This window comes from Zea mays, chromosome 1 (assembly GCF_902167145.1).
Source record: "Zea mays cultivar B73 chromosome 1, Zm-B73-REFERENCE-NAM-5.0, whole genome shotgun sequence".
NCBI classification, from domain to species: Eukaryota; Viridiplantae; Streptophyta; class Magnoliopsida; order Poales; family Poaceae; genus Zea; species Zea mays.
The window spans coordinates 41,024,867-41,096,955 of record NC_050096.1 but is presented as its reverse complement, the minus strand read 5'-3'; the positions used below and the strand labels follow the sequence as shown (position 1 = coordinate 41,096,955).

The window sequence follows — 72,089 nt, the reverse complement described above, 5'->3', positions numbered from 1 at the left end:
GAGCTCCGAGGCGCCGCGGCTCCAGAACCGGAACGGCTGCCCGCGCCACTCATTGGGGTTGTGCCGCGCGGGGATAAGGCCGCTGCTCCCCAAGATGGGCCGCGGTTCTACGTGCCCCTCCACTAAGGCGTCGGGTCCCCCTGCAGTCGACGCGTCGAACACCATCGCCGTCGACGTACTGGGCCTCCCCTCGGCTAAGGTTGTGGGCCTCCGATCACCAACCCCGGCGACGGTGGTCGCCCTCTCCTCATGGCCGAGAACGGGGAGGTCGGGGACGACCACGAGCGGTGGCACCTCAACCATCCCGATGTCAGAAGCGACGGGCGGCTCCACGGGTGAATCAGCGACGGCCCCGGCAGGAGTCGATGTTGGCGCCGGCAACGGGTCAGGCGGGCTTGGGGCCACGGCCGCGTCAGCGTTCTCCCCTGGCACGATGGCCGCCCCGACAGAGGGGTCAGCTTGGGAAGCTTGCCCCATGGCAAGACGCGCCGCCCAGGCCCCCCGCTCAAGGGCGCCTTGCGCGGAGGCCAGCCAACCGGCCTTGCGCGCCGCGGCACCAGCTGTAGAAGCCGCTTCCGTCTTGAGGGCCTTCCTGGGGGCCAGACCGGCCAAGCCCTGCCTCCGCTTGCTGAAAGAAAGAGCAAAATCAAGACACAGAGAGAAAAAACCAAAACAGAGGTATCCTCAGATACTTACCCGCTCCGGACCAGGGCCAATCGTGCCTGCGGGGAGGCCCCTCGGGCCTCGGCCCCCATAGGCACTACCGAGGGTAGCCCCGCTGCTGACTCTGGCGCCGCCTCCGCCTCGGGCGCCCGAGGCGTCGAAGGGGCGGCCCGCCCAGGCATCACCTCGACGGCCGGAGGACCAACTTCCTGTGCAGCCGGCACGGGCGCCTGCTCTTGGGGGACAGGCGGATCGACCTGACTTCCCGGAGTCACCTCAACTACCTCGGCCAAGGGGTCAAGTACCCCCTCGGTCTGCCCCCGCTCCTCAGACCGGGACCTTGATGTCCCGGCCCTAGGTACTGATGGTGCCAGCCCACTTGGAGGCTAGCTCGGCGACCCCTGGCCCAGCCTCAGATCCGGGTTGAGGCCAAGACGGGCCGCCATGTCGTCGTCCTCGTCATCGTCGTCAGGCGTCTCCGGTGACGGCTCCCTCGGGAGCCCGTCCCTCTCCTGTTTCCGACGATGCCTCTCCAAGGCTTCCTGAGCCCGCATCCGCTCATGGGTCCGGGCCTTTTCCGTGTCCTTCTTCTCCTTTTTCTTCTCCTCGGCGACCCTCCGTGTGGCTCGGCCCACCGCGTCCTCCGGGACCGGTGGCAGGGAGGGCTTGTAAAGCCTCAACCCCTGGAGACGAACGGAAATCCCGACGATAAGAATCAAAGGCAACTCGGCGCAAAACATGAGAAGGAGCGGACATTCACCACGGATACGTACCCACGCTCGGGACACATCACGGGCTTGGTAAGGGCGCCGGCATCCAGCCTCCCTACCGTACCCGCTACCCGCCTGTGGAGGTCGTCGACGGAGAGGGAAGCCGAGGACATCTGCGAGCCCTCCAAATCAACCCCCTGCTTCATATCCGAAAGCGGCAACCGCCGCTCCGCCAAAGGAAGCACCCTCCAGCGATGGATGGCGGCAACAACCCCCACAGCGGTGAGTCCGTCATCTCTTAACTTCTGCAAGGCATCCAGAAGAGGCTGGAGCTTCTCCTGTTTCTCGCGTGTGGCCCCCCAGCGCCAGTTAGTGCCGGCGGCGGTCACCACTCGTTGAGAAAATGACGGGAGCCTCCCGTCGTCGTTCCGGAGATAAAACCACCGGCACTGCCACCCCTTGTTCGAAGATACGAGGGTGGCAGGGATGTACTGCTGCATGCGCCCTGGCCTCAACTGGAGGGTGCAGCCCCCGGCCCGCACCGCCATACGGACCTTCTTCGCCTCCGTCGTCGAGGCAAAGAGCTCTGCGGCAAAGAGATGGGTCCACAGATCCCAGTGAGGGTCAATCCCCAAGAAACCCTCACAAACCGCCGCGAAGATGGCCGCTTGCGCGATGGAGTTTGGGTTAAAGTTATGCACCTCCACCCCGTAGTAGTGCAGGAGCGCCCGCATGAAGTGGCTCGCTAGCACTCCAAACCCTCGCTCATGGAAGGGGATAAAGCTGACCACGTACCCCGGCGGTGGAGTCAGGTCGGCCTTGCTCGGGACCATCCACTCCGGCTGCAGCCCACCGGAGAGGGGACGGAGCAAACCATCAGTAACAAGGGCCTCCAGATCCCCCACGACGATGGTGGAGGAAGGCCACGGGTCGCGCGGCGGAACGACGTGTCACCTTGTCAGACATCGCCGAACGAAGGTGGTGGAGGCGGAGGGGATGGGGTGCGCGGTTTTCTTTTCCCCGGCTATTCTCTTAGGTTGCAAAAAGCAAAGCAGAAGGCGAGCGCAAATGGCAGGGTAAAGAACCACCGCCGGCCCCTCTTCTGGGTATATAAAGGCCCGGGCGAGATCTATTCAAAACTTCGCCCGAACTCGCCGCGAAATTCAAACTCGAAGGTGAAACGTTCGTTCCTCAAACGACTCGAGCACGCGCAACGGCCGCCCCACGAACCGCCCGTCCCGTCGCATTAACTCCTCGGCAGGGCAAGCGACACCTTTGGCAAGCGAAGCGGGCGTCGTTTCACCTCCGCCATGATGACCGCGTCAAAAAAGGTGTGCCACACTATTTTAATTCATATCCTTTTCCTCTTCCTCTTTCTCTCTCTTGCTACAGGGACCGGGAAAGGGGATATTTTGAAAGGGATCCTTCTCCGCGAAGGAAGCGGGCCCCGAGCCCTCCTACTGATCAGGGGTTCGAAGGCTGGCCCCTCGGAAGGGTTCGACAGCTGCACCAGAGCACTCGGTCTCCAAGCCCATTACTGATCAGGGGTTCGAAGGCTGGCCCCTCGGAAGGGTTTGACAGCCGCCCCAGAGCGCTCAAGCTCCGTGCCCACTACTGATGGGGTTCGAAGGCTGGCCCCTCGGAAGGGTTCGACAGCCGCCCCAGAGCACTCAGAGCGAGGGATGACTCTGGGTACGTCCTTACATGGCCGAGGCTTGGGCTATGCTCCCGAGGTACCCTAGGACATTTCCGAGACCAGCAGGAGCGATTTTGTAACGAAATCCCATCAGAGGGAGGCATCGAGCCCTTGGACCCTATCGAATGGGTCCGGGTCCGGCAAATCACCTGCAGGTACTTTTGGAGCGCGCCTCTGGGCCACTAGCCGACCCTTATCGAACGGGGCACGGGCGTCCACTCGGATCACCCGTTAGCAACTCACTAGAAACACCATGTTCGGCGCCCTCCGAGGGCAACATGGCGCTTTCCCCCCCTTCCTCCTTGCGGAAAGGCGATGAAGGGGCGTATGATAAAAGTCGAGATAGTCCTTGATCATCCTCTCGCTCCGTGCAGAGGCTCGGGGGCTGCTCTCGCAACCCGGCTACGACCAAACTGTTGACAGCGTCAACAAACCAGCTCAGAAATTTGGAACTTGACCATGCACCCGGGCTACAATCAGGCCGCATGAGGGAACAACAAGGCCGGCTGAGGCATCGCGAAAAGCATTAAGACCTCAGAGGAGTCAAACCACTCCTCCGAGGCCTCGGGGGCTACACCCGGCGGGTGCGCTCGCGCGCACCCACCGGAACAAAGTATAACCAAGAAAGGCCGGTCCCCTCACCGAGAAATGCGGCAAAGCCTCCAAGCGAGTACCAACACTCCCTTCGAGGCTCGAGGGCTACTGTCGGGTACTGTAATTAGGGGTACCCCCAACACTCCTAAACACGGCTGGTAACCACCATCAGCACGAACCGCAAAGACTGATGGGCGTGGTTCAGGTCAAGGCCTCGTCTACCAAGGGATGCAATCTCGCCTCGCCCGAGCCCGGCCTCGGGCGGGAACAGTAGTCCCGGATGAATTCACGCCTCGCTCGAGGGCCTCCTCAGGCGGTGGGCGCACCCTCGACTTGCCCGAAGCCCAGCTCGGGCAGGCTTCGTTGTGAAGCAACCTTGGCCAAATCGCCTCACCAACCGACCGTATCGCATGCACATTCAATGCGAGGATCACCTGACACCTTATCCTAACACGTGTGCCTCAGTCAGCAAGGTCGAAGTGACCGCAGTCACTTCGCCCTTTCACTGACCGACCTGACAGGAAAACAGTGCCGCTCGCCCCGCTCCGACTGCTGTGCCACCCACCAGGGTGAGACTGACAATAGCCAAGTTCAGCCTCGGGCGCAACAGGAAGCTCCGCCTCGCCCAACCCTAGGGCTCGGCCTCAGCCTCGGCCTCGGGATGAATCACGTCCTCGCCCGACCCCGGCCTCGGCCTCAGGAGAAGTCTCCGCCTCGCCCGACCTTGGGCTCGGACCGACCGCGCCACAGGGGATACATCATTACCCTACCCTAGCTAGCTTAGGCTACGAGGGAACAAGACCGATGTCCCATCTGGCTCACCCCGGTAACAGGTAATGATGGTTCCCCGCGTGCGTCCATGACGTTGGTGGTTCTCAGCCCCCTACAGAAACAAGGAGACGTCAGCAGGATCCCAGCAGCATCGACGGCTGTGCTTCTACAGGGCTCAGGCACTTCTCCGACGGCCACGTTATCGCGTACACAGGGCTCAATCACTTCTCCGACAGCCACATTGGCATGTACACAGGGCTCAGGCACTCCTCTGCCAGACACGTTAGCGCACAGCTACACCCCCCATTGTACATCTGGACCCTCTCCTTGCATCTATAAAAGGGAGGTCCAGGGCCTTCCTGTGGAAGGGGGGTCACGCGGGGGAACGAGCTAACGAACAGACTCATTCTCTCTCTCTCTCTCTCTCACGACGCTTGTAACCCCTACTACGAGCACACCCCTGGTGCGAGATAATACAAGCCGCATTCTCCCTTGTGTTCCATCTTGCGCCAACCCATCTGGGCAGGGGCACGCAGTGACAAATTTACTGGTCGGTCCAGGGACCCCCCGGGTCCGAAACGCCGACAGAATCTGAATTGTCTCTGCCTCGATGTGGTTCTCTGGTACTTGCAGGCATTTACGGAGCTAGGACACATGAAATACATTGTGAATATCTGACATGGATTCTGGTAGCTCAAGGCGGTATGTTGCGGGTCCCACTCTGCTAATGACGAGATAGGGGCCAATGAAACGCGGTGCTAGCTTTCCTTTCATTTGGAACCTTTTGACACCACGCATCGGGGAGACCTTGAGGTATACGAAATCTCCTTCCTCAAATCTAAGTTCTCTCTGTCTGTTGTCTGCATAACTTTTCTGTCGACTCTGAGCTTCAAGTAACCTCTTGCGGATCAGGGCAACTTTCTCTTCGGCTTCTTTAACAAAATCGGGTCCTTCTAGTATCCTTTCCCCTACATTGGACCACATTAGGGGGGGTCTAGCACTTTCATCCATACAATGCTTCGAACGGTGACATCTTGATACTGGCCTGATGGCTGTTGTTATATGAGAATTCGGCATACGACAAACTGGACTCCCAATTCCTATCGAACGTCAACACACAGGCTCTTAGTAAATCTTCGAGGACCTTGTTGACCCTCTCCATTTGACCATCTGACTGAGGGTGATAAGCGGTGCTGAAATCTAACTTGGTGCCCATAGCTTGCTGAAGGCTCTTCCAAAATTTTGAGGTGAGCTGCTTCCCTCTATCTGACACTATCTTCCAAGGAATACCATGGAGCCTGACTATCTCTTTAAGATATATCCGGGCAATGGTGGCTCCTCCAAAAGTGGTTTTTACTGGAATGAAGTGGGCCACCTTGGTGAGACGGACGATTATTACCCAGATAGAGTCATTTCCTTTTTGCGTCCGGGGCAATCCGGTTACAAAATCCATGCCTATTTCCTCCCATTTCCATTCAGGCACTGGGTGGGGTTGCAATTGGCCTGCAGGTTTCTGGTGTTCGGCCTTCGTTCGCTGACAGGTGTCACACTGGGCCACATACTGTGCTATCTCCTTTTTCATCCCTCTCCACCAGTATCTGGCTTTGAGGTCTAGGTACATCTTGGTGGTTCCTGGGTGGATGGAGTAGGCTGAGTTGTGGGCTTCATTGAGCAGGACTTCCCGTGCCTCTCCTATTGGTACACACAGATGGTTCTTGAACCAAAGAACTCCTTGTTCATCTGCCCTAAGGTCCGGAAGTTGCTCTTTGCGAGCTTTTTCCATAAGCCTCGTTGTCTCCGTGTCCAGGCGTTGAGCCTTGCATATGAGGTCTTCTAGCATTGGCTTGACTTCCAGGCTACCGTTGTCTCCCAGACATGCATTTAGCTGAGCTGATTCCTTCTTCCAATCTTCTAAAAAGTTGGTCCCCTTTATCCCGAAAGGTTTTCGGCTGAGGGCGTCTGCTACCACGTTGGCCTTCCCGGGGTGGTAATGGATCTCGAGGTCATAATCTTTAATCAGTTCAAGCCATATTCTTTGACGGAGGTTGAGGTCTGGCTGAGTGAAGATATACTTCAGACTCTTGTGATCGATGAAGATGTGGCATTTGTTCCCAATTAGATAGTGCCTCCATATTTTTAGGGCGTGCACTATGGCTGCCAACTCCAAGTCGTGGGTGGGGTAATTCTGCTCATGCAGCTTGAGTAAGCGGGATGCATAAGCAATAAATTTCTCATTTTGCATTAAGACACACCCTAAGCCTTGCCTTGAAGCATCACAGAAGATGACGAAATCCTGGTGTATATCTGGTAGTGTCAAAACAGGCGTGGTCGTGAGCTTCTCCTTGATGATCTGGAAACTTTCCTCACATTTTGGAGTCCACACAAACTTATTATCCTTTTTGATAAGTTCGGTCATAGGTCTTGCTATGCTGGAGAATCCCTTGATAAAGCGGCGGTAATACCCTGCCATTCCTAGAAAGCTTCGTACTTCACTGACGTTGGATGGCTGTTTCCATTTGGAAACGGCTTCTACCTTGGATGGGTCTACTTCTATCCCTTCCGCGGTCAAGATATGCCCAAGGAAGGCTATCTTTTCTAACCAGAATTCACACTTGCTGAGCTTAGCATAGAGTTGATGTGCCCTGAGTCTTCCGAGGACGATTCGAAGGTGACACTCATGGTCCTTGCGATTCTTGGAATAGATAAGGATGTCGTCGATGAAGACTATGACAAACTTATCCCATTCTTCCATGAATACCTTATTCATGAGGTTCATGAAAAAGGCGGGGGCGTTCGTTAGCCCAAACGGCATTACTGTGAACTCATATTGTCCGTATCTGGTGACGAATGCAGTCTTCTGAATATCTGCTTCCTTGATTCTCAGTTGGTGATATCCTGACCTTAGGTCTATCTTGGAGAAATATTTGGCTCCCGGCAGCTGGTCAAAGAGATCGTCGATCCGAGGGAGTGGATACTTATTTTTGATTGTAACCTCATTCAAGGATCGGTAATCAATACACATTCTCATACTTCCATCCTTTTTGGTGACGAAAAGGACGGGTGCTCCCCAGGGAGACAAACTGGGGCGGATGTACCCTTTTTGTTGCAGTTCTGCAATCTGGAGTTTTAATTCTGCTAACTCGGTGGGGGCCATGCGGTATGGTCTCTTTGCGATGGACGCAGTGCCAGGAATGATATCTATATAGAACTCCACTCCTCTTTCAGGTGGCATTCCAGGCAACTCTTCCGAAAATACGTCCATGAATTCTTCTATTACGGATATGTTCTCTGCTGCCAGATTAAACATCACTGGATCGTTGGCGGGCGGTTGGGCCTAACAGGAAACTGCTTTTCCTCGGCGGTCGGTGAGGAGAAAGGTCTTACTTGCGCAACTTATGATGCCCTTGTGCTTAGTTAGCCAATCCATTCCTAGGATCACATCAATCCCTTAGGATGGCAAGACGATTAAGTCTGTCAGGAACACTACCCCACTTAAAAGAATTCTGACTTGGGAGCACTTGAGCTGGCATAGAAGGTCTGACCCTGGGGTTTGGGTGAACAAGGGGATTTCTAGGGGTGTAGAGGGGATGCCATGTTTTTCCACAAAACTCATGGCTATAAATGAATGGGATGCTCCTCAATCAAAAAGCACAGTAGCGGGAGTAAATTCAACAAGGAACTCACCGAGCACTACTCCCGGAGCTTGCTGGGCCTCTTGAGCGTCGACGTGAGTAACTCGTGCTCTACCCTGGTACTGGGTCCTGCTCTGCTGACTGTTGGAGGGGGGTGCCTTGGAGGCAGGTGCCGAGGGAATCTTGGGGCCATTCACCGAGTTGGAGTAGGTAGGTCCGGGTGCCTTCAACTAGGGGCAGTTATTCTTGAAGTGACTGGGGTCTCCGCAGTGCCAACAGGCATTTACTGGCGGTTGGTTGCTTGCAACCGAGGGGGCCTGAAAGGAGCTCTGACTCTGCTGACTGTAACGTGACGGAGTGGGTCCAGCTGGTCTATTGAAGCTTGGTCCCTTGGGTGGAAGCCCGAAGGATCGAGCTCTCTGGTGACGGTCTTGTTGCTGAGCTCGGAGAACCTGGAATTTCCTCTTGAGGTGCCCTTTTTCTTCCTCTTTTGCCCTTTCCACTTGGATGGCTTTGTTGGAGAGGTGCGAGAAGTTGAGGAAATCTTGGCTGGCGAGGATGGTCTTGAGTTCTGGTCTTAGCCCTTTCAGAAAACGGGCCATCTTCCTGGTCTCGGTGCTGACATCGTCAGGCGCGTAACGAGCCAACTCTGTGAACTTGTGCACGTACTCACTGACAGATCTTCCACCTTGAGTTAGTGTAGCATCCCAAAAATTCAAATCCTGAAATTTTCTCAAACTCGCTCTAAATTCAAAATGAATTTTCAAATTTCATTTCAAAATGTTTGTTTGCAAGTTGATATCAGCAAATAAAATATAGTGGTCTATATTCTCTCCAAAATCCTCCTCAAAATATTCTACAAATATTTCCCCAGTGATCACCCTCAAATTCTTTCCAGAAATATTGTCCAAATATTCCACCGATATATCTCCAAGTATTTTCCTCTTGAGAAATACCTTCAGAATCATTTTTCAAGTCCCTATAAATATTTTCTTCAAAACTTTCCTCATGCTCATACGTATATGTATGCCTCCAGTGTCATACGGTGAGCTCTACAAGCTAATCTCACTTATACAAGACAAATACATGCTAATCTCCCACTAATCCTCTCATCCTCCCACTAATCCTCTCATCCCTCCCCCTAATCCCCCCACCATGGCTATAAATAGAGGGGCAAGGGCCTCCTCTCTTCCCACCCCAAGCCATTTCATGGCAACTCTCTCCCCCCCACACACACACCCACTCCATGTTCCACACAAGCACACACTAGCACAAGGATCGTTCGATCGTTCTTCGATCGTTCGTCCCCTGTTCTTAGTTTGTTCGTTCGTTCGTCCGATCGTTCGATCGTTCGTCCGATCGTTCATGGTTCGTTCGTCCGTTCGTCCGATCGTTCGATCGTTCGTCCGTTCGTTCGTCCAAATAATCTTTTTTTCCTACCGTTATGCTGCCGAAATTCCGATCGTTCGTTCGTTCGATCATTCGATCGTTCATCGTTCGTTCATAGTTCCTATTCATCGTTCATCGTTCGTTCATAGTCCCTATTCATCGTTCTTCCAGATAATCTTTGTCCTGCCGTTATGCTGCCGAAATTCTGATTGTTCGTTCGTTCGATCATTCGATCGTTCATCGTTCGTTCATAGTCCCTATTCATCGTTCATCGTTCGTTCATAGTCCCTATTCATCGTTCTTCCAGATAATCTTTGTCCTGCCGTTATGCTGCCGAAATTCCGATCGTTCGTTCGTACGATCATTCGATCGTTCGTCCATTCGTTCGTCCAAATAATCTTTTCCTGCCGTTATGCTGCCAAAATTCCGATCGTTCGTTCGTCCGATCATTCGATCGTTCGTCCGTTCGTTCATAGTTCCTATTCATCGTTCATCGTTCGTTCATACGAACTATTCACTATTACTATTCACCATTACTATTCACCATTACTATTCATCGTTACTATTCACATATACTATTCATCGTCGTTACTATTTACCATTACTATTCATCATCGTTACTATTCACCGATGATATCTACAATTTCTTTTCCATCGCCACTATTCATCGTTACTAATCATCGTTACTATTCATCGATTAGCCGATCACCCCAAATTTCAACTACTCATACATCATGCTGTCCAGTCCACCTAAGACCAGCCAGACCCATATTCCAGTCATACGAACTCCGGTGACTGTGATTTTCCTTCCAGTAGGGAACTTCCCATCTGGTCACACATCTCAGGTTTCTCCAAGTTGAACACACTTAACTTTGAGATTCCTTCGAACTAGGCTCCCAAACTCAGATTCCAATAATTCTCGTTTCTAAATTCTTATCAAACTATTCCCTATCCAACCATGTCATCCCTTAAGCATGGTCCATATTCCAGAAAACTCCCAAAATACTCTTGTCCCATATTCTGCCTATAACTCTCCTGTTCATACTAAGTCAGACGATTCATTCGTCACTATTCTCACCAACAGTGAACTTCACTGTGCTACACCACATACACCCAGCTATAAATACACCCAGCTACCCTCTCCCTCTCCACACACACTCAACACCCTCAGCCAAGGCAAACACCCCACCCACTCAGTTACTCTGCTCTGCCGGCTACACGCATAGTGTCGCTTCGCCTCCAGTCCACCCTCCTGGTAAGTACCTCCGCTCCACCACCAGTAATATCACAACACCACATGACACAGATTCTACTCAAGACTCTACCCATCCATATATTGCTATTCTGACCACTATACTAAATATTTGTTGGTATACTTGCTGGTTTGTATGTTTGCTTGTTCATGTTGCATAGTTATCGGAGCGTTCGTGCCGTCTCGTGGAGGCTAGATCTGCAAGTCTACACCAGGCGGTGGAGCCAGAAGCCAGTTCTGCGAGCTCCCCTTCCCCTTCGTCGAATAAGCACGGCAAGCTCACTGGATCCCTTTGATGCATAATTTACCTATGATTTTTCAACCACAACCCTCAGCCTGTTATTTTATGCATGATATGATTTTGAGACAAGTTATTATGGCCACCCAAGCCGCTTGCCGCAATCAATCCTTAATATATTTGTTACAAATGATTTGAGAAAAGGGTGTGAGTTTTCAAAAGAAAAAGCTTTTCAAAATGTGTATGATGAAGGGTTTTCACCCTTATCACCTTGTGAGTGGGATAATCAGGGACTCCCTGGTTTAGGGGAGGGCCTAAGGTGATGGCTCAGCTGGTTTAGGTGTGAGCAGAAGGATTGTCCCCTCGTATAAGGACCGGTTTGTCATCTTCACTACCTGTACTCTTTAATAGTACAACCACTCGAGACTGTGTGAGCAGTCACTCAATCTGAACTCGTACGGTCCAACCCCAGGGTTATGAAGGCTGGGGAGCACCGGGAGGATAAGGAGGGGGAAAGTTTTGTCCGGTTTGGACATGGTGGTGGCCTGACTCCTTCCGGATAACCGTTAAGGTTAGGACGTGCGGGGAAAGAAAGAGAGTCGGATTCGGGTCTCATTGGCCATGGGATCGCAGAGCCGAACTAGTGGGTAAAGTGTACACCTCTGCGCAGAGTTTGAAAACCTATTCGAATAGTCTCTGTCCACAGGAATGGACGAGTCTGGTATGGTATGGCAATTAATGTTTTGTTTTCCAAAAAAAGAGATGGTTTTGAGAAAAGTGGTTTTTAAAAAGGTTCGGCGGTTGAGCCGTGAGCTATGGTGGACGGGAAGTCCAGTAGCTGTTTTTGAAAAGGAAAACCAGTGGGAAACTGTTGAGATACCTGGATGGTTTAGTCCAGGGGATTTTGTTATAATACTGAAAAACTTCCTACTCCTTTTGGAGAGGATGCGCTTTGCAAAAATACAAAATGTTTTTCAAAACAACTCTGCATAAAATATTGTTGTTTCTGCAAAATATCCTGAGCTCCACATATTCCATGCATTATATCTGATTTCCCCATTCCGCGGGTGAAGGTGGGCTGCTGAGTACGTTTGTACTCACCCTTGCTTATTTGTTGTTTTTTCAGAAAAAGGAGATCGGGTAAGAGTTACGACTGTTCCCAACCTTGCCTGTGGCTGTTGGACCGCTGAATTGCTTCACTGCGTATATCGGGCTGCTTCAGCCCCACTCTGATGATATGTCCCGAGTTGTGGACCAACTCTTAAAGTTGTTCGCCACCTTTATAGGTTTGTCTCGTTTAAGCAGATCTGGAATCATCTGATGTATAAATGTGTTTACTAGCCTCCTGGGACTAGTAATTGTATCACATTTGAGTCCCAGAGGATTGGGGACGCTTCAGGTGGTATCAGAGCTGTTAGGTTGGCCGCAGGACGTAACCCTTAGCCTGATCAAAAGTTTTTGAGTCAAAACTATTTTCTTAAAAAAATTCTTGCTCTCATCCCTTCATTTCAAAAATGTTTTCCCCCTTTTCTTCTCTCAGAAGTCAGATGGAGGTTCAGTGCCAAACCAGCTTGTGCCAGAATGAAGATGGTTTCCCCAAGTTGCTGAGAGCATGCACAGTTCGCCTCGGAATCAGGAGCCAGCCAGAGTATGATCGTCGTGAGTTCGTCGAGCATGGCACAGAGAAGTGTGTCGTGACTGTATACATTGGATCCAGTCCGCACCATGTGGAATGGAGTGTCACTACTGGTGGGCACAGATTCAAAGACACCTGCCAAGTCGTCGCTCGCAAGGCATTGAGGGCCCTGTGTCAGATCTATGAAGAAGAAGTGGTCGACACCCCACTCAGATTCTTTCCACCCTTTCAGAGAGACCGTCCCGCTTGGATGGCCAGGATGCGTGCATTGGAGGAACAGCAGCTGCTTGAGGACGACCCCACAGTCATGTACCTCACTGCATACCTGCTCACCCTGGATGCACAATATGATTTCTTGGCTCGGCACCACCGTCAGATGATTGCTCGAGCAGAAGATGCAGAGAAGCGCAACCGTAAGCTCCATGTGGATCTCACCACAGCTCAATCCCGTGCAACTGCCTTGGAGAGTCGTGAAGTCATTGCTGTTGAAGCCCTGAAGCAAGCCAAGGATGAGCACGTCCAGAAGTTGATGGAGGCCTACTTGGTAACCCATAACCAACGTAGAGCCCTGCGGATCCAAGAGCCCGCTCCATCCAACCCTGTTCAACCCATCAAAGCTGAAGACCCCCAGATTCTTGAAGGTCACCCGGTCTCTATGAGAGGAGAGAAGAAGGCTTGGGAACTCCCGGAAGGAGCCATAGTCTTGGAAGGAATTCCAGTCTCCCCTAAGGCTATGGATAAGCAAGAGCACCCTGAATCCTCCCAAGATCCCCCGCCAGAGTTGTTTGAGCCCCTCGCCATGAAGAAGATTCCAGCACCCTCCCTTGAGGTCAAAGAAGAAGCTGCAAGCACCCCACCAGCACCGCCGCCCTCAGAGGAGCTACAAGAGCCAGTCCAGCTTGAAGAAGAGTTCGACTCCGTCTTGCCATCTCAGTTGCCGCTAGAAGAAGTCATCAACATCAGCTCCCTCTTGACCCATCCAGGAGATATCTCAGATTGAAGTTGTGCGTCAGCCTTGCCAGAAGAGAAGCTGCCAGATCTGAGTTAGTTATACCTAGTCCTCTACGTGCATTGGGTAGTGAAGTTTTTCTTCACTTTGGCTAGAGCCCTGCATGTATGAGAGGTAACCGTGTAGCCTCGTGTTTTGCAAAACTCTAATTGTGTGGCCCCCTAGGGCATTTCAAAATGAATTTTGCTTGATGTTTTCTCCCCTTTTGAGTGCATATGTGATGCTTTAACGTTAGTGCTCATAAGTTGCATTTAGCATAGTTCTCAATTCAGGAGCCAAGCAATAGTAGTTATGCTTAGCCCCCGAATCTGAGTAGTCCGTGCCTTGGAAAAACTCTATTCTTCCCTTATTCAAAACATTCGATTTGTTTGTGCTTATCATTGCTGAGCTTGTGTGTTTTTTTAAGAAAGGTTTTCTCTAAAAACATAGATCACAAATTAGATCTAATCCTCACCTTATGCTTCCATTCTCATCTTAACCCATCTCAAGAGAAAAGTGTCTTACCCAAGAAGATACCGGGAAGCTTACCCTTGAAGCCTGGAACAAGCTACAGAAGAAGCCAGTCCAGCCGCTCAGTCAAAAGGACCGACCGTGAGAATCAAAGCACTGCCCCTGAGTCAAAGTAAACAGGAAAAGAGGACAGAAGGAGTTATTACCATACACAGAGGCAAAGATTCTTGGAACCAGAGACCACAAACATCAGGGTCATCGACCCCACCACTCACCCGTGCCCCCCCACGCGTGCCCGCCTCCATGCGCACTACCTCCGCCCCACGCCCCCTTTGCAGCGCACTACCGCCGCCCACGCCACCTTTGCAGCGCACCCACCGCCACCATCATCGCCGGCAACACCAGGCCCCCCTCCCCTTATCGCACCCGCTGCCGCGTAGCACCTACTCCATCACCACTGCTCCGCAACCGAACACCCCCGCTCGCCTATAAACCCCCCCCACCATCTCCCTCAACTCCCATCTCGCTCAAAGCAAAAGCACACTCCAGATAAATCCCCTCTGCCAAATCACAAGCAACTCCATTTTTCCACCCCCTCGCCCCTAAGATCACAATGCTTGGTGATTCTTGGGTTGAAGACTGTTGTATATGGTTCAACATCTTCAGTTTCCTCCTCTGTATGATGGTAATACTCTTTGATAGAATCCTCGAGTGGGAAGAGCAAAGAGAAAGAAAGAGGCAGTGAAAAGTGAAAAGTGAGAAGAGAAAAGAAGATAGTGAAGAGAAGATGAGAAGAAGGTTGTCCCAGAATCAACCCTGTGTCAGTCATTTCTCCGCAGCCTGCTCAAGTAGCAACAGCAGAAGAAGGTCCCGTAACACCCTTGTTATGAGGTACTTCAAGGAGTTCAAATCCCCAAGATTCAAGAGTTCTACCCTCATTCTTTTTAAGTGGGGTAGTGTTCCAGTAAGGTTCCTGCTATGGAGAAAAAAAAGAAGAAGGCCTGTAGCAAGCTTGTGGAGTACCAGATCACCAAAGCTTATAAGTTTCTAGATGAGAAGTGGTCACCCAAGTTTTGTTGATGAAGCACCAGAAGACTAATCAAGGAAGGAATCCATGAGGGAGTTCGCAAGAGAAAGGTTTGTGTGTTGGCATCGATGCTTCTTCAATAAGCTAGCTGCCAAGCGAAAGCTTAAGCCTGAAGATGATCTTTGAGTAGCCAGAATCAGCGCTTGCAATTAGCAACCGGATGCCCCTCAAGGCCAGATTTTGTTGAAGCTCTATCTCCTCGAAGAGTCTGCAAAGTGAAGATATGTAGCTGAAGTAAAGCTATACCCATAACCCTTCTAAGCCAAATCTCGAGGACGAGATTCCTTTTAAGTGGGGTAGATTTGTAGCATCCCAAAAATTCAAATCCTGAAATTTTCTCAAACTCGCTCTAAATTCAAAATGAATTTTCAAATTTCATTTCAAAATGTTTGTTTGCAAGTTGATATCAGCAAATAAAATATAGTGGTCTATATTCTCTCCAAAATCCTCCTCAAAATATTCTACAAATATTTCCCCAGTGATCACCCTCAAATTCTTTCCAGAAATATTGTCCAAATATTCCACCGATATATCTCCAAGTATTTTCCTCTTGAGAAATACCTTCAGAATCATTTTTCAAGTCCCTATAAATATTTTCTTCAAAACTTTCCTCATGTTCATACGTATATGTATGCCTCCAGTGTCATACGGTGAGCTCTACAAGCTAATCTCACTTATACAAGACAAATACATGCTAATCTCCCACTAATCCTCTCATCCTCCCACTAATCCTCTCATCCCTCCCCCTAATCCCCCCACCATGGCTATAAATAGAGGGGCAAGGGCCTCCTCTCTTCCCACCCCAAGCCATTTCATGGCAACTCTCTCCCCCCCCCCACACACACACCCACTCCATGTTCCACACAAGCACACACTAGCACAAGGATCGTTCGATCGTTCTTCGATCGTTCGTCCCCTGTTCTTAGTTTGTTCGTTCGTTCGTCCGATCGTTCGATCGTTCGTCCGATCGTTCATGGTTCGTTCGTCCGTTCGTCCGATCGTTCGATCGTTCGTCCGTTCGTTCGTCCAAATAATCTTTTTTTCCTACCGTTATGCTGCCGAAATTCCGATCGTTCGTTCGTTCGATCATTCGATCGTTCATCGTTTGTTCATAGTTCCTATTCATCGTTCATCGTTCGTTCATAGTCCCTATTCATTGTTCTTCCAGATAATCTTTGTCCTGCCGTTATGCTGCCGAAATTCTGATTGTTCGTTCGTTCGATCATTCGATCGTTCATCGTTCGTTCATAGTCCCTATTCATCGTTCATCGTTCGTTCATAGTCCCTATTCATCGTTCTTCCAGATAATCTTTGTCCTGCCGTTATGCTGCCGAAATTCCGATCGTTCGTTCGTACGATCATTCGATCGTTCGTCCGTTCGTTCGTCCAAATAATCTTTTCCTGCCGTTATGCTGCCAAAATTCCGATCGTTCGTTCGTCCGATCATTCGATCGTTCGTCCGTTCGTTCATAGTTCCTATTCATCGTTCATCGTTCGTTCATACGAACTATTCACTATTACTATTCACCATTACTATTCACCATTACTATTCACCATTACTATTCATCGTTACTATTCACATATACTATTCATCGTCGTTACTATTTACCATTACTATTCATCATCGTTACTATTCACCGATGATATCTACAATTTCTTTTCCATCGCCACTATTCATCGTTACTAATCATCGTTACTATTCATCGATTAGCCGATCACCCCAAATTTCAACTACTCATACATCATGCTGTCCAGTCCACCTAAGACCAGCCAGACCCATATTCCAGTCATACGAACTCCGGTGACTGTGATTTTCCTTCCAGTAGGGAACTTCCCATCTGGTCACACATCTCAGGTTTCTCCAAGTTGAACACACTTAACTTTGAGATTCCTTCGAACTAGGCTCCCAAACTCAGATTCCAATAATTCTCGTTTCTAAATTCTTATCAAACTATTCCCTATCCAACCATGTCATCCCTTAAGCATGGTCCATATTCCAGAAAACTCCCAAAATACTCTTGTCCCATATTCTGCCTATAACTCTCCTGTTCATACTAAGTCAGACGATTCATTCGTCACTATTCTCACCAACAGTGAACTTCACTGTGCTACACCACATACACCCAGCTATAAATACACCCAGCTACCCTCTCCCTCTCCACACACACTCAACACCCTCAGCCAAGGCAAACACCCCACCCACTCAGTTACTCTGCTCTGCCGGCTACACGCATAGTGTCGCTTCGCCTCCAGTCCACCCTCCTGGTAAGTACCTCCGCTCCACCACCAGTAATATCACAACACCACATGACACAGATTCTACTCAAGACTCTACCCATCCATATATTGCTATTCTGACCACTATACTAAATATTTGTTGGTATACTTGCTGGTTTGTATGTTTGCTTGTTCATGTTGCATAGTTATCGGAGCGTTCGTGCCGTCTCGTGGAGGCTAGATCTGCAAGTCTACACCAGGCGGTGGAGCCAGAAGCCAGTTCTGCGAGCTCCCCTTCCCCTTCGTCGAATAAGCACGGCAAGCTCACTGGATCCCTTTGATGCATAATTTACCTATGATTTTTCAACCACAACCCTCAGCCTGTTATTTTATGCATGATATGATTTTGAGACAAGTTATTATGGCCACCCAAGCCGCTTGCCGCAATCAATCCTTAATATATTTGTTACAAATGATTTGAGAAAAGGGTGTGAGTTTTCAAAAGAAAAAGCTTTTCAAAATGTGTATGATGAAGGGTTTTCACCCTTATCACCTTGTGAGTGGGATAATCAGGGACTCCCTGGTTTAGGGGAGGGCCTAAGGTGATGGCTCAGCTGGTTTAGGTGTGAGCAGAAGGATTGTCCCCTCGTATAAGGACCGGTTTGTCATCTTCACTACCTGTACTCTTTAATAGTACAACCACTCGAGACTGTGTGGGCAGTCACTCAATCTGAACTCGTACGGTCCAACCCCAGGGTTATGAAGGCTGGGGAGCACCGGGAGGATAAGGAGGGGGAAAGTTTTGTCCGGTTTGGACATGGTGGTGGCCTGACTCCTTCCGGATAACCGTTAAGGTTAGGACGTGCGGGGAAAGAAAGAGAGTCGGATTCGGGTCTCATTGGCCATGGGATCGCAGAGCCGAACTAGTGGGTAAAGTGTACACCTCTGCGCAGAGTTTGAAAACCTATTCGAATAGTCTGTGTCCACAGGAATGGACGAGTCTGGTATGGTATGGCAATTAATGTTTTGTTTTCCAAAAAAAGAGATGGTTTTGAGAAAAGTGGTTTTTAAAAAGGTTCGGCGGTTGAGCCGTGAGCTATGGTGGACGGGAAGTCCAGTAGCTGTTTTTGAAAAGGAAAACCAGTGGGAAACTGTTGAGATACCTGGATGGTTTAGTCCAGGGGATTTTGTTATAATACTGAAAAACTTCCTACTCCTTTTGGAGAGGATGCGCTTTGCAAAAATACAAAATGTTTTTCAAAACAACTCTGCATAAAATATTGTTGTTTCTGCAAAATATCCTGAGCTCCACATATTCCATGCATTATATCTGATTTCCCCATTCCGCGGGTGAAGGTGGGCTGCTGAGTACGTTTGTACTCACCCTTGCTTATTTGTTGTTTTTTCAGAAAAAGGAGATCGGGTAAGAGTTACGACTGTTCCCAACCTTGCCTGTGGCTGTTGGACCGCTGAATTGCTTCACTGCGTATATCGGGCTGCTTCAGCCCCACTCTGATGATATGTCCCGAGTTGTGGACCAACTCTTAAAGTTGTTCGCCACCTTTATAGGTTTGTCTCGTTTAAGCAGATCTGGAATCATCTGATGTATAAATGTGTTTACTAGCCTCCTGGGACTAGTAATTGTATCACATTTGAGTCCCAGAGGATTGGGGACGCTTCAGTTAGTTCCCGGAATTCATCTTCCTTGAGTTGAACGATCCCCTGGGGTATATGGTGCGTAACGAGCCAACTCTGTGAAGCGGTTTCAAATTCTGCCCAGGTAGCATCCCTAACGGCCGCGCTGAAGGTATCCCACCATGCTAGGGCCATCCCAGAAAGTTGATGAGCAACCAATTGAACACACTAATTTTCGGGGCATCCGACGGCCTCCAGTTTCCTCTTGATCGTGCATAGCCAGTCGTCGGCATCGAGGGGATTGCTAGACCCAGCGAACGTGGGAGGCTTGAGTCTCAGAAATTCTCCCATCCTGTCCTGTGGTCTTCCACCACCTGGGCGCTGGTTCTCCAGACTTCTAGTGAGGATTTCAATGAGTCGGGTCTGATTGGCTAGAACTTGGGCTAAATCTAGTGGTAGTTCCGGAGGTGCGGGGAGGTGGGTCTCACTCCCTTGTCCGCCAGCTTCTCCTTCAGCTCCTAGGGGAAATCCTGCTCCAATCCCGAAGGCGGTAGGCGTGGTTTTATCCGAAGCCATCTGCCAGGGGAAAAGAGTTACTACCATGCACATGCCAAATTTTTTAACTAGTTGCTTTATTCATTACACAAGTTCATTACAGCATACAACTACCATAAGTTCATTACACGCGAGTGCTATCTAGGGTACTCCCAAACTCCTTCTCTAAAGTGTCCCCAAATTCCTTGAGAAGGTCATCAAGGCTGGCTAGGGACATTTCCTCGGTGTCGGACGAGTTCCCTATCCTGGTAGGAGGTAGGGCTGGAGGGGCTTCTTCCTTCTGCTCAGTCTGGCATCCTTGGCTTCTGGTCTTCTTGCGGATTTTTCTTGCGGGGGCGAGCTTCTTTAGCTTCTTGTCGTAATCCATCTTCAGGGTGCGGTAGGCCTCACGGGTGTTGGTTTCCTCGCCTTCCGCTATATTGAGGCTCTCTTGAAGGGACGCCTTTTCCCTTGTAAGTTCCCTGACTTGATGCTCCAGGCTTTCCACCCGGGAGTTTAGGTGAGTACAGTGGGAGGCAAGGTCATCATATTGGTTATCGAGAGTGTGGAGGTATCCAGCCATGTAGACGATGGTGGGGTCATCCTCGGTAGGGTCTCTTCCTGACAGGGCCTGAAGTCTTTTCCTCCAGGCGGGGGTATTTTTGTTGCTGGGTGGAAAGTAGCGAAGGGGGGTTTCAAAGATTACTCTGCTGTAGTTCTGGCACAGTTGTCGGAGGGCTTTTCGGGCAACATTTTGGCAAGTATCTGGGAAGCGGTATCCGGTGAAAGTGACTTGGAAAGAAGGATGGTTCGGATAGTTTCGGCTTTCTCCCAGGTAGACTGCCATAGAGCACTTCTCCATTCCGTTCTCGAGATATTCCTTCCAGACATATTCTGGCTTCTTGCGGATCCCCATGCGAAGCGCACAACTTCACAACAGATATGGGAACCCCTCCACCTCTGAGCAGTACGATGTCCTAATGACCAGAGAGTCTTCCATATGGAATAGGAAAAGAAGGGTCTGTTAATATCGGGGGAAAGGAGAGAAGATTTTTCTTGGGGTAAGAGGTATTTTCTTTTAAGGCAAGTTTTAAGGTCAGGGCTACGACCTACGACCAGTCCTATGGCTCTGATACCACCTGAAGCGTCCCGATCCTTTGGGACTCAAATTGTGGCGGAACCACTCGGATTATTCCAGCTTAAGTGCCCAAGTCGCACCCTTAAGGGCAGCAACACACTTAAACAGGAATAAAACATCAGTCCCTCGGATCTAGTCCGATAAAGCCACTTACCAGGATCGAATACCACTAGCTCACTCGAAGGTGAGGCACAGAGAAATACAATAAAACATAATACCACAAATTTAATAAGTATAATCAGTGATTACATTATCGGAGTTTCAGAAATAATAACCATAAATTTTAATGCAGCGGAAATAACTAACGGAGAAAACCGAGTAACATGGCGAAGCCTGGCCACGCTACTCCTCCTGGTCCTCTCCTGCAGAAGCAATAACCCACTCGACCGTCATTCCCGGTGGCAGGGATGAAGGCCAAGTCACACCATCAACCTAAGAAGTACCTGCAAAAATTATGCCACAAGCAAGGCTGAGTATACTAATACTCAGCTAGACTTACCCGGTGTGAGGAGTCTACTCCTCTACCTCTAGACATGCAGCTGTTTGGCTGAGGGGTTTGGTTTGCCAAAAGCACTAGCTGAGTCTAAAATCAAGTTTTAGCTTTTCAAGTTTTAGTAAGATCCCTTTTAAACTAGATGAGTACCTAGCTACTCATACATGGTATCAAACATTTTTAACAATCAACATCTTTTGCCAAGTCAACACATTTCCACTTGTTACTCAATGTAGCAGCATGGATCAAGCAGTCTCATTAGCTGCGAGAAGCAGACGATTCGAATCGAGTTTTTAAACCTTGCAAGGTAAACCTAAACACACGACATGTAGGGGCACTCCGTCCCCACAAACATCAACCGTCCCCATCGATTCCCTGGCAACAGAAAGGGGCTCACCGCCTTGGCGTACAATGCCTCACTGACCCCGACTGCCGTCGTGCAGTGACCGCACTTGTACCCACCATAACCGGAATGGGAGACCACGTCTCAGGTCGCGTGAGGAGGGCAATCTGCAGGCAGGTTCACTCAGGTACTAGGCTTACCGATTTACCATATTTCTCGGCATGTGTTTAGTACGTTCAAACGCTTGACACACGGTACCACACCTTAATCCTTATTCCAATTTCCGTCTCGTAGACAACGCATCCCCATGGACCGTTGTCCACAGACCACCATCATTATGATATTAAAATGGATACAACCAATTCCTGACCTCGCGCGAGTGCTAGAAAAATCACTCGACTTCTACCGAGATCCCTATTTAGTAAAGCAGCTACTCGACCTAGCATACTAGTATCCATCTCAAAGGGAATCCTGAGTTCATGCAACTAGGGTTTCAGTCAACTCCTACACTTAAGTGCATAGTACAAGCCTACAAACATTAAGTGCAGTAAAATAGCATATATAACGGTTATGCATAAAACCGGGGCTTGCCTTTAATTTAACACTTAGACAGTGTTTGCTGGGTGACACCCACTTGGCGAGCATCTACTGGTTAAGTCCACCATTCTTCAGGTCGTCCACCAACTGCATCTTGTGGTTGGCACCACATCACTGTCTCGATCGTCATCTCTCGGTCCTAAATGAGATGCAAGATGCATATGTATGAATATAATGAAAGTAGCACAAGATACTTTAAGTACATGCTAGCGAATTAAACACTAAATAGTGAGACATCACAAATAACTACACACACTAGCGTTAGCTAACTACATATCATCGAACGCACAACATTAACACCACTAAAAAGACGACAAACATTTTGGACATTTACGCCACACAATACTACATCACAATCTACTAGAGAAAGAAACGTATAAAAACATGACACATATGTTATCTCAAGCTTAGCCATGGTAATTCTATATGAATTTAGTGCTAACCAACCATTTTTAGCCAAAAAGGGTGAACTAACAATTAATTGAGCACATGCAGATTTTTAAGACAGCAGTACAGCAGTCACTTGTTTTAATCATAACTTTTCAAATATTAATCCAAAAATAGCAAGCTAGTACTTTCTGGAAAGCTTAAAAAGTGCTCTACAACTTTGGTATTTTCATCACAACATGATTCAACACTTAGCAAAGTCGAATTGTGCAAACACAGCAGCTCTGTCCAGATTTGGACAGATTCAGGCTTGCAACTTCAAAAATTCACACTGAAGATTCAGACATCCAAACAAAGTGATCCTAGACTTTCTGGAAAGGTAATGAAATTTTCCACATATCATTTATAATCATCTCAAGGTGATTCAGTATTTAACTAAGGATAAAAGGCACTCGAAGGCTTTGCTGTCCAGAATTGGACAGATTCAGTCTTCAGACTTTAAACATCCATAACTTAATCTTCAGATCACCAAAAATAGTGATCCAAGACTTTTTGGAAAGCTTAGAAAAAGTACTACACAACTTTTATAATCACCAAGGGGTGATTCCATGTTGAACTGAATCAAACAATTCAATTTTCGAAATCTGTTCTGTCAGTGGACAGAACACAACAAGCAGTTTGTAAAATTCATAACTCTTAAACTATCAGGCCTGTGTTTATGAAATTTTAACACAAGTAAGATCAGAAAAGCATCTACAACTTTCTTATAATGACCATGAACAGATTGTAACATTAAATTAGGCAAACAATACAGTTTCTGAAATCTGTACAGAATATGGACAGATTCAGTTACTGAATTTGTAAAAAGCATAACTCCTAAACTGTCAGACCTATGGCTGTCAAATTTTAACACCAGCAAGATAATAAAGTTATCTACCACTTTTCTATAGCACATATCTACAGAAAACACAATTTAGTTCATCAAACAGACAACACAACTAAAACAGCGCGTGCAGTCCAAAACAGCAATCAACGAATTTCAGTTTCTATATAATTCAAGAATTGCCATGATCTAGAGATTTGAATTATTCTAACACTTTACCATTTGTTAGAGTTAAAACAATCAATTGAGCACTAACAAGTAGACTTACAAATTTTATCCAAATCATTTAGTGCACTAAAATTACCACATTCATTTAACAAACACATTCACCACAATCATCAAATCCGGCACATATTTATATCGAAGCGCCTTTCACCCATTAGTCCGCATTTTAACTTAGACACCACATGAGTACTACTAATTTTTACCTGCGACCATAACCATACGCATTTAGACCACAACAAGTAATTCATCGTAACTACGAGCTTAACCAACGCCATCTAACTAGTCGATTAACCAAAGGGATGGCATAGCCCGCCATACGACATACACATCGGCTTGCCTATTATTAACGCAGTCCGAGACACCACACCTATTTATATCACAATCACTTACGCCATCGACTCCTACTTGACATGAGTTGGCTAATGACGTGACCATTTCCCAATTACCATCACACACCACCTTTCGCCATTTTTGGATGACCGGCACGACACACAGCTATTGTAATACATCTCAAGTTCATTCAACCCATCAGTAGAGTACTAGCGCATTCCAGAAAATTTCCTAAGGCTCCGACGACAAGGCATCGACCTTATCATGCACATAAAAGAATCACAAGCGTGTTTACGGAACCTATCGGTTAACTGGATCGTCACACTACCCATGTTCTTTGCCTTTCCAATTTTTATCGCACCACAAGAATCATCCCCATTTGCCAATGACACTAATAATACCTACTGACCTATGGTTTACCACCCGAGCACCGTTACACGCCGCACATTAGTTTCTAACATGATTCTCGCATAACTCGTAATTCAACTACTCGCTAGCCATAAATCACGCACGACCACTACCACATCGACCGGTTAATTTATTTGGACACCGCCTAGCGTACCACGAGTACCCCGCATTTTGACTCGACATATAAACATAGAGGAGGCGATGACTACTTCGTCATGTCACCACCTCTCTATTTAAGCAAAGACCATTTCCACCTACAACGACCGAACATTCCTATCGAGCACACCTTATATTTTCCTGTCTCGCATACGACCATGTCATGGCGTGCACTCGAGACACTTCACTCAATGTGGCGCGACCACTAATATAAATGAACTCCGACACTCATGACTTAACGATACATCCCCCATGCAAACTAGCATTCTCTACACTACTCGCCACATCAATAAATATATCCCCTCTAAAATTACGAATCCCATCACATTGCTTAAAACAAATACACTTTTCACATAAACACATAACGATGCATTTCCCAAAACAAAATCCACATTTTGTAACTTAGTTTTCGCATCAAACAACGCATCGCATATTTTTCGATCAAAATAAAAATATCCGAGTTCTTCTCTACTTCATTTTCTTCTCTACACGCGTCCATTCATACAAACATATTTTCACACGCATATAAACACGCAGGCACATCATCGACCGAATACGTAAATAAAACAAATCGCAATCATTCAAGGCGAACAACCTGGCTGAAATCCGATTGGAGTTGCGCATGCATGTCATCAGTTTGGGCTCTTTGCCGACGAGCGATGCGTGTGGCGTGACATCGACAAGGGGCTGCGAGCATGGCACAGTTTATTACACGATTTATTGGTGCGGTCATTTAATCGAACACGAAAAGCGCAGGACAACTAGTAGCTCACCAAGGTTGTTGTTCACTGCACAGGTTGACGACTAGCGGAGCTCGGCGCCGACGTGCTGGGAAACGATGGCATCCGGGGCCGCGCAAATCGACGGGGATCGCTGCATTTTTGGAGCAGGGAGCAGGGGTCAGCGCCCTGACTGCCAGCGGCCAAGAGAGCAGAGAGCACAGAAAGGAAAATGGAGTCAGGCAGCGCCAAGAGATGGTGCCTGCGCCGACCAAGGGAGAGTGGAGGTCAGCCATGGCCACGCTCAAGGTGAGCAGGGCGTCGAGAGGAGTAGCCATGGCCATGGAGGCCCCTGCCGCTGGAGGTACTGAAAGGGGGCGCCGAGCCAATGGAGGAGGGAGCTCGCTGCCATGAAGAAGAAGGGGCGCTGGGGATGAGCTGGGCGTCGGCGTGCTCCCAAGGAGCTTCTGCTCCTGCGCGCACCAAGCAGGGAAGGAGGAAAATGGGGCGCCGGCTGCTCTCCTGCAGGGAGCAAGCGCCAGGGAGGAGGGCGCCATGGTGGGGAGCGCCTGCTCCAAGGGAGCTCGGCCATGGCGGCTGATGGAGATGGAAGCCGTCGGCCATGGGAGGGAAAAACTCCTGCTCGCCATGGACAGAAAAAGGGAGGGAGGAAGGGCGTTGTCCCTGCTACAAGGGTGTCGAGCGCCATGGCTGGCCGAGGGGAAGAAGTGGAGGAGCTGAGCTCCCTGCTGGCTGCTCGCCGTGAACAGCACAGGGAGGGAGGAAGTTTCCTGCGCCAGGAACAGAGGAAGAAGAAAGCTGCGCGTGAGAGAAAAAAAAAGAGAAGAGAGAGTGGCGGCTAGGGAAAAATGGAGGGGTGGGAGTGGAAAATGACCAAGTGAGCACCCCTATTTATAGAGAGGCACTAGGGCTAGGGTTTTCTTAGTGGGCTGGGCCGGCTGGAATGGGTTGGCCCAAGACACTAAATCGGGCCGCGCTAATTTATTTTCCGGAATAAAAATGCTCTCGCGGAGTTCGTCGCTACGGAGAAACAGAGCGAAAAGAGTTCGGACGAACGAAAGGTTGAGCGATTAATTCGATCGAGAGTTTGATTTGAATTTGCTCGGAAATAACTCCCTACGCGTGATTCGAAAATAAATCATCCTGAGATTTGATCGGCATTCGGATTTTTAGTCGGAGAAGGTGAATCGTAGCATTTTTAAAAATTGTTGTCGATACGGGGTTTTTGAATTCGGTTCGGACATGAGATATTTGGCCGAGTGGAGTAAGAATTAATTAGAGGACGCCATATTGAGCATTCCGTTTGAGAGTACGGACTTGGATAAAATAGTCGGACATCGATCGAAGTTCGAGGAATTGGACTCGGGCTCAGATCAAATAAAGGTCGTCGAGAGTTTGATTTGAAGAGCTTCAGATGAGATTTATAAATCGAGATTGACCATCGAGTTTGCATTCGTTCCGAGAATAAAAGTTTTAACACGCTCCAAAATTGGCTGTTTCTCGCGATCGATTAACTCTGAATTCGGTGAACTTCCAAGAGAAAGCCTGATAAACAGAGATAGGCACGATCGAGAAATAGAAATTTTTACTGAGCATCCGAGATTAGGATTAATCTCCCGACATAACGCAAAATTGACACCTGGGGTGTCACAGCCTTCCCCCCTTAAAAGAATCTCGTCCCGAGATTCGGATGAGGATCTTTAAGGGTGGAGAAGCATGTAACTCCCAGGCTGGAGATGGATGCAAATCTATGAGATGTGATCTGACAAGATACTGAAGATAGATTTGGTTAGAATATCACAGCATGTTGAGACAAAATGCAGCGATCACTCTGAGAGAATGTTCACAAAAGACATCACATCGGTATAGTCTCGCAATGGATCACAACTATTAACCACGATACCAGCGCGTGCCGAGCAACTCAACCATGTGTGCACCATAGTAGGCTCTCGGTTTCGTCGCGGCACCATCAGTCGATAGTCATGACATCATTACCAAACGCAACCAATGAGAATCCACATAGCATAAATAGATGGAGCCCATGAGAATATGGCTCAGAAAATGTGACTGAGTTGAGGCAAGGATTGTTGGCAAAAGAGCGTCACATGAGAATTTTCTTCAACTCAGAGAACTATTTTATGATCAACATGGGGATTATCAGGCAAGAGACTTGTATGATATTTGATATGAGGATGAACCGACCATGAGATCAAGATTGGCAACTTGCTGAGACATGAGAGAACTAAAGTCAACAGCATAATCCATTGAACCAAATGGATACACTGCTTAGAGATAAAATTGATAAAACAACGTCATGATCCTCAGAGAAGGGGGTATGAGAATGACCAGAAATGAGAGATTTAGGCAAGATCAGCATCTGATACTTGAGAACGAGTTTTAGCAGATAACCGGATAATAGGGCAGAATCATTAAAGGATCCGGAGATTTGGATGGTAAGGCCACAACATGATTCACAAGGAAAAGGATTACCAGATCCAGGCAAAAGGAGAGATAGGCAAACAGGATCAGCTAGGATGATTAACAGAAATTGCTATGAAGTTTTAGGAGCAAGGATTTATGGAAAGAAACATGGCCTTGATAGGGTTTGCGCAACTAGACACCAAACGACATTTTTTTGACACAACAAGTGCACAAGGAGACTTGGGTCGGTCTAGCGGTCAAGCTGTGGGGGTCTCTAAGCTGTGCAGGTGTAACTTTATGGGTAAAACACACAAGGGTTAGAAAATACCAACACAAGCAGTATTTTTTTTAGAGGTTTCACTTGCTAACCACTAGGTCGTTTGGAGAAGGAGGTTTTTTTTAAATGGGCAAAACAGGCAACAATTTTTTTATTGGCAAAGAGGGTTGAACAATTACAACATTTTTTTTGCCAGACAAGAGAAGCACATAACACAACCTAGTCAAGATTATCTTGACACACAGGATAAGACTTCTTTTGCAGTTCCTAGCAATACAGCACATTATTCACAATTTCTTATTATTGGAATGAAGGTGAGAGAAGCATGTTGATGCACAAGAGACAATGATGCGACAATCAGGATGCATGCTCATTCTAGTCGTCTTCTCAGACCTAACTAATTTTTCGGATGCTTCTACAACATCCTTATTAATAGTAGTAGTAGCCTTTATGGCCTATATAAATAGCCACCTAGCTACCCATCTATTTTCCTAAGGCTTCACGTCCTAGGTCTATCCTGATCGTCCTGACGATCTATCCAACATTGGTTTCTAGCAAGTTTTAGTTTTAAAAAGTTGGTATTTATGACTTATTGACTTCTCTGTAATGGTATTCGCTCCGATACCAGCTGTGGCGGAACCACTCGGATTATTCCAGCTTAAGTGCCCAAGTCGCACCCTTAAGGGCAGCAACACACTTAAACAGGAATAAAACGTCAGTCCCTCGGATCTAGTCCGATAAAGCCACTTACCAGGATCGAATACCACTAGCTCACTCGAAGGTGAGGCACAGAGAAATACAATAAAACATAATACCACAAATTTAATAAGTATAATCAGTGATTACATTATCGGAGTTTCAGAAATAATAACCATAAATTTTAATGCAGCGGAAATAACTAACGGAGAAAACCGAGTAACATGGCGAAGCCTGGCCACGCTACTCCTCCTGGTCCTCTCCTGCAGAAGCAATAACCCACTCGACCGTCATTCCCGGTGGCAGGGATGAAGGCCAAGTCACACCATCAACCTAAGAAGTACCTGCAAAAATTATGCCACAAGCAAGGCTGAGTATACTAATACTCAGCTAGACTTACCCGGTGTGAGGAGTCTACTCCTCTACCTCTAGACATGCAGCTGTTTGGCTGAGGGGTTTGGTTTGCCAAAAGCACTAGCTGAGTCTAAAATCAAGTTTTAGCTTTTCAAGTTTTAGTAAGATCCCTTTTAAACTAGATGAGTACCTAGCTACTCATACATGGTATCAAACATTTTTAACAATCAACATCTTTTGCCAAGTCAACACATTTCCACTTGTTACTCAATGTAGCAGCATGGATCAAGCAGTCTCATTAGCTGCGAGAAGCAGACGATTCGAATCGAGTTTTTAAACCTTGCAAGGTAAACCTAAACACACGACATGTAGGGGCACTCCGTCCCCACAAACATCAACCGTCCCCATCGATTCCCTGGCAACAGAAAGGGGCTCACCGCCTTGGCGTACAATGCCTCACTGACCCCGACTGCCGTCGTGCAGTGACCGCACTTGTACCCACCATAACCGGAATGGGAGACCACGTCTCAGGTCGCGTGAGGAGGGCAATCTGCAGGCAGGTTCACTCAGGTACTAGGCTTACCGATTTACCATATTTCTCGGCATGTGTTTAGTACGTTCAAACGCTTGACACACGGTACCACACCTTAATCCTTATTCCAATTTCCGTCTCGTAGACAACGCATCCCCATGGACCGTTGTCCACAGACCACCATCATTATGATATTAAAATGGATACAACCAATTCCTGACCTCGCGCGAGTGCTAGAAAAATCACTCGACTTCTACCGAGATCCCTATTTAGTAAAGCAGCTACTCGACCTAGCATACTAGTATCCATCTCAAAGGGAATCCTGAGTTCATGCAACTAGGGTTTCAGTCAACTCCTACACTTAAGTGCATAGTACAAGCCTACAAACATTAAGTGCAGTAAAATAGCATATATAACGGTTATGCATAAAACCGGGGCTTGCCTTTAATTTAACACTTAGACAGTGTTTGCTGGGTGACACCCGCTTGGCGAGCATCTACTGGTTAAGTCCACCATTCTTCAGGTCGTCCACCAACTGCATCTTGTGGTTGGCACCACATCACTGTCTCGATCGTCATCTCTCGGTCCTAAATGAGATGCAAGATGCATATGTATGAATATAATGAAAGTAGCACAAGATACTTTAAGTACATGCTAGCGAATTAAACACTAAATAGTGAGACATCACAAATAACTACACACACTAGCGTTAGCTAACTACATATCATCGAACGCACAACATTAACACCACTAAAAAGACGACAAACATTTTGGACATTTACGCCACACAATACTACATCACAATCTACTAGAGAAAGAAACGTATAAAAACATGACACATATGTTATCTCAAGCTTAGCCATGGTAATTCTATATGAATTTAGTGCTAACCAACCATTTTTAGCCAAAAAGGGTGAACTAACAATTAATTGAGCACATGCAGATTTTTAAGACAGCAGTACAGCAGTCACTTGTTTTAATCATAACTTTTCAAATATTAATCCAAAAATAGCAAGCTAGGACTTTCTGGAAAGCTTAAAAAGTGCTCTACAACTTTGGTATTTTCATCACAACATGATTCAACACTTAGCAAAGTCGAATTGTGCAAACACAGCAGCTCTGTCCAGATTTGGACAGATTTAGGCTTGCAACTTCAAAAATTCACACTGAAGATTCAGACATCCAAACAAAGTGATCCTAGACTTTCTGGAAAGGTAATGAAATTTTCCACATATCATTTATAATCATCTCAAGGTGATTCAGTATTTAACTAAGGATAAAAGGCACTAGAAGGCTTTGCTGTCCAGAATTGGACAGATTCAGTCTTCAGACTTTAAACATCCATAACTTAATCTTCAGATCACCAAAAATAGTGATCCAAGACTTTTTGGAAAGATTAGAAAAAGTACTACACAACTTATATAATCACCAAGGGGTGATTCCATGTTGAACTGAATCAAACAATTCAATTTTCGAAATCTGTTCTGTCAGTGAACAGAACACAACAAGCAGTTTGTAAAATTCATAACTCTTAAACTATCAGGCCTGTGTTTATGAAATTTTAACACAAGTAAGATCAGAAAAGCATCTACAACTTTCTTATAATGACCATGAACAGATTGTAACATTAAATTAGGCAAACAATACAGTTTCTGAAATCTGTACAGAATTTGGACAGATTCAGTTACTGAATTTGTAAAAAGCATAACTCCTAAACTGTCAGACCTATGGCTGTCAAATTTTAACACCAGCAAGATAATAAAGTTATCTACCACTTTTCTATAGCACATATCTACAGAAAACACAATTTAGTTCATCAAACAGACAACACAACTAAAACAGCGCGTGCAGTCCAAAACAGCAATCAACGAATTTCAGTTTCTATATAATTCAAGAATTGCCATGATCTAGAGATTTGAATTATTCTAACACTTTACCATTTGTTAGAGTTAAAACAATCAATTGAGCACTAACAAGTAGACTTACAAATTTTATCCAAATCATTTAGTGCACTAAAATTACCACATTCATTTAACAAACGCATTCACCACAATCATCAAATCCGGCACATATTTATATCGAAGCGCCTTTCACCCATTAGTCCGCATTTTAACTTAGACACCACATGAGTACTACTAATTTTTACCTGCGACCATAACCATACGCATTTAGACCACAACAAGTAATTCATCGTAACTACGAGCTTAACCAACGCCATCTAACTAGTCGATTAACCAAAGGGATGGCATAGCCCGCCATACGACATACACATCGGCTTGCCTATTATTAACGCAGTCCGAGACACCACACCTATTTATATCACAATCACTTACGCCATCGACTCCTACTTGACATGAGTTGGCTAATGACGTGACCATTTCCCAATTACCATCACACACCACCTTTCGCCATTTTTGGATGACCGGCACGACACACAGCTATTGTAATACATCTCAAGTTCATTCAACCCATCAGTAGAGTACTAGCGCATTCCAGAAAATTTCCTAAGGCTCCGACGACAAGGCATCGACCTTATCATGCACATAAAAGAATCACAAGCGTGTTTACGGAACCTATCGGTTAACTGGATCGTCACACTACCCATGTTCTTTGCCTTTCCAATTTTTATCGCACCACAAGAATCATCCCCATTTGCCAATGACACTAATAATACCTACTGACCTATGGTTTACCACCCGAGCACCGTTACACGCCGCACATTAGTTTCTAACATGATTCTCGCATAACTCGTAATTCAACTACTCGCTAGCCATAAATCACACACGACCACTACCACATCGACCGGTTAATTTATTTGGACACCGCCTAGCGTACCACGAGTACCCCGCATTTTGACTCGACATATAAACATAGAGGAGGCGATGACTACTTCGTCATGTCACCACCTCTCTATTTAAGCAAAGACCATTTCCACCTACAACGACCGAACATTCCTATCGAGCACACCTTATATTTTCCTGTCTCGCATACGACCATGTCATGGCGTGCACTCGAGACACTTCACTCAATGTGGCGCGACCACTAATATAAATGAACTCCGACACTCATGACTTAACGATACATCCCCCATGCAAACTAGCATTCTCTACACTACTCGCCACATCAATAAATATATCCCCTCTAAAATTACGAATCCCATCACATTGCTTAAAACAAATACACTTTTCACATAAACACATATTGATGCATTTCCCAAAACAAAATCCACATTTTGTAACTTAGTTTTCGCATCAAACAACGCATCGCATATTTTTCGATCAAAATAAAAATATCCGAGTTCTTCTCTACTTCATTTTCTTCTCTACACGCGTCCATTCATACAAACATATTTTCACACGCATATAAACACGCAGGCACATCATCGACCGAATACGTAAATAAAACAAATCGCAATCATTCAAGGCGAACAACCTGGCCGAAATCCGATTGGAGTTGCGCATGCATGTCATCAGTTTGGGCTCTTTGCCGACGAGCGATGCGTGTGGCGTGACATCGACAAGGGGCTGCGAGCATGGCACAGTTTATTACACGATTTATTGGTGCGGTCATTTAATCGAACACGAAAAGCGCAGGACAACTAGTAGCTCACCAAGGTTGTTGTTCACTGCACAGGTTGACGACTAGCGGAGCTCGGCGCCGACGTGCTGGGAAACGATGGCATCCGGGGCCGCGCAAATCGACGGGGATCGCTGCATTTTTGGAGCAGGGAGCAGGGGTCAGCGCCCTGACTGCCAGCGGCCAAGAGAGCAGAGAGCACAGAAAGGAAAATGGAGTCAGGCAGCGCCAAGAGATGGTGCCTGCGCCGACCAAGGGAGAGTGGAGGTCAGCCATGGCCACGCTCAAGGTGAGCAGGGCGTCGAGAGGAGTAGCCATGGCCATGGAGGCCCCTGCCGCTGGAGGTACTGAAAGGGGGCGCCGAGCCAATGGAGGAGGGAGCTCGCTGCCATGAAGAAGAAGGGGCGCTGGGGATGAGCTGGGCGTCGGCGTGCTCCCAAGGAGCTTCTGCTCCTGCGCGCACCAAGCAGGGAAGGAGGAAAATGGGGCGCCGGCTGCTCTCCTGCAGGGAGCAAGCGCCAGGGAGGAGGGCGCCATGGTGGGGAGCGCCTGCTCCAAGGGAGCTCGGCCATGGCGGCTGATGGAGATGGAAGCCGTCGGCCATGGGAGGGAAAAACTCCTGCTCGCCATGGACAGAAAAAGGGAGGGAGGAAGGGCGTTGTCCCTGCTACAAGGGTGTCGAGCGCCATGGCTGGCCGAGGGGAAGAAGTGGAGGAGCTGAGCTCCCTGCTGGCTGCTCGCCGTGAACAGCACAGGGAGGGAGGAAGTTTCCTGCGCCAGGAACAGAGGAAGAAGAAAGCTGCGCGTGAGAGAAAAAAAAAGAGAAGAGAGAGTGGCGGCTAGGGAAAAATGGAGGGGTGGGAGTGGAAAATGACCAAGTGAGCACCCCTATTTATAGAGAGGCACTAGGGCTAGGGTTTTCTTAGTGGGCTGGGCCGGCTGGAATGGGTTGGCCCAAGACACTAAATCGGGCCGCGCTAATTTATTTTCCGGAATAAAAATGCTCTCGCGGAGTTCGTCGCTACGGAGAAACAGAGCGAAAAGAGTTCGGACGAACGAAAGGTTGAGCGATTAATTCGATCGAGAGTTTGATTTGAATTTGCTCGGAAATAATTCCCTACGCGTGATTCGAAAATAAATCATCCTGAGATTTGATCGGCATTCGGATTTTTAGTCGGAGAAGGTGAATCGTAGCATTTTTAAAAATTGCTGTCGATACGGGGTTTTTGAATTCGGTTCGGACATGAGATATTTGGCCGAGTGGAGTAAGAATTAATTAGAGGACGCCATATTGAGCATTCCGTTTGAGAGTACGGACTTGGATAAAATAGTCGGACATCGATCGAAGTTCGAGGAATTGGACTCAGGCTCAGATCAAATAAAGGTCGTCGAGAGTTTGATTTGAAGAGCTTCAGATGAGATTTATAAATCGAGATTGACCATCGAGTTTGCATTCGTTCCGAGAATAAAAGTTTTAACACGCTCCAAAATTGGATGTTTCTCGCGATCGATTAACTCTGAATTCGGTGAACTTCCAAGAGAAAGCCTGATAAACAGAGATAGGCACGATCGAGAAATAGAAATTTTTACTGAGCATCCGAGATTAGGATTAATCTCCCGACATAACGCAAAATTGACACCTGGGGTGTCACACAAATGTGATACAATTACTAGTCCCAGGAGGCTAGTAACCACATTCCTTACTTCAAATAGTACAAAGTTTAAATAAAAGTTATTACAATACCGGGGTACAAGCTCGAGAGAGCCAGAATATAGAGCGCAGTAGAAAGTACACTAGCCCAAGCCACAGGCTGAACTGGGTGCAGAAACAGCCCTCTCAATCAAGCATAGCAGAAAAGAAGTCTTCGGCTACTGAAAAACATAAATAAATCTGGGTGAATACACTAGGTATTCCGCAAGCCCACCCCGCTCCCGTAAAGAGAAAGAGACCTATATCATACATGCTTTATTTGGTGGAGTTGAAGTCACTCTTCATTTTCTTAGAGAAAGGCAGTTGATGTAAGGTTTTTCCCCAAAGACTTAAAAGTAACAAAATACTCAACCACCACTGAGCTTCCCGCTCCCGTGGCCTTGTTTTCTTTTTCAGTACGCACTTACACACACATTTCCCTGTTTACGGAGGTTATAAAAATCTCTAATTGTCATACCACACCAGACTCGTCCATACCAGTGGACGCGGACTATTCGAATAGGTTTCAACTCTGCACAGAGGGGTACACTTTACCCACTAGTCCGGTTTCTGCGATCTCACCGTCGCGAGACCCGAATGCTGGATCTCTTTCTTCCCCCGCACGTCCTAACCTTAACGGTTATACCGGAAGGAGTCAGGCCACCGCCATGTCTAAACCGGACAAAACATTCCCCCTCCTTATCCTCCCGGTGCTCCCCAGCCTTCATAACCCTGGGGTTGGACCGTACGAGTTCAGATTGAGTGACTGCCCACACAGTCTCGAGTGGTTGTACTATTAAAGAGTACAGGTAGTGAAGATGACAAACCGGTCCTTATATGAGGGGACAATCCTTCTGCTCACGCCTAAACCAGCTGAGCCAACACCTCAGGCCCTCCCCTAAACCAGGGAGTCCCTGATCATCCCAGTCCGAGGTGATGAGGGTGAATACCCTTCATCGCACAACCCCTTTTTTTGAAACAAAACCTTGATTGAAGAAACACACTGCCCTTTCTCCCATCCCATATTTCGTATCCAAAAGATATATGTTAATGCGGGCTATCTCTCTACTCACAATGCAGATATCCCACCCCGAAATCCCAGCCTAGGTAGTGGTAGAAAGAATAGGTAATTTATGCATCAAGAGAAGGATGGACTTGCCTTCGTTGAAGCTTTCCTGGCACAAAAGGTCTACCTCCGGGAGATCGGGCTCCGGTCCTTCTTCCGGGGCTACGGGTTCCGGATCGACGGTCCCTGCTTCTTCTAGTAAAACAGGCAATAAACAATACATCAATAGTGGTTTATTAATTGGAGTGTGTCATTTTTTAACATTATTATTACATGTGACTTTAGAAAGTATTTTGATAATTTTTGGTGCATAAAATATTGAGATGTAATAATTTAAAGGAGAAAAGGCTGAAAAAGGAAAAAGAAAAGGAATTAAGCTTCTGGTGGGCCGTGGGGAGATCTGGCCCAGCCGGGCGCAGGGCGCGCGCGAACGCGCGGTTGCGTCGGCCCAGCTGCGGCCCAAGGCGGGAGACAGCGCGAGCGCGCGAGGGGGACGGCGTCTCCGCGGGGCCCACACGCCAGAGAGAGCGAAAGGGGAGGGGGACGGCGCCAGCGGTCGACGGCGGGGTGAACCGGCCGTCCGCGGGGGAGAACCCGGCCGCCGACGGGCTCGGCGGCGATTCGCCGTTGGTGGGCTCGGCGGCGATTCGCCGTCGGTGACCCAGTTCTTGGGTAATGCGCAGGCGCCCTAGCACAAGGAGGGGCTGGCGAACCTAGGGGTGGCTCAATTTGGCTAGAGGGGCCGGGAGGGGGGCTGTCCGTGGGGAGGTGGCGGAGCTCCGCGGCGGGAGTCGCCGCCGGTGAGCTTCGGGCGGGGATTGGGGTAGGGGAGCGATGTCCCAAGTTCGCGGCGGTGTGGCGCAACTGATGGACCTATCTAATTTCTCGCTGAACCACCAGAGGGGAAGGGAGAAGATGGGGAAGGCTTACCAGAGGGGAAGAAGACGGCGACGCTTCTGCGACTGAGCTCGGGCGAGGGGGAAGAGGGGTGGCTGAGGCCGGTGTGGGGAAGGAAGTACTCGGGATGACCCTTTTATAGGCGCCCGAGGGGAGGAGAGCGGTGGAGCTCGGCGGACGCCGGTGAGGTGCACAACGCCGGAATTAATGCTGCACAGTGGCGACGACGAGACCGCATGGCGGGGCAGTACCAGGCAAGGACGCGGTCAAGCGGCGAGGACGGGGCGGTGCCAAACTTCTTTGTGCGGCGAGGGGATGGGCGAGGGGACGGGGCGAGGACGGTGGCCGGAGGTGACCGCGGTGAAGCCGTACGCGGCGAGGACGACGGGGCGGCTGACCGGTGGGGCCCGTTTGCCAGGGGGAGTGGTTGCGAGCGAGGGCGAGGGGGCGGGGACTGACGAGTGGGGACGGCGTGTCAGTGTGCGCGGGCGCGAGCGCGGAGTGGGTCGGTAGGTGGGCTGAGGGGGAGGGAGTCGCGGGCGTGGGAGGGGGAAGCGGCCGCGGGCGTGGGCTGGATTCAGCCCAGCTAGGGGGAGAGAGGGGTTTTTTTCCTTTTCTTTTTATTTTTCCAATTTCTATATTCATTTTTACATCCTTTTCTTTTGAACAATTACTTTACTAGAAAATCTTAGGTGCTAGAAAATAAAATCTAAGTGAGGTGCTTATAATCAAACAAGGTGTATGCATATGATGAGAAAAATCTAGGGGAGTTTTGGGATAGATAATAAGAAGGGGGTTTAGATTAGGGTTCCAAACCTGGGTTAAAAATTGGGATGTTACAGTAGGTGGATACATCAAAGGTCAATTTGGAAGTGTTGAAGCTCTGGATTGCCAAGCGGGTCACCAAGCTACTTGGGTTCGACGTATGTTTCTGATCCATGCAGAGGTAGTTACACTTTTCACTGAAAATTAGCCAAGGTGCTATGGTCGTCTTGTTGTTTGTGACCTTGCGCCCTTTTTCTTCTTTTTTTAGGGTCTTTACTTAATGAGAACCCACAACTCATTTACCATTGTGATAGGACCAAAATTCACGTCCAAACTTTGCACTACATCTACTGCATGTTTGCTTTGGTGTCCCGTTCCGATATGCTGTATGCTTAGGGTTTCAAACATAATGCGCAAGTAGTGCACTGTCACGCAGAGTTGCAATTGCAGGCAGCTGCGCTTGCACTACACATGGGCAAACAAGTCCAACATGATATATAGTAGTACCCCTATCCAGCACCCGCTGCAATACATGGATCACACTGTTTCATCAGTTGTAAATACCACGAGATGAATCCAGAAAAATTGTATGTTTGAAATTTCATAAATACATATAGTAGAGTTGTAGAGCTTAAAATCAAATTATCCCCATTTTGTTGCTAATGTTTTATATGTTTCAGTTATGAAGCAACTTCATCCCGGAAGAGCCGTAGCCTATCAAAGGACATCACAACAACAGTTGTTGCTTCTGTTTTTCTGGTATAAGCCTTATGTAGAACTCAACAATTTCAATCAATGATTAGGTAAAAAATTATCATACTAGAATGTTGGGTTGTTGACCATCTTGATTCAAAATTACCCTGATTGGCGAGCATTTCCAATGCATAGTTTACTGACTAGGCCCAATTTATGAAAGGAAAATGGTGGACCAAAACATAGATATCGAGACAACTAGAAACGAAGATCACTATGGTGTAGCTATCCACCATCTTTCCCTGCTTTGTAACAAAAGATGCCTTATGGCTTACATGAACAAAACTAAAGTTCACGAATGAGCTAACTTTTTTCCTCTATTTTATGCTGATAGCACTTGCTTAAATTTGAAATCATGTGTACTGATTCTAAAAGAATTACATCCAAATAGGTACAACCGAGCAAAAGTTATCTAAAGTTTCAGATGGAAAATTAGCCCTATACTTCCTCATGACATACAAGGAAAACTCCATTTCTAAGAAAAGGAGTACTCCAAGAACCACTCTGCAGTCATTAAATCATACATATCATAGATGAATATAGATTTGACAGTGGTATGGAGTTTTCATTTCCTTTTTCTATTTCTTATGCTTTCTTAGGGATGGAGTATCAAACTTCTTATACCTTTTATTACAGTACATGGTTCCTCCCAAGGATCCTTACATTCAGGTTCAGGTGCTGGAGGACATTGGTGAAGTATCGCTTGGTGACCATTCTTTTTCATTGACCAATTAATAGAATGATTAGTTTATGAAAGTGAATGATCCTACTTCGCTGATACAAATAAAATACTGCTTAACAGCTATGCTGATAATCGTTGGATATTATGGTGGCTTTAGTTTTTGTCACGGTTAGTTGAGAGCTAGATAGTAGTCATTGTTGATGAGTACAACTATATAAGTGCTCCTGATTTGGTACCCTTTTGTGTTTTGTAGAAAATATTTGTTTCCTTTTTTATCAGCCAGACTGCTTTTATACAATGTGCTTTTGAGTTTATTATCTAATTCCTCAGAATTTAATGGTATTGTTTCTAGGCAAAACAAGGTACTGGTGAACCAGCTGAGTCAACCAGAGCCAGGAACAACAAATCTTTATTTTTCTACAGAGTACTCACAATCCACAACACGATAGTTTTAAGCCTGCCTCTAGAAGCAATGGTTGGCCTATTGCACAGCCCGGGTTACAACCTTATTAGATTTCCCTTCACTTTGTTAGTTGCCTTGCTGCTCAGTTCCATTTTCTAGAGGATAGGCACCAACATGTATTTTTTCTTACTTTCTTCATTTTGGTCATTGGTGCCCACCTTCCAAACCTGAAAGCGTTGGTGTATTCTATTGCAAGGGAGATGTAATCACTCTCAGGGTGGTTATTGGATCAATATACACTGTTGTGATGTTTGTCGGCATTAACAATTGTTCAACTGTGCAGCAAATTATTTCAATTGAGAGGACAAACTTCTACAAAGAGAGGGTTGTTGGGATCTACTCTACAATGTCATATGCCATTGCTTAGGTAAAGAAACATCATAGAAGTATTCAAAACACAATGGTAACTAAGATGCTATCTTCTCTCTGCAGTCGCTCAATTTTTATGTGCCATAAGTTGTCATAGAGATATCGTATGTGTTTGTATAAACAATGTATTACACCCTCATCGTATAGTATATGCCATGATGAGCTTCCAATGGACAATTGCCAAGTTCTTCTGGTTCTTCTTCATTTCCTAATTCTCCTTCCTGTACTTCACCTAATATGGCATAATGACCGTCTCAATCTACCCAAACCATGAGATTGCATCCATTTTCGCCATAGCTTTCTATTCTCTCTTCAATCTCTTCTTAGGCTTCTTCATTCCAAGATGGGTTAGTCGTTTTTTCAATCACCATTATCGTGATCCTTTTCTATAGGAATAAAAGAGTGCTTTTATTTTCTTTTCTCTATTCTTATTTCAGAGAATTCCTGGATGGTGGATTTGGTACTACTGGATTTGCCCGTTGGCATGGACAATGTATGGGCTTATCGTGACACAATATAGAGACCTAGAAGACCCCATCACAGTCCATGGCGAAAGCAAGCAGAATTTTAACTACTATGTAACACATCATTTTGGCTATCATAGGGATTTTATGCCAGTCGTTGCACCTGTTCTTGTGCTCTTTGCAACATTCTTAACTTTCATGTACGCAGTTTGCATCAAGAGGTTGAACTTCCAGCAACGATAGGAACAAGATATAGCAGAAAAGCTCTTGAGAGTTATTTTGGAAAACACTTCCTTTTCTCCTTTCATTTCTGAATCCCTTCAATATAGGGTGTAGTTCGTGCATTCCACACATCACCAAATGCGACGAGGTCTTATACACATTTCTAGCCATTTAACTGTGGAACATTGCTATAGCATAAGTATGAAAAAGTTTCGTTCATGCCGAATTCATTTCACATTGAATTTTAGGTGAAACCAACTATGCAATTGGAAATGAGTACAAAACTCTGAAAAAACAGAAAATGTTTTTATTGTTTGATATGATACTCTAAAGGCAAGAGCAAATATATATTTCAGTAAGCATGTTAAGCATTAGAGGATAAACTTCTTGTATTTGGTATTTCAGAAGTGATCTTGTTGGGGGTACTTGTGCTTTTCTATCTCTTGCTAAACTTGGAGAAAATTGTTAATCCATCACCATAAATGAATTTACATGTGTTACCTATGGAATCTCAATGATGATTTTGGTTAGGCCATCAGATCCACACCATCTTCTCTCTCCCAAGTCCTAAGCCAAAACATTGGCTATAATTTAATTCGAGCATAGGGGCTCCTTTTTAACTCATTTTCAGTCTTTTGGCTAAGATCAAGTGTAATATTTGTTTTACCAGTTCAATATCTGGTATATGAACAACTTTGACATTAAATTCATTTATTATGGGTAGTTTTATGTGGAGGGTCCATTAACACTCTCAAGTGATGCTTAGTCACCTAATCAATATCATCAAATATGGTTGGGTACCGTCGCAACGCACGGTTATTAAACTAGTAGACATTTAAAGATCTGATGTGACATGTGCTAAACTTAGTCTTAAAACCAAATATCCCATAAAGTCAACTACAATGTAACCGTGTTTTGCTAGGGTGTAGAGGTCTTTTTGCCTTAGGTCCGCCTATCAGGTTTATTTAACCGTTAGTCGTAATATTATCCGGCTACCAGTTTATCCAAATAGCGAAATCTCATGTGTCACTTACGTGTCTCGTGGATAGAAAGTCTTTAGGTAACAGGTATCAATTCGCTTCTTTATTGTATAGATGGATATATATAACGCTTGACTATTGGGATTACGATGGCCATTAAAGTTTGCATCAAGATTCGTGAATACACCAAGCAACCGTTTCCTCGATTCAAAAGTCAAAACAATTGTTTGAACTTTGGTCAAATGCGTCTAGCATAGCTATACGTTTTAAGGTATAAAGAGGAGAGCAATTCTAGGACTCAGCATGACACTAGTAAAAAAGCTTTACATATGTGGTGAGATATAATTTTTATAGTCGGTTTCGATTATCAAGCGTCAATAAAAATAAATTGATCGTCCTAACTCAAGAACCACCAATGAAAAACATTTTCACTTGCTTTTTAAAAAAACATCAATAGAAATTATATTTGTACTAGCGGTTTCTTAAGTAATCTGCCAGTACAAATCGTGCATTTTATTAAGGAATCGCCAGTAGAAATATAGTTTCTACAGATCAGTTATTCATCTTTATAGTTGGCATTTTCTTCGTTTGAATTCGTTTACAACCTTAAACAGTCAATTTATACTTATTTGTTTTAATATATGGATAACAAAACTACAATCCAAACACATCTAAGTGATTGGTGGAGTGGTAAAGGAGGCTAAACGCAAGGGTAAGGTCAGGGTTTGAATGGCAACTGTCGTGTAGCGCACGATTTTTTGTGCTAAAATGCCACGACTTGTGACATAGACGGGCGAGTGAGTGCAGTCTCCCTAATAATTTTTTTAATTTTTAAAACTTTTTCCTATTTCTTATAAACGATTTCTACTGGCGGTTTTATTATCTTAACCGTCAATTAAAATCGATTTCTACACACGGATGTTTTAATTAAACCGTCGATGAAAATTGATTTCTACTAGGTGTTGTCTTAATTGAACCGCTACTTAAAATTGATTTTCATTAGCGGTTATCATTTGACCGTATGTGAAAATACATTTTTATTGGCCTCTATCGAAGAGGGAATTCTCCGGCCGGGTGGCGGAGTGCACCCGCCCTAAATCCTAAGATGAGGAAGTGGCTTAAGCGCTTTGCCTATCCTGCTAAGCGGACATGAAACACATGAACACGCGAGAGTTTTAGAGTGGTTCGGGCCGCCGGAGCGTAATACCCTACTCCACTGTGTGTTGGATTGTTGTGGAAGCTTGAGAGTCTGAATGAACTTGTCTTGTAACGTCGCATGCCTCCCGCTTTATAGCTAAAGGGGGGCATGCACAAAAAGACTCTGAACCCCAACATGTGGGCCCAAAGACATAACAGATGGAATCCCCGGAGCAACTAATGTCGGTCACCTTGCGCTATCTCCCTGTGCCCCGACATCCACCGCTTGAGTAGAATTGGCGTGCTGCAGAAGGTTCCTCGGTATCGTTCAAGTCATGATGACCACTGCGCGCGTGCAGCGGTGTGGGCGTACTGCCCCCTGCTTGATTGGACAGGCACACCGCCTGGTCTGGTCGTCGCCTGCCCTCAGAGTGGACATGGCACATTAAATGCCGAGTCAGCACATCGCCTGTCAACAGGGCGGTCAGGCGGCACGCGATCTCCGCAATAAATGCAGAGATCACGTGGCCCCGAGGCCTTACGTCAGGCTCTACCCCCCGTCTTACGTCACAGGCCGCAGGCCACGTGGCAGCACTGGGTCCCCGCCTGAGCGGGGAGCGTAGGCGTGCCTGGCAATACCTAGACAAGTGTATGTGCCGGACCCCTGTACGCCTTTAACTTAGGCCAGGGTATTCCTCGTCCCGAGATCTTGTCGTGGGCAGTCCGGACCTCACTTAGAGGGGTCCGGGTCCCACTGAGGTCCCAGTTAGGTATGTTGGGGTCCGACATTCTCTCACGGGGGTCCGGGCCCTCTGATGATATCACGATATATGTTACCTACTCCGAGGTCACCTGGTGGCCTCGAAGTTGCCCACGTGGTGGGGTGAGGCGCGGTCCACCGCGCCTCCTTACTATAGTAAGGGGTACCCCCGTTCCAGGGTACCGACAACCTCTAATACTGACGGTTCTAAAAACGACAATAATAATAGGTTATCGTCTCTATACAGATTCTTTGTATTAGTGTGAATTATGAGAGTAGACCTATGGATAGAGACTAGTTAAATGGCTCACTAAGTCAAATTTTGGCTACTCAACAGCAAAATAACTCTCCATCAGTCTAGCTATCTAACTCGCCAAGCTACTGACTCTCCAAAGTGGCTCTCTCACTAGCCAAATTTAGCTAGTCACCTGGCTAGCAAAACTAGATAGATAATTTGTTGGAATGAGATGCTACACATATAGTGTAATCTTTATTAAAAGGTAAATAGAAAGTCAAATATAAAGCCAAAAATAAAGATTTTCTTGGAAATGCTCTAAGAGCATCTCCAAGAGCTCCCAGAAAATGACTCCGAAAAATCTGTTTTAAGGGACATCTACAATTTAGTGAGGGTAGATTTTAATTCTTTCTCCAAGATTTCTTAAAGCGGCAGATTATTTCTGGAGAGCCAAAATCCCCTCATTTGTAGATACAAATGAGGGAGTTTTAAGGGCTATGAAAAAGTTGAGAGCACTTTAGAGGAACTGTTGATTGACATGTTTTGTATTTTTACCTAAAAAAACTTGATTCAGAGAAGACTTCTGAGGAGCTCTTGAAGATGGTCTTACATCGTAAGATTCATAAGAACACGACTCCACGAGGCACGTTCTCCTGTGACTACGCCTAGTTCGACTTGTCATGACGTCGCCACCCACTTTGTTGATAACCACATCCACAAACCACGCGCACCGACCGGCCCGGTAATGGCACTTCGAGGTGTTTCAATGTTTTTTGAACTTCTGACCACAAGAAGTTTCTCTAGAGTGCTAAACACTCAACTTTTCAATCCATTTTTATAATAACTAATTTAATAAAAATCATCTAAAATCAACGTAAACACATAATTAGTCGAGTCGTTTCAATAGTAGAAATCTATCACTTTCTAGATTCTGAATCCTATAGACACATTTATATTTTTCGCACGCAATCTTTATGATACTCAGATTCTCCTCACAGCTAGATTTTCACCATAGCTAAATTCTCAGAAAAGGTGATCAGGAAAAAGATGAACCAAACAGGTCTAGTTGTAGGCAGCATCATCATCGCCGACGTTTCTACGACCATCGTCAGCTCCTTCTTCCCACTCAACGGTCCGTGCGCCGTATTTTTTGTATTTTAACCTTTTTTTGAAAATATTCACGGTTAGACCTCTAGATGACTTAATCTCATTTTTGGACCCTTTGCTTGGCGCCAAAGACCATGACGCCGAGATAACATGGCTCGGCGCTGCAGATCTTGGTGCCGAGGTGCTTGCTCCGCTGTCCATAATAGGCTAACGCGGTACCGACGTGGTCGAGCTCGGCGCTATGAATCATGGTGCCGAGGTCCTATCAAAATCAGCATGTGTCCTCACTTCGCGTCAGTTCTATTCGGCTCGAAAAATATCATCGTTGGGGCTGGACGCTGGACCTGGATGCCAAAAGTCAGCGTGTGTGCTGGCCAACCTTTTCCACGATCGCGTCGTCCCACGGCAAACCATGGAGGGCTGCCACCTTTTCGCATATTATTACTATATATTAAAGCGTGACATAAAGCTTCACACCCATCGCGTCCACGTCTTCACCAAATGCCTCAGCTGTCCGATTTCATCTCCACGATCATGGATGCAAACCGCGAATTCTCCTCATGTCCACGCTCTATCCGATGCCACGAGAGTTTTCCAGAAGCAAGTCCACAGATTGTGTGTTCAGCAAATGAGTAAACCACATTGCCGCCGGGTCCACGAGGGAGAAAGGAAACACGAGCATCGTTTCCTCCGTCGTCGATAGAGCTCTGTTCGTCTCCCCTCGGTTTGACAGCCCCCACTCTGTCTTCTCTCCTCAATCGCGTGCTTACTCTTCAACATTTACTCCTTAGTAGAAATTGCCGACCACCGCCGCACCTTGAAGACCGCCGTGCTGTTCGTCGTGGTGGCCCGTCTCAGGCAACGACGAGTACGCCGGTCGCGGCCTCAAAGACCTCCCGCCACCGCTATGACTTGAAGCCCTCCTCCATGCCAATCAAGGTCTGCGTTCTGGTCGTCTTCCTCCCCCATGCATTCGATGGCCCCCACTCCATCTGCTCTACTCCACTCGCGTGCTCACTCTTTAGGAATGTCGGACACCGCTGTGCCTTGAAGAGGTACCCCCGGTTACCACATGTCGAAGACCTCTCGAAGCACTTTGCCTACTTGCTTAACATCTTCCTAGCATATTGAAAGTGATGCAGCGGTAATGATAATATACTTTATTCATGTCCATGTTGTTCTTGCTTCCTATACCCAAACACCTCTGCATTTTTGCATCTGGAGCACCATGGTTATTTGCATACTGCCTTCACAGTATACTGAAAGTTATACAGTGGTGCTACAATAAACTTTATTTATGTCCATGCTTGCATTGTGTTCCCATTGCTTAATATTGGACGATTACAAAGATTCATGCTAAATGATTTCACGGGCGTTGGTTTGTACCGAGAAAAGTGTTTCTCCATCAAATACCATATATATCACATAATTATGGTCTAGCTGCATCCAAGTCAGCTTCTAAATTCTAAAAATACTGAACTATCTGTCAATAATATATTATTACAGATTCATGGTGAACGACATCCATAACAGAGACGGGTTTGTCCTCGGAACCTCAAGAGGAGGGCATGACACTACGAAAATCATTGATTGTCTTCAGGACCGTGATACTAACCAGATTTATATTATTGAAGGTGATGGCATTCAGAAAGGTGCTTCTGTAATTTTTGAGTTAACACTTGCATCTAGATGATTATGTGATAGTTTTCAGATGCAGATACGATGTGTAACGCAAAATTCCTGAAACATGGTTTTAGGAAGTCTGGTGACGAGTCTCAAGTGTTCTATTGTTGGTGTCCCAAAGAATATTGATAACAGCATTGCGATACTTTCTGCATTATGCTCCTCCCGCATCTTTGAAAAAAACAACAACATGTTGTTTATTCGTGAATGTAGCTTCATCTTGAACTGCTTGTGCATGTGATTGACAAGTCATTTGGATTTCACGCTGCTGTGGAGGAGGCCCAAAGGGCCCTCAATGCCGCTCATGTCGAGGTTGAAAGTGTAGACAATGGCATTGGTGTTGTGAAGCTAATGGGTCGCAACAGTTGTATGTTTATCTCCCTATTCAAACTTACTGCAACATCTACTGTCAATTCATGCATATTTTGCAGTACTATGATAATTACATAATTAACTAAATTATTTTAAATCCTTTTCATCTGATGCAGGTTTTACCACAGCGTGCTTCTCTAGCTAGACGTTATGTGGTATGCTATTAACACTCTCCTAATTCGTTTTATGTTCAACATGAGAAAACAAAAGAGGAATGTTGTGCCAAATACCTGACCACTTGATTCTACTTGCTACCTCAGGATTGTTGTTTAATCCTAGAGTCACCCTTCTACCTCGAAGGGAAGAGACGGCTCCTCGAGTTCATTTAGAGACGACGTGAGGACAAGGGTCATGTGGTCATCGTGCTGGCTGAGGGTGCTGAACAGGACCTCATCGTGAGAAGTATGAATTTCATGGACACCCAAGATGCTTCTGGAGATAAGCTGCTTCTAGATAGCTGCCTTTGGCTATTCTAGAAGATAAAGGCCAGGCTTATGGTCCAAACCTTCGTCTCCTTCCAATGTGGTGGCAGAGAACATTGTCTGTGCCTTCATCTACCATTCAGTTTGCTTTATTATTATTATTATAAAATAGATGATCCCTATTGATCGATATATGTCTTGACTACTAATATCTTTATATGTTTATATCAACAACCTTTATAGTGTTACTAGGTCTGTGCCCGTGCGTTGCCACGGGAGTAAAAAATTAATATGAAACAACATGCATATCGAACGATAAATATTACTATAATATGCAAAATGTATGAAAAAATATCACCGTACACTAATATTATATTGACGATATATAAATATATAATACTATTATAAATACGCCAACTCAAATAAATTGAGCTGATGTCGAACAAACATTATCAATATTGCACAAATTATTTCTAAAGAGACAACATAAAATTTTTAATGATTAATGATAGACATATATGTTGACAGCCGTACACTAATCTAATCCTTTTGCTCCTATGAGACACTGCTTTTCTCCTGTGAGACGTAAACAGACAATCATGAAAATATTAGTAGCACATTTGCACAACAAACAGATGATAACAATACAAATTTCATTTAGCAAGTGTAGTTACAGCATGAAATGAGCAACTCAATTGATGTAGCAACATATCCAAAGAACAAAATTTATATCTCTAGTAAATTATCCATTGTGTGAAAAAGATGAAGTGAGCTTACACTGAGCTTTCAAATCATATGCAGATCTATCAGCAATACCCACACACTCTATCCACCCATAGGAGCACTCTATCTCAGCATCCCAACAATCAGCAATATAATGAGCCATCTCATTAGGTAAATGTTGTCTAAAGTGCAACCTACCCTTATCAATTCCCAAGCATGTCAGGAAAAGATAGACCCTTCAGGTGAAGTAACCAAGTGTATCATTATTAACAGCTCCCTATAAATAACAATAGTGTAAAAGTTCAAAATTATATCTAGGGTAAGAACATCACATATAAACAAAAGAAATGAGATTAAATTTTAAAGGCAAAAATGCAAGAATTGTTAACCTTTGCAACTGCTTCCCCAAGCTTCATTAGCCTGACTGATTCCCCTGGGAGTTGTAGCTCTCTAGGAAACATCAGGAACTCCAAATTAGCAACATAAAAAATTGGATGTGATTTGTCCTCTGGGTCCACAAAATGCTCAATTTCTGCTAATGTGAATTCACACACTTGGGGAAGACCTTGTCGTGACAAGATATGATTGACAAGTTCCAGACATAGTGAGTACATTAAAAAGGGAATATCTATGCAACTATTGCTTAGCCAATAGCTGCTTTTTAGAAGCAGATTGTTGCTAACTTTACAACAAGTAACAAATGTACTGTCAAATACCATACTTAAAAACAAAGTTACTATAGAACTTTTATTAATTTCACAAACAACACATGAAGCACTAAACATCACATAAATTATGAACTACGGTTGAAGCATGCCACAATTACAGAAGCAACAAGTGAAATGATATATAATACTACAAATATTAGTAAAAGCAAAACAATAAGTTCACATGTTGAGCTACGCACTTGTTTGAGCAGAATACTTGGCTCACTTTGTTAACACATGCTTTGAAACCAATAAACTCTAAACTATATGCAGTGCAGAACATTGGACAAATATCTGTTAAATTGTAAAAAAATTCTTATGATTTTTCAATGAGAAGTGTCGTATCATGGTGGCAACTGGCAACCACAGGTGCCATATTAGGCACAACATCATATAAAGAATGTGTTAGCGAAATTCAAGGCACTTTCCAAACAAATTTGGCACTGCGGTGGTGTGGGCCAAGCTAAAGAATGGCCACACTGCAGGTGCTTTTGGAATATGCATATGTTGAGGGCTCAACCAAAGCAAAGGCGTTGGCGGCATTACCCAAATGCTGTTGTTAGAATAAAATAACAAAGGAGAATGAAAACTCACCTTTCTAACACCCGCGACATGAGCACCATTGGGGTCAGATCGTGGAATTGCAATTTTCACCAAGTTACCTGTCCAAGTGTTAGTGAATAGATAAATAGGCAAGAGGCTAATAATATAATGATTAATCAAACTCAAAAGAACAATGCCTTTTATGGGTTAAAGCCCAATCGCCAATACTACATAGGGTCGGACTAACACTCTACAATGGCATTATGTGGGACTCATAACCATGTGGTAAGTGAAGCTTTGGAGCTCGTACCAAAATGAGTTCCATGCATTAATCATTCAAGAATGAACGTAAAGTGTCTATATGTGATCACATGGCACCTAAACCTTTGATACCACTATAACATATAAAATAACTATTCTAGAAAAATAAAACAATTCACCAACATTTTTAGTACCTTTTGCTACCATGCCATATATAGAGATAGGGAAAATTATTAATAACTACCTTGTATATATAGTCTTTTATTAATTGAAAGTCAGATCTCCTACCACTTTGTTAAAAAAACTCTAAAAATCACAACATATTCATATTCAACATATAGAAGAGACTTGAGGGACTGAGTACCTAGTCTGTTAACTTTATAGAAATGACGCCCTCACCTGCTTCATTCATGTTGATATTGCACAAAGAAGTGGTCTTCTTTATCGCCTCTTTAGGAGAAGCATATGAAAGAGTGCAATCCACTTGTGGAATAGCACCCTTAGTATCTGACATGATAATAAAACAATTACACCAAAAATCTGTCAAGAGTGATATTAATTGTTCTACTTAGCCAGACATAAAAGTGTAAATCAACGAACCACAGAAAATAGATATAGGAAACTTGCATGTGGATCCACTATAATGATTATTTGGAGTAGCCAGATCATTGATGTTTAGACCATCAAGTGATCGACTATGTTGATCATGTGAACATTGACCTCCTACTTTGTCATCCTGATACTGCAGTTCTTACTACTGTTGTTGCCATCGATTTTGTTTGAAGTATTGCCTTTGTCTGCCCCATATTTGTTTGATCAAGGATGATGCCCAGTTCTATCCATGTAATAAAAAAATGAGCAACACCACAGTATCGACTTTTACTAACTGAAATCAGTGAGAGTACCAACTACCAGCTCTATGTGGACTACCTGGACTACTCATTTCAGGTCTAAGCAAGCAGAACACAAAACTACCTAAATGTTATAGATTTTCAAAAACACAGCTACACGTAATGACCATTATAGAGTTCAAATACCAACAATCAACAATCAGTTACAAAATGGAAGCCCAAAACAATAAAAATCATCCTATTTACCCTAATTAAGTGTTGAACATATTATACTGAAGCACTGAAGGTAACATCAATGCCTCACTTTGGCACTCGAGACATGACCCTTGGGCAGTGCTTCTTCGGATCTAAGGGGAGTGAGAAGAAAAGAAGCAATTCTCAAAAATCATAAATTTATAAATGAATTACATAAGGGAAACAATTATAAAATGAGGTAGCCTAACCTCTCTTCCGAAACCAAACCAAACTGAAAAGGGAAAAATATTGGAAGATAAAAGGAAAACAAACACTGGGAAAGCTAGGAATGAACCTAGTCAATCGACGTCGCCGCTATCGCTTGGTTGCATCTGGTCGCCGTTGACGCACGCCCTGGTGAGCTCACGCTATTCGAAGCTATTCAAATTATCGGGTTCTATAAAAGCACCCAAAAATATTTGTCACACATGAATATTTGAAAAATAATACTGCACTCAATCTACCATAGAGTAGCCAAAGTAGTCCCAGTAATTGAAACGACCGTTAAAATCCAAGCCACAGTCTTGGTTTGACACGGAGAGGAAGGGGCACCGTCGGCAAGCCAGCAGAGGCTGTAGAGCCAACGAGCAAGCTCACATGACGGAGCTAACTTATATACCCAGACCAACATATAGAGCTTAAAAACCTTGGCATTCTAGTCTAATGTTTTATCCCATTGAAAGTAGTGATCAGATAAGGCAGAAACGTCCGAGGCATGCTGCTTGGTCCAAAATCAGTGTGGAACATCTTCTCAGTACCTTTGCAAGCTTCTTGAGATGAACACTCCACTGGAACATTTTATGGAACATATCCTGATGCTCCCTAAAGTGCACCTATGTCAAGATCAATCTTAGTTCTAGCTATATGCTAATCTAACCCATGCCTCCTCTTTCTCGATGCCCAACTTGCGGATTGAATTATCAAAGGGTAGCCAAGATCAGCGAGATGGGCACAAGCTCTAGGGAACATAAGAAGCATCACGAAGAGAGGGAAGAAACGAACCCAGAGCAAAAAGGTGCACCTCCTTCCTAGTGTGCCAATCATGATGCATATGTTCCAAATACAAAGAATATTGAGCATCCCAAATCCTCATTTGCATACAAATTTCATAATAAACTTGTTTTAATATAAAAACAATACTAATATCTTTTCATAAATTTAATCAAGTTTGAAAATGTTTGACCGACCTGAAAATGTGGTGGCACTGATTTGCGGCGGGAGGAGTGTATAATGATACACGTCCATACATGACCATCATCTAGTAAGATAATGAACAACCTTGACATGAAGTCATTGTGGCGTTCATCAAGTTATTCAGCATATACAAAGACAAAGAGCCAGCAGGGAGGACTGGAGAGGGGCCTTCCAGATGTCTTTACCTTCAACACATTGATTGATGGCTACTGCGAGAGATTAAAGCTAGATAATGCACTTCAGCTTGTTGAAAGGATGTGGATGTATGGCATTGCTCCTGATGTTATCACATACAACTCAAATTTGAATGGGCTCTGCAAAGCTGGCAAAGCCAAGAAAGTCAATGATACATTCGAAGAGATGATACTTGAACTTAGTGATTCGTAGGGGATCAAACCAGCTATTGGAATGAGCCTTGAATGTTCATGATGAGAGCAAGCTGAGACTGAGCAATAAGGCAACAAAATTGAGGAAGGGAGCAAGTATGCTTGAGCTTGGGCTTTCTCATTTGCATATTTAAGGTGCTAATATATAGCACACACATGAATGAAAGTGAAAATTCCAAGCAACAATAAAACGTTGAGAGCAGCCCATCAGATGCACCAATGGACTGTCTTCTATGGACTGATATTCCACAGGACAAGCAGTGGCGATATCTTGACTTATAACACTACTCCTAGATAGTCTAACAGACAAAGTTTATGTTGTGTCAACCAGAATTCTTATTTTTCTAAGATGCATACATTACATAGACTCTGTACAATTAAAAGGGAGCCTGAACATCATTACACCAGTTAACCAGACATCCTACGAACCTTCTATTGGCTGAGAACAATAGCAATTTGCAAGAAATTTTAGTTGAGCAGAAGATTCAATCTAAAGGCCAGGTTGCTACAACCTGGTTTGGCTTGAGTGCTCAGTTCACAACTATCTTTGGCTAGCACATACAAGTCAAGGTGGAGCATGAGGGGAGCGGAGAAGGATAGCAGAGAAGAGGAGCATATCATACTTTGAGCTATACATCGAGGTGGTCGCTGTTTTGTAGCAACTCCATGCTCGGAGTCGACGACGTCGGGGTCAGCGGCGTGCTCCAACTAATCTTCACCCTCCTCCTCGCGCTCGTGATGAACTGAGCATCCTTGTCAGCGTGGGCGTCGACGTCGCCGCGGGCGCCGTGGCAGAGAAACCTGCTGTAGTATTCTCCCTTCTCGCTGCGAACCAAATCACCCTCTCTGCAGACCAAATCGCCTTGTCAGCATGAATAAAAGCACAAATCACGTGGAAAGATAAGCATCACATGTGATCTTTGAGTGAAACGACGACAAATGTGAACTTAAGGGATAAAATTTTAGCGATTTCCGGTGGGATTGTGGATGTATTGCATGCTAATCCAACAAGAGATGCACATGGTTTCCCAATAATAGCTCTAGCGATGTTATCAAATGAAAACATTTATGCCTCTGTTAGTTCCATTGAATGCCATGAAGGTTAGTTTATACCTGTGAAACAAATAATACATAGAACACATATTATGTAGGAGTTTAAATTTTTTGATTGAACTAAGCTTTTTTCCTATGATGCATAATAGCCTGTGTCAGTCAAACAATTTATTGTTGACGTTACTTGAAAATGTATTATGTTGTGCAACAACTTGGGGATTTATATGTTGTGCCTTCCATGACCATTTTTTGGACATCTCTTGCAGTATATGTACCACCAATGAGCATCATCTGGTATCTTTGTGATTATCACAGTGCATTCGTTCATTACCTTGATTCTGTATGGAAAGATGTCCACATATTAGAAGGCAATGTCTGTATATTCATTTAGTAGTGTCACTGTTGTACAAAATAAAGGTAGTTAAATTTTTGTATACTTACTGGAGTATCAAATGGGTTGAGTAGAAGTAGTTCCCTAAGCTGTTTATGTTCTCTTTTTGCTGGTTGAAATGGAACTGGTTCTTGGCTTGAACATGGTGGTAATTGTAATTTGATTTGTTCGGATAGCATCCTATAAGTTTAATAAAGGGGATGTTATTAGTAGCAACAAAGTAAGGTTCAAACAGAGTCTCATGTAAATTTTTGTTGTATATAAATTCAGAAAATAACCTCAAATCATAGCAACATTCAAAAGGAATCATGGAGTCAGCAGCATGGCGATTTGCCTGAACTTGTGCATGAAACTGAAAGAGGGACCGACAATAGTTACATGGAAAAATTCTTTCTAACCAGATATAAATTCCCATTTGGTGAAAAAAACCCTGTCAATTTTATGGAAGACAAAATCATAAACCAGATGTTTTACTTACACTCTGTTGAGAGATAAAGCATGTCTTCAACTAAAATTCTAGAAGATGATGTTTCCACAGAGACAGACACCATCTTGTATGGACATTGCAATGACGTGGAGCATTCTTTTTTAAGATCACAAAAGTTGCTATTGCACGGAACTGCTTTGCTTGTTGACGACATACCAAGGATGTAAAATGTGGCCTGAAACTCAAATGGTGAGATAAAAGATAAATTTCAAGGAACATACATGTAGGCAGTTCCAACATAAAAAATACTATCATACATCAATTTCCAGATTAGTAGTACATTATACACACTAAATTGAGAGAGATAATAGGGAAAAACTGCTATATAATTAGTAAACCGATAATGAATTCCCACTTGTACACATTAATGTATAGCCTTTCATAATTCACATAGCATGCTATAATGTCCCATTTACTCAATTCTCATTATGCACCAAACACATTAAACTCTGTGTTCTCTGTATGCATCCAAACACACTGAATGAAATGCAGCATAAACTCATTGAAATCAGTTATAGGCCTGAAAGAAAATCAATATATTATTTGTATCCAGCATTGCAATAATCATTCAGCCTAAACAAAATTATTGGTAGGAATGTGCTTCACCGATTCCTGCAGAAAGGAATGGCACGTGAGACCATCGAGATGTTCAGCTACAGGATTTTGCAGGTGTGGGTGGGGGATGGGATCGGGGTGAATTGTGCCTGTGTCGCTCAATCATCGTGAGGAAAATGTTGATCGACTTTTGCTCTGACTCCGTCCAGGGCACGACGGTCTTCTTGACGGGACAGACTCCTCGACGGAACCTCCACCCGCTGCTGAGCGCCTCCACACCAAGCCTCCTGCACAGTCCCAGGTTATTATGGGAGAACATCGCAGGTACACTGTGGGGGAGATAGAAGGAGCATGCGAGCTACGGTTGGTGCGGCGTACCACACGGCGACTACGACGATGGAGACAAAGGCGTGGTGCACAGCTGTGATGGCTAGGGAGAGCGAGGAACCTAGAATCCCAAACTCAACAATCCTCTACCGGAATCCCGCTCACCTAATCCACTGCAGCCGAGTAGACGACCGTCGCAGATGATGTTCACGGAGGGCCTCGATGAGTCGGCCATCTACTGGATCTAGCAGGGAACAGACTCCCTAGCCCCGGCGCCCGCACCGCCATGGTAGCAGGGACCAGATTCATGGTAGAACAGGTCAAAGGCAGAACAAGTCAATGACAGACTACTATTGCTTACTTAATAATTATAGTGTTATATATATGTGAACACATCGACCACAGACTCGCGCGAAGCGCAAGAAATTTACTAGTAATAATAGTAACCACATGACTACATTAGTACCAAAATAAACAAAGAAAACCAAAAAAACAAAAGAAGGTTTCCAGCTTCTGCAGTCCCAAGTTAAAAAGCTGAAGCTCCAACTGTACAGCCACCGCCTCCATCTCCATCGCGAGGCGGCCGGGTGCTACAAGAACACCGAATGCTGCGGGTTGACGACGATGTGGCACAGCGGGTTGGGGACCTCACCGCCGCCGACGTCAGTGACGGATCCAGAAATAGTTTAAAAGAGGGGCTACTAAGACAAGACTAAATAATTTATTTCAAACCTTGTGTTAGAACCATCTTTTGATGAGAAACATATCCATTATATCATTATAAACATAAGCATTAATTTTATTAACTAACCTAGCAAATAATTAATGAAACAAAATTAATTAAAATCTAAAAAAGCAACATACATTTACATGGAGTTGCTGGTCATAAGCCTACAATGACGTTGTTGGTTTATGCGTGGTGGTCTACTGGCTACTGTCTATCAGTCTTTGGTGGCGGCTACTAGTTGGTGCACTGTATAGGCTATTGAGCAACAGCTGTTGCTTGCTAGTAGTTGCTAGCGCTGCTAATTGCTGGCCTGCTAGCCGCTGCCTGCTGGCGTACGCTGCTGCAGCCTGGCGTAGTGCGGTAGGGCTGTAGCTGTAGGGGTAGCAGAGGGTGGCGTAGTGCACGTGCACTAGGTGCTGGAGGCGTAGATGATCAGTGGCAGCAGGTATGGATCGGCATACCTGTAAAACCAACGATTGTATGTATATCGTATATGTAAAAACTAAACCGTATATATAAAAACTAAAAAGAAAAAAAGAAAAAAATATAGTGCACTGAACAGTATGGCGTCATGATAGGAGGCCCATTAGGCGATTAAGATGTAGCCTGAGCGGCAACATAGTGCACTGGATGTTTCATTTTTCTAACTCGTAGTGCCATGTAGACTACAGTCCACCGCCGTTTCAATTTCCTAGTGGCCTAGACGTTTCGTTTTTTCTAATCTAATTTTGACCGGAGAGAACGGAGCCCTAACCATAGTGTTGTGTCGCAGTCTGCCGCCGCCCTGCTCTAAACCGGAGGATCACTTCTCATGTCTCATCTGCGGTATATATATTAGATTATCAGATATAATCACGGTCTCTCGGAGGTTCGTCATCTGGATCTATTGTCGTACTATATATGGTTTTACCGAATTATATATAACTTTTTTTGCATCGCATACCCTATGTTCAAATCCCAGGTCCGTCGCTGTAGATGATGAAACTAGAGTATAAAACGGGGCCAGGTTGATGGCTGCCACATCGAGGCTGTAGCCCGGGCAACCCCGGTGTGAATCCGTCACTGACCGGCGTGCTCCACGAACTCGGCTGGCGTGAGGAAGCTGACGTGGCAGACACACACGATCTGCACACCTCCTCCCCTTCCTGTACTTGTACAGGAACCCGTCTGTCCTGCGCCTGCCGGGGCCCTGCCTTGTACGACACCATTGACATGTCCTTCGCCATGGCGCTCCAGAGGTCGCTCGTGCTCGCCGTCAGCAATCAGCATCGTCAGCGACCGCAGCGTGCGGAGGCGCAGCGGCTGTGGCCGCGGCTCGTCGCAAAAGGAGCAAGAGCTCTCCTTTGGCTGGGAACAAGAGGTCGGCGCTATGGGCCTGTTTGGTTCAGATTTTTTCTGACCAGCTTCTCTGAAAATCTGGCTGTGAGGAGAATCTGGCTGTGGGGAGAATCTGAGTATCATTACGATTACATGTGGAGGAAGATAAAGTTGTTCATAGGGCTCAGGATCTAGAAAGTGACGGATTCCTACTAACGACTCAACCGATTATGTGTTTATGTTGATTTTGGATGGTTTTTGCTCTAACGAATTTTATAGAAGCTGGCTGAAAAGCTGAGTGTTTGGCAGTCCGCAGCAGCTTTTGGTGGCCAGAAGCTGCCAGAAGTCGAAACAAACAGGGCCTATGATTCATGGCGCCGTGTAAGTCTCTTGTTGCCAAACGTCTAAACGTGAATATTTTTGAAGTAAAGAACTAAAATAAAAAAATTCGGGTGAGCATCCAGGTCACCGAGCTCACCGACGACGGTGTATTCATCTGGTTCGCGTACAAACCACACGCTCTACAACGGCTGCCGTCTCGCACTCGCACGCCCTCGTTCGAGCGTTGATCGCTTGCCGTCGGCCTAGGCGGCAGCGCACCAATCGTGCTCCCGTACTCTGATCAGGCACTGACGGGCTCCTAGAGATCTAGAGCCTACCAACAATGCGCGATAGGATGCTGCACTCCTCGGCGGAGTCTGAAGGCGCTCGAGACACGGGCACGAGAGGAGCTGGTTCTCCGTCTAGGTCTTAAAAGACAAAAGCACTGCCAAAGAAAGTCTAGGTCTTATCTGACTCCCCGCTAACCCACCCAATCTAATACTATGCAACCCATTTCATTTGATTCATAAGATCTTGTTCAGTTATTCATATCCCATATAAATTAGAGGATGTTAAAAGGGATTAGAAGATATTTTAATTTTCTAGGGATTTAAACCCACTCAGTGCTTTTTTAGTTAGGAATAGACTGAAGAAAATTAAATCACTTTTTAGTCAAACTTGAACCTCCTCTCAATCCATGTGCAACCGAATATAAGACCTCAATCCTTTCTAATCCACATGAATTAAGATTAAAACGAATAGACCCTAAATCCTAAGATAGATATAAAATCATCTAAATCGGTGTAAATCAACCCATATTGATCTTATATTTTAAACTCCACTCTTCTAAATAGTATTATCTATAATACAAAATTAAAAATATTTTGCACGGTTATATACATAATCTATTGGACAGGGGCAGACCCACGTTGATCTCAGCGAGGACATGGGCCCCACTCATTTTTATGATTTTAGTGGAATTTTTATCTTATTTACAATATCTACAAATGTCTATTAGTTAATAGGTCTTTACTTAGACTCCACTCAGGTTTTAGGCAGGCTGGCTCTGAGAATTTGGCGGTCTGGTGCGGAGACAAAAATTAAGGCCCCATTAACCACAATTACAAGAAAATTATGAATAGCACCTCTCTGAGTTGCATTGAACTCAGAAATTTATGAATACAACAAATATATTTTTCTTTTTTTGCATTTTTTACTACGAGATGTATGCTTTCTAGTGGACGACACGTGGAATGTGATCACCAAAACACAACAACATATATTCAGAAACAAATGAGCATTTAATCAGTAAGAATTGGTTTGGGGCAAAAACTGATCAGCAGAAATAGAGTAGCAGACCTGAAGTTACGTACGCGTGACCTGAGCGAACAGCGGAGCCACGGACAGGGCCACGATCCCTCCTGTAGATCTATCACGCTGTTGGTGTTGAGCAATCGTTTGCAGCATCGACAACGTGAGCGGAGGCTTCCACCAGAAGCTGAGAAGGCAAGAGGGCAGCATGGTCAAGCGTCTACGAGAAGCTAAGTAGTCGAGTTTAAACCGGCCTGCATATTGCACGTTGTTGGTCTTCGGGCTTTGTCTTTAGACTTTAATCTACATGGACATTATATATATATATATATATATATATATATATATATATATATATATATATATATATATATATATATATATATATATATATATATATATATATATATATATAGATATAGTATTTAGAGCCCTGGGCTCTCTCTAACTATTGGAAGCCCTGACCAGCAACCGACCAGGTGCGCAGGCTTTTTGGCTCACTGTACCACCTACTTACGTCAATTATAACTACGTGTTATGCTCAATCGTGTTACGGTTTACACACTTTTTGGTATGCGCATATTGTACACCGCTTCCTGTACTATCATATAAAACCGACCGCGACGACTGCTTTTGCCCGAGAGGACTAGGGTTTCAGCGACGGCGGCTGCCGAGCCCCATTCCCCGATCTGAAGCACCTCAAACCACCGCTCTGCCCCAGATCCACCCAGCTACTGCCTCCTCGGCGCCCCTCGGCCAGCTAAAGGGACCTCCTCGGCGCGCTCCTTTGCCGCCACAGGCGCCGCCGCGCGCCTCCATGCCTCCGCCCCAGCGCCTGCCGCGGCTGGAGCAGGAGGCGTCGTGCCGTTCTCGATCCAGGCGCCCAACGAGAAGATCAAGATGTACTCGCCGGCCTTCTATGCCGCCTGCACCGCCGGAGGAATCGCCAGTTGCGGCCTCACCCACATGGCCGTCACACCGCTCGACCTCGTCAAATGCAACATGCAGGTGAGCGGGCAGCGGCCTAGATCTGTGTCCCCCGGTACTCCACGAGCTTTTTTTGGAAATCTCGTGCGGATCTGTGGTGTTTGGTTGGTTGGGAAGCCAGGAAGGTTAGCCGTGGGCTTGAGATCTCGATTTCGTCTCCGTGATCTGGATGTTGCAAATCTAGCCACATCCTGCGTGACTATGCGTGTAGATTTACTTCCTGTGTGCATCGGTAATTCGGTTTCCTTTCCACTTGTGAGATTCGTTGGTTCAAACTTGTGCTTGATGTTTTTTTTTTAAAAAAATAGTACTAGTTTGGTAGTTTGCTAGCTTAGTGGCTTTTGTGTGGATTGCTATAATGCAGGGCTTGTTCTGACTGCTTAAAGTAGGTTTGTGAATGCGTGGCTAGATCTGTGACTAAATTTTTGCTACCAATATAGTTCTGGAAATTAGTTGGAAAATATGATAATTGCATGTAGATTTGTAATTTGAAGTACTATTATACGATTTCAAGTTATTAAATTTAAACCTTCCTTTGTAATAGTGCATACATATGCTACACCCACCTCCGCCAGCATTTAGCATCATTGTATTATCATAAAACCATAATTTCCAGGTAGTATTTAGTTGTGCTAGTCTATTAGGTGAATGCTTTTAATCATTATACCATTTTCTGTTGAGCTTTACTAAGGAAAGTAGTGACTCGACTCGTGAATAGCTGAACAAGACTGATCTCAGTATGCTGGCGAAAAAATGGTGAATTAGAGTAATCAATCATATTATCTTCCATATTTGCATATAATTATACTTTTTGCAGGTGGTATTAATGGAGAAAGATCAGAAATAGCTGAAATTGAAGCAGCATCAACAAGTGAAGCTGCTCGGCTTAGAGCTGCTCTCCGGCGTGCTCCACCCGGCGCTGTTCGGCAACCTCACCAGTCTTTTGAACGGTAAGATTTGTTATTCTTTAGTTATACAATTTCTAGTAGAGACAACTTAAGTATTACAACTATGTGTTAGGGATTCAAGAAAAAGAATAAATTTTGTATTCAGCATATGTGCATAATAGGGCTTTGATTCTCAAGTCCTGCAATATTGGAAGTATGCATAACAGAGTTTATTAAAGAAAGAAATGTCCTCACTTGCTGGCAGTTTGTCCATTGTATTTTTGTAAATTAAGGTTATTAAAGAAAGAAATGTCCTCACTTCCTTCGAAAAATATAGTATCTCATGGGTTAATTTATGATATTAGCACTTGCTACGGCCTATAGGGTTTATATAGGTTCACAACTTCTTATTGTCCACTAGGCTTCTCCAGCTGCATTGTTTTGTAAGGGACATAAACTAGCTAATTGCTGTCACTTAATTACTCCTCCATTTTCCCTGTTGATTAAACTGGTATATAGGTTCATGGATTTACTTAGGCTTATTCTGACGTGTCTTTATGATTTATACAGGCTTACACAGATCTGTTTTGATAAGAGCCGAGCAGCGATTCTTCAATTTCGGACCACGACCTAGCTAAAGGCTAATGGTTCCAAATGTCTGAAGTACCGAAGATAGGGCTAGCTCCTTGTTTTTTGTCATGTCAAATAAATCGTGTATGATTGCAACAATATTGGCAAAATATCGTTGTGCTTTATATTTTGATATACTGTGAACAAAACAAGTGCCCTATGAGACCATCATGATTTATGCATTTTCAAACTAAATTTTACGACACTTCTTGTTGTATTTTATGCTTCCATTAAAAACAGTCTTACTGCGTTTTACGCCAAATTTATGACACTTTTTGATGTGTTTTACAGCAATCTCTTTGCGAAATGAGATTGTGCGCGTGTTTTATACTAAATTTCGTACTCATCTACGTTGTTTTAGCTCACGTTTTACGCTGAAATCATTCGAGCCAGAACCCGCGCACGGTCGGCTGCACGCGATTTTCACGCCGTAATTTTTGGCTCCGTTTGCTGTTACAAAACAGATATAGGATTTACGCTAAATTTCGTACTCATTTACGTTATTTTAGCTCACGTTTTACGCTGGAATCGGCCCGAGCCAGGACCCCGCTCACGATCGACTGCTTAATTTTAGGCCCCATTTGTTGTTACAAAACAGATATAGGATTTACGCTAAATTTCATACTCATTTACGCTGTTTTAGCCCACGGTTTACGCTGGAATCCGCCCGAGCCAGAACCAGAACCACATACTGCATGATTTATACTGTCAAGTACATGTCATTATGTAGTCGTAAACGCTGTCCACAGTGTCATATTCGTTCCACGTGATTCGGGCTTCAAAAGATTCCTTTATGTATGTTTTACGCATCTTTATTCATATATATATGCATTCGTATATTGCGTTACGCTTATCGTCCTAGAATCTTGGCTGTTGACTGCATGGCTGACGCAAGCACGCGGGTGCTGAGTCGACCGCGTCCTGACTGGGGCTTCCATTAGTAGGGGAAGCCCAGGGCTTCCATTACCTCTTCCATATATATATATATATATATATATATATATATATATATATATATATATATATATATATATATATATATATATATATATACCTGAGCGGACGCCTCCACTTAAATTTTAAGTTGAGATCGCCCTTACTGTTGGACACAGACTAAAGAGTCGTTCACGAACTGACGACCACGCATCGCACCGAGAGTCTAAGACAACCAAGTCACAAATAGAGGTGTAAATGGTTAGAATATTATTCGTTCGTATTTGAATTCGATTCGTCTAGAAGAGCTTAGATCCAATACGTATCCGAGTATGTGTACTTAGTATCTGATCCATATCCGATCTTTATCAGTATTCATATTCTCAAAGTTAAATAAGATATTGATATGCATTGAAATTTTATCCGATATAATTTAATAATATCTATATTCAATCTAAATTTAAAGAGAAAATAGGGAAAGCATATGGAACAAGTAATGCTCGTGTCCCATCCGATTACACCCTAGTCACGAGCGGTTCGCGGTCGGACGGGGTGCAAGTGTGCAACTTATGCACCAACAGGCAACTGGGCCCTTGCGTCCAAGCAGCAGGGAGGTCTAGCACCCCATTGGCCCATCGGCCCATTGGCCGTCTACTCATCCTGCCGCACTGCCCCATTGTGTCTGCGACTGCGAGTGCGCATCCTTCGTCCTTCCCCTTCCCAGCCGCCCTCTCCCCCCCTCTCCCGGTCGCCTCTAACGTCGCTGGTGACTCACGAAGACCTCCATCGACGGCGGTGAAACTGGGGCCGACTTCTGGAGGGTTTGACTTGTTGGATACAGCGCTGGCTCTTCCAATCGCCGGGTGCTCTCTGCCACTCTGTCTTGCGGAGCCCTCACCGCGGAAACCAGTTGGTGCGCGTGGCCATGGCGGTGGCGAAGGTCAAATCGGTCGCCCTCTCCGTCAGTCACAAGTGCCGGGTACTGCTCGCGAGCAATATCAGCGACCGTTTCGCACCTCACTTAGCTACTGCTGTTCTTTCTCTTACTTCCCTCGCCCCTGGTTTCGCAGAACATCTTGGCCGCCGGTTGGGAAGCCCACCTCAACACTGTCAAGGCTGACAACAAGGGAAGGTGCGTACGCTCGTATCTTATCATTTCATCTGTGTATTTGTGCGCATAAGGTCTCAACGGTAAGAGCTGTTTGTCCTGATTGTTTTTTTTTTTGTTGGGGGTGCTATACTGCTATTGGGCAGCAAGAATGAGATTTACACGTCGAGGGTGCACTACATGATCCATAAGGGCACGCCCTACTTGATTGTCCCCGAGAACGACATGCACAACATTGTAAAACTCTTAATTCTTCATTTACTTATGGTGTTCGGTAAATAGTAGTTGCTGTTCAAACTGCATTAAAATTTGTTGCTTGTGTGGAATCTTGTGTTTGATAGAACATTATAATCGATGAGCGGGGGTCTCTTGCAGTATTCAGTCCGATCCGTGGCCGAGTTGCGAGCTTATTGAAGCCATCGAAGGTCCTTCTCTATGAATTTCAACTTGATGCCTTTGAATTTGTTGCTCGTTTGCTTTTCTCGCATCGCTTGTACAAGCACTTTAGTCTTGTTGTTGAATACAGACACCTCCTCGTGTTGCTATGACTGGTGATGTTCTGCGCCTGAAAGACTCAAAGGTAAACTTGTTCTGCAGTCACCCTGCATGCATAAACATGCTCCATTGCTTACTATTGGTAGTAAGGTGATGCCGACTAATCTTTATGTACTGTGCTTAAGGTTCCAATTATTGCCGATAGCCTGAAGCAAACTATTCTGAAGGAACATGAAGCTGCTAGTAAAGCTAGTTATGGAGTGTCAGCAATACTGTCTTCGGCAGGTGCTACCTGCAGGTCCCGGAGTGAGGGCCTCCTTAGTCTACTCAGTGAGGAGAGCTCTTACAACATCTTAAAATTTGACATAGGGTCTGTAACATGGCTTGTTTATTTTTCTGATATTAGGTATCTTTCTTATTATTACTTTATTCAGCACAGCTGAATTTTCATCAATGTTATTCTTTCAGTTCCTGTGTCTACATAGACTTCAATGGGAGCAGCCATAATATTGAATTGGACAGCTTTGAAGCACCAAAAGCAGATCTGCTAAGTAAGCCTTTTTTATTCATACAAGCTCTTTGATCTCTGCTGCCCTGCATCTTCACCTTTATGCTTTTGATGACATCTATAAGCAGACCAAATGTTAAGCTAGATATATAACTCCAGGATGCTACTAGTCAGTTGCTTTCAACAATTAGGGCTAGTTTGGAACCCTAATTTCCCAAGGGATTTCTATTTTCCCAAGGGAAAATGAACTAATTTTCCTTGGGAAAATGAAAATCCCATGGGAAATTAGGGTTCCCAAACTAGCCCTTATTAGGGTGTTTGGTATGAGAAATGAGTTGGTCCATCATCTTTTCACTTCTCATTTTTTTGTTTGGTTTGTGGAATGGAATGAGTTGATCCATCACCACCGTTCCTCAGTTAGTTAGTACTAATACGAGGAATATGGTCATCCCACCAAGTTTAAGGAATAAATTTATGATGCACCACCTCATTTTGGATGGAGTGATTCCTCAAACCAAACATTCCCTATATGTTTGCACACCTATTTGCACTACAATGTTAATTTTCTAAATATGTATTCTCCTTTCTAGTGCCATTCTCTGCGAAGCTTGTGGATGGTATCAACCAAAATGACTCTAGGAGGAGGGCACTGGTGATGTTCTGTTTTGCGTATTTTAATGTGATAGCAAGAGTAAGTTATTCTTTTATAGCTGCATGCTGCACAAATTGCAATGTTGCATAGGATGCTGTTATTTCTTATGTGTGGGGCTTCTTTCTTGTCATCTGAATTATGACCTTTCTACTAATTCAGTACAATTAACTCTGATATCTATCTTTTCTTGAAGAGCGCTGTCATGCTTTCCATTGACCACCATGGTTTTGATGTCCTCGCCAAAGTGCCTCAAGGAGACATCCTTACTAATCCACAATACCACTGGAAGGAGTTCAGGTTCACATTCAAGGAACCTGCCAAGGATGCTGAGGACTTCTGCCGCATGCTGGTTGGGTTAGAGGAAGAGGGTTTGCAGACCGTGAAGAGCTGTAGCGGTTACGGTTGACAACCCACTTGCAAGGTTCACATTCAAGGAACCAGCCAAGGATGCTGAGGACTCTGCCGCATGCTGGTTCGATTAGAGGGATTTTGCAGCGCGTGAAGAGCTATAGCGGTCTAGGTGACAGCTCACTTGCCACAAAACCAGTGAGAAACTATATATCCGTTATTTTGGAACTTTGAAATATGGTTTTAGATTGCTATGTTTTATTCGAAGATCTATGGCTTCTCGAATTTAATAGAGTAGATGATGTTTGAACATGGAGCCGTAAACTATCAATATCTGTTTGAATGGTATTTATATAAATAATAAAACTGGTAACGGTGAAAACCCTGGACTGCAAACCAAAATTTATATATAGAGTTATTTTTATTACGGAATGCTTGATTGGTTTTTGTGTGCATCTTGTTATTGTAGCGTTGTTCTATGTGAAGTCAGTAATTGTTGCTCCAGTTGTTAAGCTTCAGGTTTTTTTTTTTCTGAAATCCTAGTTATTCATTGTATTGCATATAGGTTAATAAAGGGTTTTAGCCATCTAAAATAGCTTTCGAAGATATAATACCGCCAATACATGCAGGGCTAATCACTGTTTATATCCAGCGTACTAGCAAAAATGAACTTAAACATGAACTTGGGGCCCTGTGTATGGCCAAAAAAACTGCATAAAAATAATAATAAGATCCACTTTGTAATTGACGCAATTATTTAAGCAAAAAATACATATATCAGAATTTCCTCATTTAGTCGACTTCTTCGATCTTGGGTCCAGCACCGCTGCCACCAGCCGGCGAAGCATCCTGATCCATGCCACCGGCCATGTCAGGACCAGCGGCGCCCTGATACATCTTCGCGATGATGGGGTTGCAGATGCCCTCCAGCTCCTTCATCTTGTCCTCAAACTCATCAACCTCGGCGAGCTGGTTGTTGTCGAGCCAATTGATGGCCCCCTCGACGGCGTCATCGATCTTTTTCTTGTCGTCCTCCGGTAGCTTGGAGGCGATCTTGTCGTCTCTGATGGTGTTGCGCATATTGTAGGCGTAGTTCTCGAGCGTGTTCTTGGCGTTCACCTTCTTCTGGTGTTCCTCGTCCTCGGCCTTGTACTTCTCTGCCTCCTGCACCATCTTCTCGATCTCCTCCTTACTTAGCCGGCCCTTATCGTTGGTGATCGTGATCTTATTCTTCTGGCCGGTTGTCTTGTCCTCAGCTGACACGTTGAGGATGCCGTTCGCGTCCATGTCGAAACACACGGTGATCTGGGGGACGCCCCTGGGCGCCGGAGGGATGCCAGAGAGCTCGAACTTGCCGAGCAGATTGTTGTCTTTGGTCCTGGCCCTCTCACCTTCGTACACCTGGATGAGCACGCCGGGCTGGTTGTCGGAGTAAGTGGAGAAGACCTGCTCCTTCTTTGTCGGGATGGTGGTGTTCCTGGGGATGAGCACAGTCATGACGCCTCCGGCCGTCTCCAGGCCGAGCGAGAGCGGCGAGACGTCGAGCAGGAGCAGATCCTGAACCTTCTCGTTGCCCTCGCCAGTGAGGATGGCGGCCTGGACGGCCGCGCCGTACGCGACAGCCTCGTCTGGGTTGATGCTCTTGCACAGCTCCTTGCCGTTGAAGAAGTCCTGGAGCAGCTGCTGCACGCGGGGGATGCGAGTGGAGCCGCCCACGAGAACGACGTCGTGCACGCTGCTCTTGTCCATCTTGGCGTCGCGGAGGCACTTCTCCACGGGCTCCATGCACTTGCGGAAGAGGTCCATGTTGAGCTCCTCGAACCGGGCACGGGTGATGGTCGTGTAGAAGTCGATGCCCTCATAGAGCGAGTCGATCTCGATGGTGGTTTGGGCGGTGGAGGAGAGCGTCCTCTTAGCCCTCTCGCAGGCGGTCCTCAGCCGCCGGAGCGCCCTGGGGTTGCCAGTGATGTCCTTCTTGTTCTTCCTCTTGAACTCCTGGACGAAGTGGTTCACGAGCCGGTTGTCGAAGTCCTCGCCTCCCAGGTGGGTATCGCCGGCGGTGGCCTTGACCTCAAAGATGCCCTCCTCGATGGTGAGGAGCGAGACGTCAAAGGTACCGCCGCCGAGGTCGAAGATGAGGACGTTCTTCTCGCCGTCGCTGCTCGACTTCTTGTCGAGCCCGTATGCGATGGCCGCGGCGGTGGGCTCGTTGATGATGCGCATGACGTTGAGGCCGGAGATGACGCCGGCGTCCTTGGTGGCCTGGCGCTGGGAGTCGTTGAAGTAGGCCGGGACGGTGACGACAGCGTTCTTGATGGTGGTGCCGAGGTAAGCCTCGGCCGTCTCCTTCATCTTGTTCAGGATCATGGAGCTGATCTCCTCGGCCGAGAACTGTTTCTCCTCGCCCCTGAACTGCACCCCGATCATGGGCTTGTCGCCGGAGCCCGGGATCACCTTGAAAGGCCATAGCTTGGCGTCACTCTGCACCGACGCGTCAGAGAAGCGCCGGCCGATGAGCCGCTTCGCGTCTGCAAATGCGCGCAAACGGATCAACAAACCACACAGCGTATTAGTCCCACACCCACACCCAAACCCCGTGTATTAATGGATCGAACAAACAGATAAACAGCGCACGTAACAAAAGATTGGTGATGATCGGCTTACCGAAGACGGTGTTGATGGGGTTCATGGCGACCTGGTTCTTGGCGGCGTCGCCGACGAGCCTCTCCGAATCGGTGAACGCGACATAAGACGGCGTTGTACGGTTGCCCTGGTCGTTGGCGATGATCTCGACTCGGTCATGCTGCCACACCCCGACGCACGAGTAGGTCGTACCGAGGTCGATGCCGATCGCCGGCCCGTCTCCTTTTCCGGCCATGGAGACGCTCTCGTCGAGAGTATCGTGAAGAAGGGGGAAAATACCTCCTGGACTCGCAGAGTATGCACGCGTACGTGGAGGAAATGAGGAATTAAGGAAGAACGAGGAATGGGTGGACGAGGAGGAAGGAGACGATGTGGGACTGGATTTAAAGGTTTGTGTGGCCGGGAGGGGTTCTAGAATGTTCCGGCACGTCACGGCCGTCGACACGGGCACGTCGTGGGGAACTTGGATCCATTCGTGAGGGTGGGGATTCTAGAGTGTACAGGAAGGTTCTCGAAATGGAGACTTTCCCTCCCGCGTCGCCGGTGACTGGTGGTTCATGCGTTGCTTCGGCGTGTTGCCGTGTTGGGTTCGATCCCATTTCGGAGGCCGCCGAGTTTGACCGGAACAGAGCAGCTACGAATTCCTTCGAAATTCGGAAGCCCAGTAGGAGGCTTCTTGCTCAAGTTGGGTCCGTTTGTGTAACCCAGTCCCAATCATGTGCCATGGCCCATGGTATAGTGGCATGTACTAACATTTTAAAAAAACCCGAAAATATATTGTTCCAGAATAAATTTTTTTAAAGTGAAGGTACTGTAGGAAGGTCCTACAGTAATTTTATTAACTCAAAAAAAACCAAAGTCATGAGAAGAAAAGGAAAATTACAAAGAAAGGGAAGAAAAAGCAGGGGAAGAGTTACAGCCCTAAATGATGTAACCAAATGGAAATTTCCTCCTTAAGATTAGGCTTGACTCGATGACACAACAGGAAAATTTCGTTCCTGAACATAGCCTTGCACTCAATAACTGAGGGAGGGATCTCGTTGAAAATCCAATTGTTTCTGCTCCTCCAGATGCACCACGTCATAATGATAATAGTTTCTAACCTCCAAGAGACTTGTAATCTCCTTCTAATCCTCATTAAGGTATGCAGGAGATCCGTTGTACGTGGCGGGAGGAAGCCCAAAAGTAACCAACATCTCCGAGCAAAGTTACATCTGAAGAAGAGATGAATAACCGTCTCTTCAATCTGAAGAATGCAATTATCGCAGGTGAAAGAGTCCAAAGGCATTGAACGTCGCTTGAGGAAGGAGCGAGTATTCAATCTATTTTTGAGCAATAACCAAAAAAACACCTTGTGTTTAGGTTGGCATTTAGATTTCCATAACCAAGAGAAGAGGGGGTGCGACTGATGGGTGCCAACCAAGTGAGAATAAACCTTCTGAGATGAAAACAGATTGGAAGAGGCACTGCAGGGCCAAATATCATTGTGATCATGCAACTGAAGATTAGCTAGAATGTCCTGAAGTGAAAGTAGTTGCCCGAACGCTTCAGCAGAAAGGGGAGTGTGGAACAATTCATTCGGAGAAGCCATCCGAGCTTGATTAATGTTGATCTCTCTGACAGAGGCAAAAGACTAAAGCTCCGGGAATCTTTTAGATGTGTGCAGACCATTCCAACGATCATGCCAAAGGAGAGTAGTTTTTCCATTTCCAATCTCCACTCGGGCTATTTCCTTAAATACATCTTGGATTTTGAGAATATCTTTCCACCAGAACGAACCAACCGGTTTAACTGAAGGCAAAGAATTGCTATAATGAGTGGCCCAGATAATGTTAACCCACGGGATGTTGACTCTATTAAAGAATTTATGGAGGCATTTCATAAGGAGCGCTTTATTTTGCAACTCAAGATTGATGACTCCAAGTACCCCTGGGTTTTTGGTTTGCAGACTGACTTCCAAGCAACTTGAGAAGGTTTTTTTTGCATTTATGTCTGTCCCTCTCCAAAGACAGTGCCGTCGAAGTTTGTTAATCTGTTTAATCACAGTTTTGGGGAGCTTCAGGGTGCACATGTAGTAAGTTGGAAGAGAAGAAAAATACCGTGTTGACCATTTGTAATCTACCAGCCTGAGATAAAAATATAGAAGTTGAAGCGAGTCTTCTTTCAATCTTCTGAATGAGAGGAAGGAATGCTTCCAATTTGGGTTTTTAAGCCCCAAAGGAAGCCCAAGATACGTGAAAGGCAAAGACCCAACCTTGCAGTGGAACGTATTAGCTAAAACTGTCATTTTCTGCTCTGAAACATTGATGGGATAAATATTAGATTTGTGATAATTCACATGGAGTCCTGTCGAGTCTGCAAATGAATTAAGCATCGCTTTAAGGAAGAAGAGTTGTCTAGGGCACGCTTCCAAAATCAGAATTGTATCATCTGCATACTGGATAACCGGAAAGTCAGATCCATAGGAAAGCGGGATTGGTAGCTTGAGGATGCCACAATCTTTGGCCTTGTTAATGATTGACTGAAGCAGATCTGCTGCTAGAACAAAGAGAAGGGGGGACAAGGGATCCCCCTGACGGACCCCACACCTGCAATGAAAACGTTTTCCCGGGACACCATTTAAAAGAACTTGCGAAGTGCTAGAGCCAAGAATCAAAGAGATCCAGTGTATCCATTTGTCCCCAAAACCCTTATGTCTCAAAATATCAATGATAGCTGCATGCTCTAATTTGTCAAAAGCTTTTTCAAAGTCCAATTTTAAGATGACCATTTCTTTACCCGACTTGTGACAGATAGAGATGTATTCAAAGGCCCATGCTAGACAGTCCTGAATTGTCCTTGCCTTGAGGAAGCCGTATTGATTCTGGTGGACTAATTTAGTAATAACTAGCTGCAGTCGATTAGCGAGAAGTTTAGTCAGGATTTTCATACTTGTGTTGAGGAGAGATATCTATCTATAATCGCCCATCGAGGCAGGAGAGCTGTGCTTAGGGATGAGAGTCACATAAGATCCATTAATACTTTCCATGCAGATTGATCCATCGTAAAACTTATCACAAAGCTCATAAAAGTCTGAAGCAATCACCGGCCAACATTTACGCACAAAATCCGTGTTAAAACATCAGGGCCTGGCGACTTGTTAGCAAGTAAGTTCCTGATGATCTGGTCTATCTCACTGCGGGAGAAGGGCATCTCCAATGTTGACAGGTTGATAACAGGCTGAACCAACTCAGACAAGTTGAAAACCATAGATGTTGGTTGAGAAGTCCCCAATCTATCTTTGAAGGCTTGGAAAAGCATCTCTTCTTTGTCCACATGGGAGGAAACAACCATACCATTATCGCAAGTTAGAGACAAAATACTGTTGTGGCGGTGCTTAGAAGTGGCATTTGCATGAAATTTTTTTGTACCAGCATCCCCCAATGTAGCCCATTTGATTTGGCCTCTCTGTTTCCAGTAGACACGCTGATTGGAAAGGAGAACCTGTAGGTAATGAACTAGAACATCCTTAAAATTCCATTCTTGAATCGTTAAGTCTCTGCTTTCCTCAATAAAATCCATAAGCTGAATGATCAATTCCACCTTATCAATCAACTTAGCTAGATTGGGTAGGGATTTATACCACCCATGGATCACCTTTCTTGCACTTCTAAATTTAGCCATAAGCCGTTTCGCAAGATTAGGCTGAAACAAAGCATGAGACCAAGAGCCTTGGAATATGGAATGAAAGTCTTCGAGCTGAAGCCAATAATTTTCAAATCTGAAAATGGGCGGTTTAGGGATGTTAGTTTGGATATTGACTACCCAGGGAACGTGATCAGAGGCACCACTAGCCAAGGTAAGGGCAGAAGTGGCGGGGAAGTTGGAAGACCAGGCTGGCGAGACAAAGCACCAGTCCAGCTTTTCAAGCAAAGGTTGTCGTTGCATGTTTGACCAAGTGAAAGTTTGCCCATTGAGAGGAATCTCTTATAAACCCAGCTGACTAATTGTCGAATTAAAATTGAGCATTCTAATAGGGTCACCACCCAGCTTGTTGCGGTTCTCGGGATATGTAATCATATTGAAATCACCAAGAAAAATCCAGAGCTTGTCTTCATCAATTTCAAGGTTATAAAACCAGGCAAGAAAGGCCTCTCTTCCATGAGGAGAACAAGGGGCATAGATGTTGGAAAGCCACCAAACTTGACCAGTTAGATTAGATCGAAAACGAATTGTGTGCCCGAACAAATTCTGGTCAACTACCTCAGCCTCAAAGAGGGAGCCTTTCCAAATTGTGATGAAACCTCTAGAAGCTCCAATAGAAGGGCCGTGAGCAAATTTATCTAAGTTTTGGTTGCAGAAAAGACGAATATATGAGTCATCGAAGGATTCCTT

General features: G+C 45.4%; 2 protein-coding genes, 1 non-coding gene and 1 pseudogene across 3 annotated transcripts; 3 read left to right on the top strand and 1 right to left on the bottom strand.

Annotated features, from left to right (window-relative positions):
* The first annotated feature begins 33,639 nt into the window (after positions 1 to 33,639).
* On the top strand, positions 33,640 to 50,153 carry LOC103644577 (ATP-dependent 6-phosphofructokinase 3-like; annotated as a pseudogene).
* On the top strand, positions 41,060 to 41,254 carry LOC111590636 (U2 spliceosomal RNA). Its single transcript, XR_004855700.1, has one exon. It is a non-coding gene; the product is annotated as a U2 spliceosomal RNA (small nuclear RNA).
* Positions 50,154 to 62,676: 12,523 nt separating the features above from the next.
* Positions 62,677 to 65,450, top strand: LOC100274229 (uncharacterized). Its single transcript, NM_001148600.1, is given in 9 exon segments — positions 62,677 to 62,940; positions 63,032 to 63,093; positions 63,216 to 63,306; positions 63,411 to 63,494; positions 63,596 to 63,649; positions 63,750 to 63,934; positions 64,033 to 64,115; positions 64,663 to 64,763; positions 64,918 to 65,450. Coding segments are annotated over 9 exon segments (927 nt in total). The 5' UTR covers positions 62,677 to 62,886; the 3' UTR covers positions 65,131 to 65,450.
* A 305-nt stretch (positions 65,451 to 65,755) lies between these two features.
* On the bottom strand, positions 65,756 to 68,068 carry LOC100281806 (Heat shock cognate 70 kDa protein 2). The gene is made up of 2 exons (NM_001154726.2): positions 67,737 to 68,068; positions 65,756 to 67,600 (listed from the first exon to the last, which is right to left on the bottom strand). Exons 1-2 carry the CDS (start codon positions 67,948 to 67,950, stop codon positions 65,865 to 65,867), a joined length of 1,950 nt encoding a protein of 649 aa, NP_001148198.1. The 5' UTR covers positions 67,951 to 68,068; the 3' UTR covers positions 65,756 to 65,864.
* Positions 68,069 to 72,089: the final 4,021 nt, after the last annotated feature.

Bases quoted from the DNA above. Each gene is read 5' to 3' on its own strand.
- LOC100281806 (NM_001154726.2), bottom strand. From the start codon at position 67,950: ATGGCCGGAAAAGGAGACGGGCCGGCGATCGGCATCGACCTCGGTACG. The intron at 67,601-67,736 runs GTAAGCCGATCA...GCGCATTTGCAG, and splicing joins CCCCATCAACACCGTCTTCG to ACGCGAAGCGGCTCATCGGC.